This window comes from Pinus tabuliformis, chromosome 1_2, assembly GCF_031772625.1.
Source record: "Pinus tabuliformis cultivar Carrire ecotype Pingquan chromosome 1_2, CPIR1, whole genome shotgun sequence".
Taxonomy (NCBI): Eukaryota; Viridiplantae; Streptophyta; class Pinopsida; order Pinales; family Pinaceae; genus Pinus; species Pinus tabuliformis.
Window position 1 is genome coordinate 687939543 of NC_142298.1, and position 72089 is coordinate 688011631.

Consider the following 72089-nt stretch of genomic DNA (forward strand, 5'->3'; position numbering starts at 1 on the left):
ACCAATTAGACAGTAGTCAACCAACCAAGCATGTTCCAAGGGAGGAAGATCCACAGAAGAAGCTCATATTTCTATAAGATAATAGTGCAATTCTCATCAAAACCTATATTTACATGTACAATAACACACACATTAAAATATGGAATACATCAACTATGAGTCCCATTAAATATATCTGGAATTATAGGGAAACTAGAATGACATTGCATCCATCTATATCCTTGAATTGAAGGAATAATAGTGGGATGTTTCACCTCTGCAAACATTCAAACACTACTCCATTAACAAAGGGTGATGTCTATATACATTAATCTAAATATATTGACCTTGTTGCTCTAAGGAACTTATCTGGAACAATAGCAGATGCATTGTTGGAGAAAAGATGACCTCCCTAGTTGAGGTGTTGAACTGAAACGATCCATCTTCAAATGCAGGGACATTCAAATTAATTTCCAAGCTACCACTTCATTTACTTTCTTTTTTTTATTTTTAGGGCTAAGGAAACTTTTTTTCCTCTTCAAATATGACATAAAGCACCCAACCCAAGGGTGAAGTCATAATCCATAATATGAATATCATTGACAGTATCCATCATTTTTTTAACGAAACCAATCAATTGTTTTGCCTTACTCAAAGTAGTTGGAGGGTTATTTAAAAATAGGTTTAAGTAGCCAAACAAATCCTTTCTATCCATATAAAATTATTCAACACTGTGATCAACCATTATAGTTGTGCTAGTATTTACATCAAGGTTTGGTGCCTCTATACTTATCTTAAGAGGGTAATTGAATGAATCAGGTGTGGCATCCTGATCTAATAATGGATTTAAATCCACTTAGGGGGAATACAACCAATCCATATTTATGGAATGATTGCAAATGTTGCCATGAACAGACCATGGGCAATAGCAAGATATAAAAAATTTGTGATGCTAGGTGTTAAGATATTGCTTATAAAGTTTACTTTGACTCCTCACCCAGTAAGTGTGAGGTACACTCTCATGGGAGCCATAATCACTATCTGGAATTCTTCTATTCTTTTCCATTGATGATTAAAATTACTTCTCTTTCTTGTAAGTGTTCAAATATTCTTCCTTTTCGAAAATTTCCTTGAATCATTAATAGGGTTCAACACTTGTGAGGAGGATATAGAATAACCAATCCATCCTACAAACACATTTCTTTCTTCAATCAGAAATAAATTTTGTCTTGGGTAACTATGGCATGACTCCATGACATTATATGCCTCTTAATTTGCATGAGGAAAGTATTGACAACCTTTTACCCACATCCTTAAATATAAAAATCTTAGTTAATCCAGATATCTTCCCTTTATGAAACACAAATATATAAACACAATAAAGTGTATGTGAACTTACAAATCTTATCACCAACAACCCAATTATTGTGGAAATAGTCGAAGAACTTCTCCTCATTCGAAAATTTTGTGAAAAATCCTATGATTGCATTGTCTGCCTCATCAATAGAACATTTTTTATGATAAAACCTAGCTCATTGAACATCCACTTACTTTTTCTGGACTATTCACCAATAGATTCACATTTTTAGCCATGGCTTCCATACGTGCAAAACACACAAGATTACATCGCACCTCGTGATTCTCCAAGCATATTTAATTCATTTTAAGTGTGAAGTTTCTAGAATAAGTACATGTTGCAATGTAAAATAAGAGTATTGAAATTACCTCAAAGCAGTTATTTCAACCAATGCATCATCGACCATGAAGGCATTGACTTTCCAATAAGGAAGAAGCTAATAACACCTATGCATGAGTTTCTCTAACCATAGTGAAATCTATTGTGATATATTACATGATGGCATCACCCATGTGACTCACACCCCACTTTTTTGCTCATCAAACACAATGATTGTGTACAATTATTACTTTCATATAAAAATAAATAAAAAGTCAAGTTTAGGTCATAAGTTATATTGAACCATTACAACCAAAATGATTTTACTAGATCAATCATCAGCACCACACTCACCCCATATTTATTTTATTGAATGTTGAATTCATGGCTATTAAGTTGTTATAGGATAGCTTAACCATGGTATCCAACATCCATTTCATTTGTATTCCAATTATAAAAGGACCACTCCACCACTGGGATTTTGGTAAAAGATTAAACCATCCTAGTGTTTTTCGTACCATAGATTCACACTCACTTCATCCTTTTCATGCAATTAGTAGTTTCCTTTCATCAGAAAATTAGATATGTTTGCAACATCTTTATTGCATAACAAAAAATCCCTATCTCGAGTTGTCACATCCATATCAACATATTTCTTAATATGTATTTTATATATCGATTCAATTGGTACTCCCCCAAGAAAACAACTTTCTACATAAGAAACCATGTCCATTGAAAACCTTAGCTCATGCAAAGACATACCATCCCCTAAAGTGTCACATTGGCCATGAAAAGGAAATCCCTCTCCTTATTCATGATCATACATGTTATATGTTAATATTACTATGTTAGGTACTTGAACTATAATCTTATAATAAAATGGCAGTGATAACCCCTCTTTTTCACAAATGAGGGCCTTCATTTGATTGTACATTCTCCTCTCGTATCCTTTGGTTAGTATGAGTAAGCATAACTACATAAAATTTAAATTTTTTGAAATGTTAATACATATGACAAATGAAAAGGCAATGTTAGTACCAACATCTAAAAAATGCACTTCTAAATTAATCCAACTAGATCTTAAAATTCTCAAAATTTATCCATCTAAAAATTCCTTGTAAATGGATTCATTGCTTAGAGCTCGAAATTCTGAATCCAACGCAACTTGAATGAGTGAAAAAAGGACTCCATATGACAAAGTTATTGCAAGTCAAAGTTCAGGGTTGACAAGCAAAAAATTCAAAGGTCAAAGTTGACTATCACATGGCAGTTCGTACAATTGACGTCAAAATATGACCGATCATGTCATCATGTTGATGTGGCAATACGACGATGATGTCAACATGTTGATGTGGCAGCAAGAGGAGTTGACACATGTCACTTGGAATTGGAATTTTCAACATCTCATTGAGCCAAATAAATTATGCCATGTGGCATCCATAAGGATGATGTGGCCATTGATGTGGTGTACGATTATGAAATGTGGCACTCACGTGGAGTGTTTACTAGACAGGGTTGAATGGATGGTGACTGGGAACCACATGGCCCGGTGAGAGACCACCACGTGGCCCTATGACAAGGAAACAAATGACAACATCATTTGCAGGCACATGGACAAATCATGTGAGGACACGTGGTAGCATACGGATTTGACAAGTGGCAGCACAAGATTAGTCCAAGTTAGGCAAATCAGATGAGGACAAGTGGTTGTATGGAGGATGAGTTCTTTGCTAACGTTGGCATGGTGACTGGACGTATGAACTGGCCAATGGGTCAATCACAGGGCACCATGTGGCCTTATGAGAGGTCGCCATGTGGCCTCAGGATTCATGTCAAAATTGGTTTAATCGACTGAATCATCCTTCACAGGAATCGAAAACAGAACATATGGAATACCAACCCAACACCCTACCGGCGTGCGACAGGAGTTGCTTATTAACCATATGTTGGCAGTCTTATTTAAATTTTAATGACCCGGTGGTTGGGAGTAAATGGGCAGCCGACAGGTTAGCTCGACTGGCCAAGATCGATGGTTATATGGTGTCGAACGTGATCAAGGTGGACCTGGAGGTGAGGATTAAGTGAAGGTTGATGGCCCGTGGCCATATGTAATACGGTGCAACAAATGGTTACATAAGGTATTAAGGGTACGGGGTTAACAACCACCATAAGTCAGGACCGGCGGGGTTTGAACCCACATCAGCCACAGGCCAGTTCGCCAATCGGTGGTCCGATAAAAATGGGTAACATCCAACATATAACGGGCGTGGGTGCACATTATATTGAATGGGTGGGCCAATGAAATGGCGAGACATCCACATAAAACACCCATTTAAAATATTTAAACCAACAACATAACCACATGCACGGGGAGGATCAAACCCCCAACTTGTGGCCTATTAACAAACGCACCCACCAATTGGGCTATAAGTCATTTATTGCATGGATTGTAGAGCAAGTTGGCTTTGTAGAGCAGGTTACACTTCATGTTGGTAAAGGAGGGTATTTTGCTCATCCCTTAATCTTATCAAGCTCTGTAAGAGCCCAGTTAGGGGTTTTTGAACCTTCTGAGAAGCATGGCAACATCAGAATCGCCATTGGAGCTAGGAAATATGCCATCATTGGTTTTGGTGGCTTAGCGCTATTTCTCACTATTTCCAAGGCAGATTTCTAGAGGGAGACCTAGAGAGCCTGAGTGAAATAGAGTTGAGTTTATACTCAAATGGCTTGAAATTTCACAAGGAATTCATCTACAGATGTTCATTTTCTCATTTCAGCGATTGATTTTCAGGTGATCTTCATTTTGGAGTTTTGAGGGAAGTCCATAGTGACAATTAATCATGAACTATTTATGTTTACAACCATTGGTCTCTGAATTGCGTGACACTAGTGTAGGTGATGAGTGTGAGTATATTCTGAGTAGCGGATTTAAGAGGACCTGTTGCCACTTTATGCGAGAGTGTCATTTTTAAGCCTTATTTGATTGTTGAAAGTGAATGACTCTATGAGTGAGAGATCCTTGTAGGAGAATGTCTCTTTGTAAGAGAGACAATGCCACTCAAGGAGAGAGTCTCTTTCTTGCATTGAAAAATATTTGAATGTACTCATTATCTAGTTGCAGAGATCAATAAAGTGGCCACCCCACTATTGAAGCAAGTCCCAGAGACATAGTCCACACTAGACAAATTTCGTTATCATATGGTTGTCATCTTGTTTCCTTTGCTTGCTCACACTTCTCCATAGTTTAGATTGAGTATAGCATGTGTGTTTTATATTGTCAAGTTCGTTTAATGTAATTGTTTATATCTTGAACATGTAAGAACTAAAACATTTTTTAAGACCCAAATTTTTAAATCTTGCAAAGTCTTACTGATTATCGATTTTCAGATCAAGTGGTATCAGAGCAGGTCTGATCAGATTGCAAGAATGGGCGAGAGTTTGAAGCATGAAAGGATCTAACAATTGGAAGACATTAACTTATCTCTTCAAGAGGAGAATAGGGAACTTAAAATACTCCTTGAAGTTGTGAAGGACGAGAAGAGAAGGTTACATCTCATGTTGTATAATGTTATTGAGGAGAAAATTGGTGAATCTTATGTTATTGAAGTAGTAAAAAGTCCCTCCAAGACTAGACAAGTTTTTGGTCATGGTGAGTATAAAGGATATGGAACTTATCAGGAGAATACTAATGTTTGCACCTTTTGTTAGTTTGAGAATTCTTCCCATGTACCACACCTGATCCGAATTGGATCCTAAAGAACTCTCTAAGTTTTTATAACTCTATAAAATTCATGCCAAAGTTTCAAAGTCTTAAAAAGGTCGAGCTTATCATAAGTATCCTCGAACAGTTGTAATTTGTGAGCAGCGTCGAGCAACGAGGACCCTCAGTCAAGCCGCAGACCATTAGCCCATGGTAACGTGCGCTGCCATGAAACAGCAAAATGGGAAGCCTTTTTTAGAAACGGGGGAGGTTGCTAATCGCATATTGCCGGGCAAACCCCTCAGAGAAGAAAATGCCCCGAGCGACCCGAACCCAAAAAGTCAAAAATCGTACAGAATTCGCCGATTCCGTCAGAGGCAGGCCCCAAACGAAAATCAGTAGGATATTGGAAGGGCTTCGAGCTGTAAGCAGTTTCAACCGAGTCCTGTCCAATGCCACACACTAGGTGCCACGCGTTTGGCGGAAGAGAGAGAAAATCGCTCACATCAGACAAGTAAACGTCATGCAACTTACCCGCCCAATATGGATGGAGACCGTAGGATCTGGAGGCTCAAGATCGACAGCGGACATGCAATCCGATGGATGACTGGATTCAATAAGGTAAACAAGCTGAGTTGTATAAAAGTTTGAAGTCCAGCATGAACGATGAGTTGGCAGAGGAATCATGGTCGCAGGTAATCTGGGAGTTAAACGGAAATAACGACCGTTCAAACATTTTCAAGAGAACTGACACTCAGTTCGTTATGAAACAGGTGGCCACCTCCCTGTAAGGCATTACACAGTGATGATGATGCAAAACAAAGGAATTCAAATGGACAGAGGCAGGAAAACTAGAGTGTCAGGAAGCGGAAACGAACAGTTAGAAAGCAGATTGGCTTTAAAGCCACGAACTAATAGAAACAACGCAAGCAGTGAGAAAAGCGAGTTAAGAAAGCAGAGAACAGAGGGAAGAAGCCGAGCTGACCTGAAAGCAGCATCAAGCCAGAGAGAGTCAGAGAGTCTGTGTACTTCGGAGAAGGCTTGAGAGGTTCAAGCGAACTCCTCTGTACATGCCTATCATGTATGAGTCTCATATTGGGCTCATACTACTGTGACCAATAGAGGTCGAGTTTCAGTAAGGAGAGTCTATGTACTCCAGAGACTTGGGGGATCCAAGTCTAGTCCTACTAATTTATATATGTTGAGTGAGACTCAAATTGATCTCACTGTTGTAAAAAACTGCATTGAAAACATAATAGAGAGGCCACCACTGAAGCCTGGACCAGGAGACGTAGCCCACGAGCATTGGGTGAACTCCTTATTAAACTTGTTATGTTTACATGTTTGCCTATTATGTTTTCTCTAACTACTTCAGTGTCTATGTATTTCGCAATCTTATCGATCCATTGCATAAAGTAAGATAGGCACATCCATGCACATGAGTCTGTAATACCTTTAATTCTTTGTCCTGGATAAATTCCAGATTAAGTGGTATCAGAGCTCTAGGTTACTAAGGTTAGACAAGCTTGTGCTGGATTTTGTTATTGAATGCTAACTAGATCAAAGCTTAAATTAGTAGAAAGAGAGTTGGTTGAAACTAACCCTGAAATTGGAAGAGTCTATCCTAAGAGGAAAATGTCAAAAGAAAGTCCCTTGGAATCAGACCCTCAGTTCATGGATAGTTTCATGACCATGAGAGCCATGGTAGAGGAAATGTATAGAGAATTTAAGAAAGGTAGAGAGGAAGATTCATCAAACTCCAAACAAGATAAAGGAGCAAAAGAATATCTCCTCCATGACCACTCTAAAGGCAAAGGGAAAGAAGAAAAACTTCCCACACCTCCTAGTAGCCCTGAAAACAAAAAGAAGACATCTTTGTTTAAATTAGATGTTAAATTTGATTTACCAATATATGATGGAGATTTGAATGCGGAGAAGCTGGATAATTGGATTAGACAAATTGATGTTTATTGCAGAGTGCAAAGCATTGATTCAGACAGTAGTAAGATTTAGCTGGCTAGCCTACGCCTTGGAGGCACTGCCTTGGTATGGTGTGAAGGCAGGACATAAGCTGACATGAAGAAGCATGGTAAAATTCTTTCTGTCTGGAGTGAATTCGTTTCTGTAATTAAAAAAAAGTTCTATCCACTAGCCTATATGCAGCAAGCCATGATGAGCTGGCAAACTCTTCGCCAATTAAAAGGGCAAAGTGTACAAGGCTACACTCAAGAATTTAGGAAAAGAGCTTTGATTCTAGGAATTTCTTTAGACTCACCTGAAACTCTGTTGAAGTATATAGGTGGTCTACACAACTACTTAAGGCACACTATTCTCATGTTTAATCCCACTAGCATAGATGAGGTATCTGTTCAGGCTACTCATCTAGAGGCTAGAGGCAAGAATGTGAACCCAGAAGTTGGGGGATCATCAAAACCCACTACAAGCGAGAATAAGGAGAAAAAGAAACAAAAATGGAAAGAGAGAAAGACAAATATTGTACAAACGACCAAATATTCATGCACTCACTGTAAGAAGGATGGGTATGATGATGAACACTTCTGGATTCTGCATCCGGAGTTGAAACCCAAGAAGTACGATGGGAAGAAAAAGAAGACCATTGCAGCTATTAAAAAAGATTTGGGGTTAGATTCAGGAGATGAAACAACAATTGCAGCCACAGGTATAAAAGGTAAAAATTCTGAAGCATCTACTAGTAATTATGCACAATCTACTGACAATGAAGAAAATGAGAGGAAAAGACATGAGCTTTTTCATATTCGAGTTGTTTCCAAGCATCAAAAGATTGATACTTTGTTTAATAGTGGCTCACAAGTAAATTTAATTTCTGAAGCAATTGTAAAGAAGTTGGGATTACTAACCACACCTCACAAAAAGCCATATCCATTAGGTTGGTTATGTGATAAAGCACAGCTTCAAGTGACTAGACAATGTAAACTTAGGTTTTCTTTTGGGTCAGCATTTGTAGATGAGGTTGAGTTAGATATTGTTCCCTTGGATATATGTGGAATTATTTTAGGAAGTCCTTACTTGTATGATAGGAAAGTTATTTTCTATAGAGCTAAGAACAAGTATCAAGTCATTAAAGATGGAATCAAATATATTGTAAGAGCTCATAAACTCAAGAATAATTATACTCTCATAAACTCAAGGAAGATGAAAAGAATTGTAAATTCATGCAAACAATTTATACTGATGGTTGTAAAGGAAAAGAAACCTGATAAAACCAATGTCTTTGAGGGTTGTAATGCTAAACAGCAAGCTGATTTAGAAAAAGTTGTTTCAGAATATGATATACTATTTCAAGAACCTAAAGGTCTACCACCCAAAAAGGAAATAGTACATGATATTCATTTGCAGCAAGATGCTTCATTTCCTAACATCGGAATGTACAGGTTGTCCACTTTAGAGAATGCAGAAATCAAGAAGCAGGTACAGGAGCTACTCTAGAAAGGGTTCATAAGACCTAGCACATCGCCTTGTGGGTCTCCAATTGTCTTGATGAGAAAGAAAGATGGCTCATGGAGAATGTGCATTGATTACCGAGCACTGAATAAGATAACGATCAAAAATCATTATCCCCTTCCTCGCATAGATGATCTATTAGATTAGTTGAAAGAAGTTGTTTATTTTTCCAATTTGGACTTGTATAGTGGCTACCATCAGGTCAGAGTTGCAAAGCAAGATGCATGGAAGACTGCTTTCAAAACAAAGCAGGGATTGTATGAGTGGCTGGTTATGCCTTTTGGCTTAACTAATGCTCCTGCTACTTTCATGAGAATAATGAATGATGTACTCGGGCCTTTTATTGATGATTTTGTCATTGTATATTTGGATGACATTCTTATATTTAGTAAAACATGGGAAGAACATTTGAAGCATGTCAAGCAAACTCTAGATGTTTTGAAAAAAGAGAATCTTTATGTTAAGCCCTCAAATTGTGAATTTGGCAAAACATCTTTAAATTATTTGGGTCATATTATAGGGGGTGGTGAATTGAAGATAGATCCCTCTAAGGTTGCAGTCATTGTAAACTAGCCTAAACCCAAATCTGTTACAGAAGTTAGAAGCTTCTTAGGGGCAGCACAGTATTGGAGAAAGTTTATTTCTAGCTTTTCCCTAATTGTAGCTCCCTTACATGCTTTAACCAGATTGAACAAGGTGTTTCAGTGGGGAGGCAAACTGTAGAAATTTTGAATAATTTAACACATATTCAACAGAGATTATCCTGATCATACAATTTAAGCGGAACATGTATAATACATAATCTCCTCTACGTTGATCAAGAATATAGCAGCATCAATAACAATAAAACATCAAGAGCATTCACACATTAACACAGTATGTATCACGGGGAAAGCATCTCGCTAAAAACCCCACACTATCTGTATATTAATGATTGAGTCATGTAACATTACACAGCATAATACTTCTCACAAGTATCTCCACCTCTGTTACACACAATACAGCTCAGATCTGATCTCCAAATCTCTTCCACTGCTTGCCTGCCTCCACTGCTCAATACCTGCTCAAGAACTGATGAGAATTGCTTCCCAAACTCGATTTTCACCTGCAAAATAGTCACTCACTCTTTGTGGACGTGAGCAAAGGCTAAAATGTGGGCCAAATACGTGAGCAAACTCATTGGCATACTCAATCCCTTTGATTGTGCAAGATCTGGTGCACAACTATAGTCACAACTGATAGCAATCTGATTCTCTACCACTTGTCCCTGTTGAACTGAACATGCACTGACATGCAACTGAGTTAACTGATGTATTCTTTAGTTGTATTATGAGTTAATAATTAGTTTAACAACTCATCATTAGTCTATCTACAGTTAGACTAACTACAACCAGTTTAACTAAGTTAAACTGAACACAACTCCATCAACTGTACCTCCAGTCCACTAAACTCAACTCACTTGAGTTCTAACTGAAGTCATGCATGCAACAACTCAACTGACTCATAAGAAAAACGAATTTCCTTCTGACAGCTGCATGTGCCACTTCCGTAGCTCAAACTGAAGTGCTCCAAGAGAATAAGATTAAGTTTATAGTCCAAATATTATTGTGAGATAATAATATTTGACTTTTCTATTTTTGACAACCAGTCTAAAAATAGACTTGATCACTCACACTGTGATCACTCACACTTTCATCAAAAATAGAAGTCCATCTATTTTTCCCAACTTGATCAATCATCCATAAACATAGACATGATCCATATGTCTAAAAATAGACATAGTCTAAAAATAGACTTGCGCCAAAAATAGCCTGCGGGCCCACTTAGTGAAGGCGACTCTTTTCACTAAGCTCCATCATCTTGTTGCAATCTCAACACAAACAACAGAAAGCCTTCGACACCTTGAAAGAAAAGATTAGTACAGCACCAGTACTAGCATTGCCCGATCTTCAAAGACCATTTGAGATTGAAACGGATGCTAGTGACTATGCCATGGGAGCAGTGTTGACGCAGCATGGTAAACCCATATGTTATCATTCTGAGACATTTAATTCTGCAGTAGTTAATTATCCCACATATGATAAATAATTGTATGCATTAGTACAGAGTGCGAAAAAGTGGAAACATTACCTAATGGGCAAAGAGACAGTTATACATATTGATCATCAACCACTTCAATATTTGCATTCACAAACTAAGTTGCAATAATCAAGACACTATAGGTGGATGGGTTTTCTACAATAGTTTCATCTAGTCATTAGATATAAAAGGGCATACACAATAAAGTTGCAGATATGTTGCCCAAACCAATCATAAATGCATCCACTATACTTAAGCATAATTCAGTATTACATGAAAGCTACATTGAACAGTATGCTCAAGATATAGATTTTAAAGATGTATATGCAACTTTAAGTCATGGCAAACAAGTAGAACGCAGTCTTCACATCCATCTGATGAATGTGCCATCCCATCTGCGCTGAGAGAGCAAGAATCGTCCATATGGAAGAATACCTTGCGACAGGTGCAAAGGTCTCCTCATAATCGATCCCCTCAATCTGTGAAAAGCCTCGGGCAACAAATCTTGCCTTGTACTTCTCCACACTCCCGTCAGCTGCCTGCTTAACTTTGTAGATCCATCTCGAACCCACCACTGATTTCCCTTCCGGTCTAGGAACAATCTCCCATGCACTGTTTCTGACAATAGAATCATACTCTTCCACCATGGCGTCTACCCATGCCGGATCCTCCACAGCTTCCTCGAAAGAGGATGGCTCAGTCACAACACACTTGCTCATAAGAGCCATGTATCCAGTGTACCGATCAGGTGACTGTCTCTGCCTGCGTTGGGCTGTAGGTGGTCCTACAACTTTCTCTGCATCTTGAGCCAGTCGCTCAGCTTCTGTCAAGCGCTTTCGCCCTCTGATGGTTGGCGCTGCATGAGTGGTCTCTTCCACTCCATGAACCTCGTCCTATGGCTGATCCACGTCCTGAAGCTCATCCTTAGGAACTAATAGCTCCTCATCTGCATGCAAGTGTAGCTCCCTCTCAAGCGAACACTTCATGGCTTTCTCCTCCTGAAATTTTATATCCCGTCGCACAACAGTTTTACCACTGTCTGGCAAATACACACGATAGTTGTGGGGCGTATCAGTGTACCCCACAAATATCCCAACCTCTGCAGTCGGCTCCAACTTCTTTCTGGCATCCTTCGTCACATGCATGTAAACGTTAGCACCAAAAATCCTCAAATGAGAAAGATCAGGCTTCTTACCAGAATAAGCCTCCTCAGGTGTACTCATGCCAAGTATCCTATGAGGACAACGGTTCTGCACATAAACTGTTGTATTGCATGCTTCCGCCCACAAGTGAAGGGGTAGGCCCTGATCATGCAACATTGCCCGTGCAGCACCCACAATCGTTCTGTTCTTCCGCTCAGCTACCCCGTTCTGCTGTGGGTTATGGGGAGCTATGAGCTCTCTACGAATCCCTTCTGCCTTGCAGAAATCCTTGAACTCGTCCGAGATGTATTCACCACCATTATCGCTCCTAAGAGCCTTCACCTTCTTCCCCGACTCCTTCTCGACCAGTGCTTTGAATTCACAGAACTTTGAATATGTCTCGCTCTTCTTCTGCATGAAGAAGATCCAGCACTTACGAGAGAAATCATCAACAAAAATCACATAATACCTGTGTTTTGCTGTCGAAGCAACTGAGAAAGGTCCACACACGTCTGTGTGAATTCTCTCAAGGATCGTCGTGGCACGACTATCCTTCTCGTGAAAGGTGGCTTTCACAAACTTCCCCAAAGTACACCCCTTGCATTGATCTGACTGCGCAAGTGTGCCTTTAGGAAGCCCTGTAGTGATCTCCTGCAGTATCTTCAAGGCTCCATGGTGAAGGTGACCCAATCTCCTGTGCCATAACTCGCCATCATCCCGGCTCACCAATCCTTCTGCCTTGCCTGCCATTGCTGCGCATCCATCTACATGCAACTGATAAAGGTTCCTCACTCGAACCCCTATCTTCCGGGTCTCACCAGTTGTCTTGCTGCGCAGGAAGGCCTTTCCCTCGCTGAAAACAACATCATGCCCCTTGTCTTCTAACATCGCCACTGAGATGAGATTCTTCTTCAATCCTGGAACATGCATGACTTCCTTCAATACAAAGGGTTTACCAGACTCCCTCTCAAAGGAAATGGTACCGATACCGGTCGCACTGTATCTACCATCATCGCCCATCTCGATGTGCACTCCAAGATCTTTGTCCTCCAGATCAGAGAACAAATCTCTATCTCCCGTCATGTGAAAAGACGCACCACTGTCCAAGAACCACACTGATCCCATCACACTTGAAACCAAGCATGCGATCAATGAAAAATCAAGCTCAAACTGAGAAGCTAAAGCCTCTCCCCCTGCAGATCCAGCAGCTTGCTTGTTCTTCTTCTTCTGCGGACAATTTGTGGCATAGTGTCCATGCTGGTGACAGTGAAAACACTTCACTTTGGACATATCCTGCTTCTTGCCTTTCGCACCAGACTGAGAAGCTTTCTTGCTCTTCCCTTTCTTTGCTTTGGCAGCCAAAGCACAATTCTCTTCATCAGCTCCCTTTGACGAAGATCCGTCCCTGGTACTCCGCCTGATCTCCTCCTGCACAAGATCTGACCATAGTCTTTCCCATCCTGGCAACTTCTCCCGACCATTGACAGAGTCCTGATAGGAATGCCAACTCTTCGGAAGACCAAGGAGAGCCAAGCTCACCAAGTCCTCATCATCGACAGTAACCCCCACACTTCCCAGCTCATCTCGACACTGAGTGAACTTCGTGAGATACTTGGGAATACTGTCTCCCTTCTCGCATTTGATGTTTCTGAGTTTATCTTTGAGCGCCAGCTTCCTCTGATCGCTCTTGCTTTGGAATAATTCTGTTAATGATTTCCACATTAAATATGGAGTAGCTTTTCCATGGAGGCTGGACACAATGTGATCCTTCACGCCCTCCAACAGAATTCTTCGACATTTTGCGATCTTCTTTTGCCAAGCATCAACTTGAGTAGCATCAGTAGGCTTTGGGATATCCGTATCTATGAATTCCTTCAGCCCGTTATCATCCAATACTGCCTCCATCCTGTCCTTCCATGCAATATAGTTTGAGCTGCCCTCAAGAGCATACTCCAATCGCAATCTGTTGAAAGACATTGCTGCGTTGTCACCAAGAAAACACTGCTGCAAATTCGAATTCCACCAGCAACCAACTCAACTGCTTCCGATCAACCCTCGCTTGATATCCTGTAAAAATCTCTTCTACAAATCAAGCTGCTCCGATACCATGTAGAAATTTTTTCTACAAATCATCTAGCTCTGATACCATGTAGAAATTTTGAATAATTTAACACATATTCAACAGAGATTATCCTGATCATACAATTTAAGCGGAACATGTATAATACATAATCTCCTCTATGTTGATCAAGAATATAGCAGCATCAATAACAATAAAACATCAAGAGCATTCACACATTAACACAGTATGTATCACGGGGAAAGCATCTCGCTAAAAACCCCACACTATCTGTATATTAATGATTGAGTCATGTAACATTACACAGCATAATACTTCTCACAAGTATCTCCACCTCTGTTACACACAATACAGCTCAGATCTGATCTCCAAATCTCTTCCACTGCTTGCCTGCCTCCACTGCTCAATACCTACTCAAGAACTGATGAGAATTGCTTCCCAAACTCGATTTTCACCTGCAAAATAGTCACTCACTCTTTGTGGACGTGAGCAAAGGCTAAAATGTGGGCCAAATACGTGAGCAAACTCATTGGCATACTCAATCCCTTTGATTGTGCAAGATCTGGTGCACAACTATAGTCACAACTGATAGCAATCTGATTCTCTACCACTTGTCCCTGTTGAACTGAACATGCACTGACATGCAACTGAGTTAACTGATGTATTCTTTAGTTGTATTATGAGTTAATAATTAGTTTAACAACTCATCATTAGTCTATCTACAGTTAGACTAACTACAACCAGTTTAACTAAGTTAAATTGAACACAACTCCATCAACTGTACCTCCAGTCCACTAAACTCAACTCACTTGAGTTCTAACTGAAGTCATGCATGCAACAACTCAACTGACTCATAAGAAAAACGAATTTCCTTCTGACAACTGCATGTGCCACTTCCGTAGCTCAAACTGAAGTGCTCCAAGAGAATAAGATTAAGTTTATAGTCCAAATATTATTGTGAGATAATAATATTTGACTTTTCTATTTTTGACAACCAGTCTAAAAATAGACTTGATCACTCACACTGTGATCACTCACACTTTCATCAAAAATAGAAGTCCATCTATTTTTCCCAACTTGATCAATCATCCATAAACATAGACATGATCCATATGTCTAAAAATAGACATAGTCTAAAAATAGACTTGCGCCAAAAATAGCCTGCGGGCCCACTTAGTGAAGGCGACTCTTTTCACTAAGCTCCATCATCTTGTTGCAATCTCAACACAAACAACAGAAAGCCTTCGACACCTTGAAAGAAAAGATTAGTACAGCACCAGTACTAGCATTGCCCGATCTTCAAAGACCATTTGAGATTGAAACGGATGCTAGTGACTATGCCATGGGAGCAGTGTTGACGCAGCATGGTAAACCCATATGTTATCATTCTGAGACATTTAATTCTGCAGTAGTTAATTATCCCACATATGATAAAGAATTGTATGCATTAGTACAGAGTGCGAAAAAGTGGAAACATTACCTAATGGGCAAAGAGACAGTTATACATATTGATCATCAACCACTTCAATATTTGCATTCACAAACTAAGTTGCAATAATCAAGACACTATAGGTGGATGGGTTTTCTACAATAGTTTCATCTAGTCATTAGATATAAAAGGGCATACACAATAAAGTTGCAGATATGTTGCCCAAACCAATCATAAATGCATCCACTATACTTAAGCATAATTCAGTATTACATGAAAGCTACATTGAACAGTATGCTCAAGATATAGATTTTAAAGATGTATATGCAACTTTAAGTCATGGCAAACAAGTAGAAGAATTGGATTATCATTTTAAGGACCAAGTCTTGTATTATTTTGGAAAGTTATGCATTCCTCAAATAGAAGGAGTAAAGATAATTCGAGAAGCACACACTTCTCTAATATCAGGTCACTTTGGTATAAGTAAAAAAGTTTCACAGCGGCAAAGATTTTGTTATTGGCCAAAAATGAATGAGACAATTTCTAGATATGTAAGAGGGTGTACCATGTGTGCTAAAAGCAAGCCCGACAATAGAAAACTAGGCTTGTACACTCCACTACCAGTTCCTTCTCATCTCTGGGAAAGTGTTTCTATGGACTTCGTTGGGGGACTGCCTAAATCTAGAAAAGGTCATGACTATTTATATCTTGTTGTGGATAGGTTCAGCAAAATGTGTATTTTAATACCTTGTAACAAACAGATTACAGTTCTATTGGTAAAACGCGCGCGCGATAGGGAATGCGTTCTGCTAGGTTTTCAACCAGCTGCCGCCGCCATGGCTGCTCCAGGGGGTGCGGAGCCCTCTCCCACCCCTCCGATTTCGCTTGCAGAAGCCTTCAAGAAGATCCTTACGCAAAGAGGGAAAAAACGAATGCAGCCTGAAGCTCCGAAGTTTATCAAAAAATTAGAAGAAATCCCAGAAATTGCTCTGCCAGAAGACCAGACAATCAAAATCGCCCTTGCCCTGGCTGACAGAGGTTTAGTAGGGCAGTTTATGGGACGATGGCCAACAACCAAATCGACTGATGAATGGGTGCAAAGAAACTGGAGACCCCTGCTCCCAAACAATGTAATCAGCTACCCGATTGGAAGGGGCTACTTCATCTTTGAATTCACTACCAAGGAAGACCGAGATTTGGTGTTCAGAAATGGCCCATATTTCATGGGAAACCAAGGTCTCTTTCTGAATAAATGGACACCCGACTTTGACCCCTCAGTCGATGTCCCAAAGGAGGTCCCTGTTTGGGTTCAGCTCCCCAATCTTCCAATACACTGTTGGAGCTACCAAGCACTGCAAAAGATAGGAAATGGACTGGGAAGATTCATCGACAAAGCTGATAACAAGGGCCAATACACCTGCGCCAGAATATGCGTGGAAGTGGATCTCGAAGCTGGGCTACCGGAAGCTATCAAGTTGACAGTGGGAGATTGGCATCACTACCAGAAGCTAGACTACGAGCAACTCCCATTTAAATGCAGGATCTGCCATGAACATGGCCATTTTCAACGAAACTGCCCTAAAGCACCATCAGGGGATAAAGAGGAAGAAGAAGGATGGAAGGAAATAAAAAAGGAAAGGTAGTCTCAAAGCCAAACGAGAAGAAGCAGACAGAATCAAAGGGAAATCCCCAGCCCAACGACAAAACCAAACCAGTCTCAAATGAAGGCCCATCCACAGCTGAAAAGGGGGAGGCCTCAGAGAAACATGAAGAAACTGAAGGTCAGCCAAAGGAAAGGAAAGAATCCGAAGAAGAATCAAATCCCCAACTAACCAAGGCAGATCAAGGGGGAAAAGCAGGCGATGACGAACACATTAGTCTTGCCTCCGAATCAGGAGAAGAATCAGAAGAAAGAGAATCTGAATCAGACAGTTCTCAAATCTCTCCTATCAAAACATCCAGGGGCCGAAAATCCAAGAAGAAACAAAGAGAGGAGAAAACCTACATGGATGTTCTCCAAGGTTCCCAGAAAACCCTCAAGGGAATGATGAATACCAGATCCGGGCGCAAGAATAACAAGGCTCCAAAAGGAGCCACTCCCCCCCTCTCCAGTAAATAATGAAATACGTCTCCTGGAATTGCAGAGGATTAGGTAGCAGGCTGAAAGAAGAGGCCCTGAAAGACATTGTAAGGTTGCATATGCCTGAAATCCTTCTCATCCAGGAGACAAAGATGGAGGACTCTCTTCTCCTCCAATCCAGCAAAACATTCTGGCGCAAAGGCCCTGGAAGAGCTGTCAGTGCTAGAGGTGCCTCTGGTGGGATCGCCTCCTTCTGGGACAGCTCCAAATACGACTTGATTCAAGAAGAAAGTGGCCAGCACTGGATTTTCACTCAACTCCTTCACAAAGATTCTGGTCAACAAGTAAGTTTATTTAACCTTTATGCTCCAGTCTTGCCATCGGAGAAAAAAATTTGCTGGGACTCGCTCCAGTCCTTTCTTGTTTTGCACAATCCAGGAAATATCATTATTGCAGGGGATCTGAACGTTACTCTAGCTGCTGAAGAGAAAAAAGGTGGTTCACCTGTAAGGGACCCTGCCAGAGAATGGGTAGAAGACATCATGAACGATTGGGATTTGGAGGACATCAAACCTTCAGCCGGGAAATATACTTGGTCTAATAAAAGACTAGGTCCCAGCCATATAGCAGCTCGCTTGGACAGATTCCTTGTCCAAACCTCCTTCCTCACTAATGGCCTAATGACCTCATCCAAAATTCTGCCCAACTGCACCTCTGACCACAAACCCATAAGTCTGGAACTCTCCGTGGATAGATTTCTTGGTCCCATTCCATTTAGATTTAGCCCTTTATGGATTCAGCAAGAGGGGTTCAATGAGGTGGTTGCTGAAGTCTGGAACCGGAAAATTCAGGGTTCCCCTTTCTTCGTGTGGGAAGAAAAATTGCGGGCTCTTAAGAGAAAGCTCAAGGAATGGGCAAAAGCTTTGAAAACTCCTGCTGCCAATCGAAAAGAGTCTATAGAAAATCTTGCTGCCCTCCAATCCTCAATGGAGAATTCAGATATTACCCAAAGTCTGCTCCAAAAAGAAGTTGAGTTACAAAAAGCCTTTCATAAAGCCAGTAGGGACGAAGAGGAGTATTGGAGACAGAAATCTAGAAACTTATGGTTACAAGCCGGCGACAAAAATACTAGTTTCTTCCACAAACATGTCGAAGCCCGAAAGCAATACAAAAATGTTTCAGAAATCCGATTCCAAGATACAGTGGTTAATGATTTTGAGGGCATAAAGAGAGCAGCATTCTCCTTTTTTAAAGACCTCTATTCAGCTCCTGATTACCAGCCTATAGATCCCCAAGCATATCCGTACAATCTGATCCCCTTCTGTGTGCAAGACCCCGTCAATAATATGCTGACTGCCCCGATCAGCATGGATGAGCTCAAGAAAGCTTTGGATTGCATGGACCCGGATAAAGCGCCAGGGCCTGATGGGTTCACTGCCAGGTTCTTTCAGTCTTGCTGGTCAATTATCAACAAAGACCTTCTGAGAATGGTAAGGAAATCCCAATTTTGTACTAAGATAGGAGGCAGCACCAATTCAGCCTTCCTGGCTTTGCTTCCGAAAGAAAAAGGAGCTTCTGAGTTCAGTAGATTCCGCCCCATTTCGTTGTGTAATACTAGCTATAAACTTATTACCAAAATAATATCCATGCGCCTCAAGAATATATTGCCAGACATCATACCGGAGAACCAAGGAGGCTTCATCAAAGGGAGAAAGATACTGGATAATATTGTACTGGTTCAAGAGGCAGTACATTCAAGTGTCCAGAGAAAAGAGAAAGGAATGGTAATAAAACTAGATCTGGCTAATGCCTTTGACAGGGTGAGGCATGACTTTCTGTTTGCAGTTATGACAAAAATGGGCTTTTCAACAAAATTCACAAATTGGGTGAAAGCCTGCATCGCCTCTCCTTGGATTGCTCCGCTGGTAAATGGAAGATCAACTGAATTTTTTACAGCTTCAAGGGGATTAAGGCAAGGCTGTCCGCTGTCCCCGCTTCTCTATGCCATTCAAGCCTCAGTGTTGAGTTTCCAGCTCGACTACTGTCAGCAAATCCAAATTCTGCCAGGTCTCAGAATGGTGCAAAATGTCAAAGAAATAAACCATGCTCAATTTGCCGACGATACTCTGCTACTAGGTGGAGCGAGTATTATTTCGGCCAATTCTTTCAAAAAGGAACTGGACATCTATAAGGAAGCATCCGGCAGCAAGATTAACTACTCAAAAAGTACAATCTATGGCTGGAATTGCTCAGCTAAAAACCTTGCTGATATAGCTAGGCTTCTTGAAATGAAAATCTGTCAAGACTGGGATTCTTTCAAATATCTTGGGATCCCAATTTTCAGATCCATCCCCAAAGTTTCCCATTGGATGCCCCTTTTGGACAAGCTCAAACTCAGAATTAATGCCTGGGGAGCCTCCTGGCTGAACACTGCTGGGAAAATTATCCTTATAAAATCTGTCTTAACAAGCATGCCTCTGTTTCAGCATTCCATTCTCCTCGCCCCCAAAACCTTTCTCAGTAAAATGGATGGTATGCTGAGAAGATTTATGTGGGAAGGGGGAAAAAACAACGAAAGAAGGCTTCATTTAGTAAATTGGGATACCATTAAGAAACCTTTCATAGAAGGAGGTCTGCAAATTAGAGACTCGGCTGCCCAAAATCTCGCTCTTGGCTCAAAAATATTGTGGAATATTGTGGCAGGAAAAATAAGCTGGAGCAAGAAAGTGTTGTGGAAGAAATACTTTCAAGGTCAACGATTGAGATGTCTTGATCTTCCTCCAAAAAATTCCAAAGGCTCCCCAATATCCAAACTTTGTATCGCTGCTCTGGACAACTTCAGCCTCAACCTCTATTGGATCCCAGGTAATGGGAAAAAAATAAGAATTTGGAATGATCAGATTCTTGGAGACCAGCCTCTTCATCATATAAAAGGCCTGGCAAATATTAAGCTATGGTTGCATTCCAACAACAAGGAAACTCTATGGGACATAACCAACTGGACGGAGGATGCTGAAAGAAGATGGGACAGCTGGAATCTCGGGGAGGTGCCACACCATTTGCAATCTGAAGCTTCTTTACTGTTAGACAATCTGCAAGGGAAATCACCATTATCAGCAACAGCCAAGGATAAAAGAGGGTGGGGCTCCCATACTGGCTCCTACTCGGTAGCTGAAGGATACAAAAGTTTAATTGCTGTCCCGAATGTCCCTCCAGACCCAACGCAATGGAAATTCATATGGAACTTTCCTTCTCTCCCTAAAATAGACTTTTTCTGCTGGACACTTGCTCATAATAGTATTCTCACAGGAGACAATCTGAGAAAACGGGGAATGGAAGGGCCCTCCAGATGTCCATTATGTATATCAGAGGAAGAAACAGCTGAACACCTGTTGCTGCTGTGCCCCTTTGCCAAGGCAGTCTGGAAAGGGGTCCTGAGTTCAAGGGCGGACAAGATTGAGCTACCAAGAAGTGTGCCATCCCTGTTCTACGAGTGGGCCAAGCTTCCTCCAATCTGCACCAACAATAAAAACCTCCTTAGGACTGCTTGGATGTGGACCCCTAAATACATATGTTGGAAATTATGGCTGGAAAGGAACAACAGAATCTTCAGAGGAGAAATCTGCACTGTAAACAATGTTATATCCAAAATTAAAGCTTTATTGGGAGAGACTTTGGAAGCTAAGCCAACCCTAAGGAATGAAGTAAAGCTGGACAATGAGGAGGAGCTGTGGCTAAAAGAAATCGTTCCAAATAATCAACCCATCCCTACTATTCCAACCACTTGCCATGCTAAGTGGGAAATCCGTATGGAAGAACAGGAATTTCTAAAGTGGAGATCGGCACTAGATGACCATTGTCTTTTCTTCGACGGGGCTTCTAAAGGCAATCCAGGAGCTGCGGGTGGAGGTGGAGTGCTGCTGAAACCCGATGGGTCTACTTTACTCAAGTACCATTGGGGTCTGGGAATCGAATCAAATAATAGAGCTGAGGCTCTAGCTTTGTGGCAGGGGCTGACTCTGGCTCTAAAACGGAACATTCAAACATTGACGGTCTTCGGAGACTCTCGGCTCATCATTCAAGCAATGAATTCTCCTTCGAATCAGTGGCAGATTCATTTAGGCCGAATTCTAAAGAAAATAAGACCCATGCTGGCTAAGTTTCAGAAAATCTCCTTCTACCACATTATGAGGCAGCTTAATTCTCAAGCTGATTTTGAAGCCAACCTTGGAGCTGCCAGAAGCCAAAGAACCCTATCAGTCAATTTGGAAGATTCTCTCTGCATCATCCCATAATCGGATTAACCAGTAATTCTGTTTTAACACAGAAAACCCAGAATTTGCTTGCTGGAAATGGTGTTCCAGCAACACAGTTATTTTATCAGTTGCTGAAACTGGTGTTTCAGCAACGCCGCTCGTGGTGTTTCAGCAACGCAAAATTTTGACGTCAGGCTCTGTACATTCAATCGGACAGCTGCCCATTTCGCACGGCTCTTTCTGCTCCAGGGGAAATTGCTTTGACAAAATGCTCAAGCTGATTTTGAAGCCAACCTTGGAGCTGCCAGAAGCCAAAGAGCCCTATCAGTCAATTTGGAAGATTCTCTCTGCATCATCCCATAATCGGATTAACCAGTAATTCTGTTTTAACACAGAAAACCCAGAAATTTGCTTGCTGGAAATGGTGTTCCAGCAACACAGTTATTTTATCAGTTGCTGAAACTGGTGTTTCAGCAACGCCGATCGTGGTGTTTCAGCAATGCAAAATTTTGACGTCAGGCTCTGTACATTCAATCGGACAGCTGCCCATTTCGCACGGCTCTTTCTGCTTCAGGGGAAATTGCTTTGACAAAAATCAAGGCGTTGGAAGGTTAGAATGAAGACTAGAGATGGAAAACGATTTTCATACTCCCAAGTGGAAATAGCTCATATCCGATTCGCTCCTCTGGCAACAGAGTTAGAGGAAGGCTCCAGAAAGGTATACTCAGGTTGTCAGAATCAGCTGGTAACATCAAGGTAAAGAACCATCTGGCAGAGATACAGCGTTGCTTCTCCAAAAGACGACCCTGAATCAAAGATTGATCATGGAATCGTGGACTTCATGAACTCAGAGAGAAATGAAATTGAGAAACTCAATCCAATGTAAATGCAAGCGGCAGCTGTTTTGCCGCCTTTTAAATAAAAATCTAACCGTTAAAGTCAAAAAAAAAACAAACAGATTACAGTTAAACAAATTGCAAAGTTATTCTTTCAACATGTATGGGTTCATTTTGGATTACCCACTTCCATTATATATGATCGAGATACCCAATTTGTTGGGAAATTTTGGTCGAGTTTGTGGGAATTGATGGACACCAGACTGAAGAAGAGCACAACTTTTCATCCGCAAACAGATGGCCAAATAGAGGTAGTCAATAGGACAGTGATCCAGTTGCTCAGAGGCTATTGCAGCAAGCATCCCAAGCTTTGGGATGAACATTTATGTTATGTGCAACATGCTTACAACCGAGCTAAACATTATTCTACACAATGATCTCCTTTTGAGACCTGTTTTGGTTTCACACCAAGGTCTACCTTGGATTTTGTCTTTGGTAAAGACATAGTGTTTGATGGACACAGTGATGTGGACAAGGCAACCAAGTTCATCGAACAAGTCCAAGAGATTCACCAGGCAGCACAGGAACAGCTGGAAAAGAGCCAAGCCAAGTACAAGGCAAGGCATGATAAGCATCGGACTGAGCATAGTTTCCAATTTGGTGATCAAGTCTGGCTGTATATCAGCAAAGACAGAATGCAAGGTGAAGGTAAGAAGCTAAAGCCAACAAGGTATGGACCTTTCAAGATACTTGAGAAAATTGGTGAAAATGCTTTTCACCTTGATTTACCAGCTTGCATGCACATCTACTCAATTGTTAATGCAGACAACTTGAGACTATTTGAACCTCCATTGATTGAAGATCCTGAAGAGCAGAGCTAATTGCCTTCTCTTGATGATCTATTACTTGAATATCTCAATGAGTTTCAGGAAGATACAGTTCTGGACAGGAAGGTGAGAACTACGCGCAGGGGAGATGTTGAGTACCTGAGGATTGGACTCAAAGGTTCAAAACCAAGCAGTGCGAAATGGATAGAAATTGGGCAAAATAGGAATCTGTACCCTCACTTGATTGATCCTTAAAAACCAAGTTTTGGTGGTCCAAAAGATTTTTCAGTGGGAAGGCCGTGATCTGAATTAGATCCTAAAGAACTCTCTAAGTTTTCATAACTCTGTAAAATTCGTGCCAAAGTTTCAAAGTCTTAAAAAGGTTGAGCTTATCATAAATATCCTCGAACAGTTGTAATTTGTGAGCAACGCCAAGCAATGAGGACCCTCGGTCAAGCGCGCAGACCGTTGGCCCAAGGTAATGTGCGCTGCTACAAAACAGCAAAACGGGAAGCCTTTTTGAGAAACGGGGGAGGTTTCTGATATGTGATTAGCGACAAGTCGCTAATCACATATCGCTGAGCAAACCCCTTAAAGAAGAAAAAGCCCCTAGCGACCCGGACCCAAAAATTAAAAAACCATACGGAATTCGCTGATTCCGTCAAAGGCGAGTCCCACACAAAAACCGGCTGGATATCGGAAGGGCTTCGAGCAGTAAGTGGTTTCAACCGAGTCCTACCCGATGCCACACACTGGGTGCCACGCGTCCAGCAGAAGAGAGAGAAAACTGCTCACATCGGACGAGTAAATGTCACGCAACTTACCCGCCCAATATGGACGGAGACCGTAGGATCTGGAGGCTCCAAATCGACAATGGACATGCGATCCGATGCATGACCAGATTCAATGGGGTAAACAAGGCAAGTTGTATAAAAGTTTGAAGTCCAACATGAACAATGAGTTGGCAGAGGAATCATGTTCGTAGGCAATCTGGGAGTTAAATGGAAATAACGACTGTTCAAACATTTTCAAGAGAACTGACACTCAGTTCGTTATGAAACAGGTGGCCACCTCCCTGTAAGGACTTACACAGTGATGATGACGCAAAACAGAGGAATTCAAACAGACAGAGGCAGGGGAACCAGAGTGCCAGGAAGTAGAAATGAACAGTCAGAAAGTAAATTGGCTTTAAAGCCACGAACTGACAAAAACAAAGCAAGCAATGAGAAAAGCGAGTTAAGAAAGCGGAGAACAGAGGGAAGAAGCCAAGATGACCTGAAGGAAGTATCGAGCCAGACAAAGCCAGAGAGAGTCAGAGAATCTGTGTACTCCAGAGAAGACTTGAGAGGTTTAAGCGAACTCCTATGTAAAATGCTTTTTGTCATGCACCTAACCACTATGTAGCCAAGTGCCAAGAAAGGAAATGCACCAGGAAGGACAACTCTCTTCCAAGTTTGAAGGTTTTCTTGCCAAGAAATAAGCGCAAGAATTTTTTTACCCATTGCAATATAAGTAGGCACTGGATTGAAAAGTGTTGGAAACTTCATCTCCAACTGCATCCCAAGAAGACAAGAAGGTTATACAATCACTTGTGAAGGAAGTGGAAAATGAAAGAGTGGGGGACACTGTATCCATCCCTGAATCAGCCCATGAAGAAAGTCAATTGCAAAAAGAGAACTCATTAGCTTGGTTGGGTAAGAAATGGGTAAACTATTTGTCTATTTGAAAGCTATAATTTATTTGTAAATCACATGTTGCATATCCCCATAGTTGGACAATTTGTAAAAGTGATGTCATGTATAAATCACTTATATGAAACATCATGTTTCTTTTGGCTTGTTGTTGAGTCAATGGGTATGGGAATTTCAGATTTGATTCTATTCTATGTTTATACAACTTTTGGAGTCCAAAAGTTCTTTTTGTGGGAAGGCGTTATCCAGGTGGATCTTAAAATGCTCAAAATTTGACTGTCTCAAAATTCCTTGTAGATGGCTCCATTATGTAAATCTCAAAATTTTGAATCCAACTAACTTGAACAGGCGAAAAAAGGACTTTGTATGATGAAGTTATTGCAGGTCAAAGTTAGGGGTTGACAAGTGAAAGAGTCAAAGTTCAAAGTTGATAATCACGTAGCAATTTGTACAGCTGACGTAGAAGTATGACTTATGGCATCATCATTCTAACTTGGTAGTATGATGATGATGTCAGCATGTTGATGTGGCAGATGAAAGAGTGGAGCACATTGTAACCATCCTTGAATGAGCTCATGGAGAAATTCAACTACAAAAATAGAACTCCTTAGCTTGCTTGGGTAATAAATAGATAGACTATTTGTCTAGATGAAAGCTACAATTCATTTGTAAATCACATGTGCATATGCCATAGTTTGGTAATTTGTAAAAGTGATGTCATGTATAACTCACTTACATGCAACATTGTGTTTCCTTTGGCTTGTTGTTCAACCAATGGGTACAGGGATTTGAGAGTTGAGTCTATTCTATGTTTGTACAACTTTTGAAGTCCAAAAGTTCTTTTGTGGGAAGGTGTAATCCAGATGGATCTTAAAATTCTCAAAATTTGACTATCTCAAAATTCCTTGTAAATGGCTCCATTACGTAGAGCTCGAAATTATAAATCCAACACAACTTGAATGGGAAAAAAAAGGACTCAGTATGACGAAGTTATTGCAGGTCAAAGTTCAGGGTTGACAAGCAGAAAAGTCAAAGGTCAAAGTTGACTATCGCTTGGAAATTTGTACAACTGATGTGGAAGTATGACTGATGACATCATCATTCGAATGTGTTAGTATGATGATGATTTCAGAATGATGATGTGTCAATACGAGGAGTTGCCACGTGTCACTCAGAATTAGACTTTTCAGCGTTGGTTAAGCCAAAGAAAGTAAGCCATGTGGCATCTGTACAAATGATGTGGTCATTGACGTGGTGTATGATATGACACATGGTGCTAACGTGGAGCATTGACTGGATATGGTTGACTAGACGATGACTGGGTACCACATAGCCCTATGAAAAGCAGACAAGTGACGACATCATTGAGAAGCACATAGACGAATCATGTGAGGACATGAAGCAGCATACAGGTATGACAGATGGCAGCATGGTATTCATCCGAGTTAGATGAATGAAATGACGACAAGTGGTTGTATAGAGGATGAGTTTTTGGTTGACATCGACATGGTGACTGGAAGTATAGAGTGACTAGGTGGGCCAATCACAGGGTTCCGCATGACCCTGTGAGGGGTCACCATGTGGCCTCTAGATTCGCATCATAATTGGTTTAACCGACCTAACTGGCCTCCCTAAGAATTGAACATAGAACCTCCAATGAACCAACCCAACACCCTACCAACACACTATGGGAGTTACTTATTAACCATTTTTCAGCGATACTATCTAAATTTTAATGACCTGACGATTAGGGGTATATGGTGTCGAACATGACCAAGGAAAATTTGGAGGAGAGGGCTAAGGGCGCAACAACGGCCCGTAGCCATATGTAATATGGCAGAACCAAGGTTTATGATAGGAGTTAAGGGCACAGGTCCAACAACCACCATAAGTTGGGACTAGCATGGTTTGAACTTGCATCAGCCGCAGGTCGGTCCGCTAACCAACAGTCCCATAAAATAGGTAACAACCAACACATAATGGGCGCGACCGCACAATCTGTTGAATGGGTGGGCCAATGAAATGGTGGGGTCACCACATAGAACACCCATTTAAAATATTTAAACCGACAGCATAACCACCAGTGGGTGGGGAGGATCAAACCCCTGAACTATGGTCTAATAACCAAAACGCACACCAATTGGGCTATAACTCATTTGTTGCATGGATTGCAGAGCGAGTTGGTTTTGTAGAGTAGGTTACAGTGCATTTTGGTAAAGGGTGGTATTTTTCTCATCCCTTAACTTTTTTTAGCTCCATAAGAGCCTAGATTGGGGTTTTGGACCCTTCTGAGCAGCATGGTAGCAATATAATCACCATTGGAGCTATACAATGCACCAACATTAGTTTTGGTGGCTCAATGTTGATTTCTAACTATTTTCGAGGTAGATTTCCAGAGGGAGGCTTGGAGGGCCTGAGCGAAGCATAGTCGAGTTTATACTCAAATGACTCAAATTTTCACAAGGAATTCCTCTGCAAATGTTTTTTTTCTCATTTAAGCAACTGATTTTCAAGTGATCTTTAAATTGGGGTTTTGAAGGAAGGCCATAGTGACACTTTATCAGGAAGTAATCATGTTTACAAAACAAGGTTCCATTCGAAACCAATTTCTCTCTCTCTCAGTCTTTGTGTGTGTGTGTATTACGTCGATAAATGAATAAGGTTTCCAAATTTTTAATTTACTTATCAATAATTATAATGTGGATGGTATGGATTTAACCTCCACGAATATTCTAAGATATTCTTAGTAGTATACATAAAAGAAATGTTGTGATTTCTCTCCAAAGTAGTTATGCTCTTTTTTTCCATTTTAATTAAATTAATTAATTTTAAAAAAAGTCATATGGACAAGTGTCATATGAAATGAGTTATTGTTTTTTTTCATGTGGTATTGATAAGCCATGGCATTCTAATAAAGCCTATTTAAAATCATGCAAAGTAATAATCTAATATATTTTCGTGCTTGAGATTATTAGCCCTACCCCACCTACCTCTAAACCCACTACACACATGCATTTATATACCCTCCAGAGACCTCTCGGAGGGGAGTCCATCCCACATCCCCTCCTCTACCTCATTTCTCTTATCCTACAATCTTTACATTCTTCTCATTGATCGCCTCTCTCAACCCTCTACGTGAACATACTATTGTGCCAAAGTTTGTAAAACTATTAGAATCCATTCCAAAAATCAATCTTCCCCTAACAGTTCCTCAAAAGGTAGCTCTCTCCCTTACCAAATGAGGACTTGTTGGGTTGTTAACTAGTCTATGGCCTTCCCCAAAATTTGTTCAAAAATGGATTAAGTGCAATTGGTCCACCAAGATCGAGGGACAAATATCAAATCATTTATGTGAAAGAGGGTATTACACCCACTTTGAATCAAAAGAAGACAAAGACCTTATCTTCCTAAATGGGCCATACTTCATAGATTTGAGAAGACTCTATCTAAATAAATGGACCATTGACTTTGATCTGGAGCTTGATATCCAAAATGTAGTTTTGGTTTGGTTCCATCTCCCCCATATCACTGTTCATTGCTAAGGATACGACTCTGTAAGAACAATAGGGAACACAATATGGAATATATACATTGAAGCAAAACAAAAGTGAACATGGATGAATGCGCAAGGAACTCTATGGAAGTTGACGTAGGCAAGGGTCTCACTGAAGCTGTTAAGGTCAAGATTGACAATTGGTCTCATATTCAACAACTTGACTATGAGAAACTTCCTTTCAAATGAAAGGTATGTCACAAGTATGGTCATTTCACAAGTAGATGTCCTAAACAACCTCTAGTTGAATCACTAGAAAACAAAGAAGAAGAATGGGATACTTCCAGGTGTAAACCAAATAACTCTAGGAAAAATCCAATCTCTAAGGAGTTGGTCTACTCAGGATCCAATCTTTCAGCCTCTTAATCTCTAGTTATTAATCCCAGCCCTTCCATCCCCTCAAGCCCACTAACCACTAATCCACACTCCTCTAACTCCTTTGAAATTCTAATCAATGTGCCCTCTGAACCCAATGACATCCAGAACACCTCTCCAAAGATGGAAAAGGGAAATGTTCAATATGTAGCTCATGATCTATCTAGAAACAATACGATTCCCCCCTTAGAATCCATGAAAAAATCATAAGGCATCATGACTCGAACCATGAAGATCTAACTCTTTCCCAATCAGATCTGATTCTTACCACAGTTTTGTCCACTCAATCTTTTGCTAGTATCTTGACCTGAACCAAGGCTAAAGAGTACTCGACACCTGTTAAGGGAACTCTCAAAATATTTGGTAGGAAATCTAACAACAAAGTTCGAGATGAGTAAGCTCAAATGGACATGGCATTGGGTATTCAACAACCCGTGGATCAATTTCTAGGAAAAGGTCAAGCATCAAAAGAAATTTTGACCCGAGAAGGGAGAGTTAAGGGCTCTACCACACTCTCCCAAGGTAAATGATGATAATGGCCTATTGGAACTATACAAAACTGGGATCAAAACCAAATATTGGTGCAATAAGGTATATAGTTAGAGCAAAAAAACTTATAGTCCTTCTCATTCAGGAAACCAATTTAACTGATGAAGAAATGACATCTACAGCCAGGAAATTTGGTAAAGATTTGAAAGGAATAGTAATTAGTGCTAGAGGTGAATCAAGTGACCTATGTATAATATGGAACCACATAATCCTAGATATAAAAAACATATATCAAGATCAACATTGGATGAAGATCTATTTTAGAAATAAAGAAGAGGGAAATGAATTCACAGTATACAACATTTATGGTCTAGCCCATTACAAAAAGGATCAGTGTTGGCAATACATGGCCTCTAAACTAGAAGTAGAAGGTAGCAATTTATCAATTTGTAGGTGATCTAAATTTGATGATGAACAAAAAATAAAAAATAGGTGGTTGTTACCTCCACGACCCATTTAGAGACATGCTAGAAAACATTATGGTTGAACATAGCTTCATACACATAAAACCTATAAATGGCAAGTTCGTGTGCACAAACAGGCAATTAGATCTAGGAAACATACAAGAACGTATGGATAGGTTCATCATCCACACCGATCTAATAGAAAACTCCTCCACTGCATCCTCAAAAATATTATCTATAATAATCTCAGCTCATAAACCTGTAACTATCACATTTGAAGAAAAAGGCAACCTTGGCCCTCTTCCTTTTAGATAGAATACTTTATGGTCCTTAAATAAGGAAGTATCACAACTAGTTGAACAAGCATGGTACACCAAAATTGATGGCTCCCCAAGATTTATATGGGACTTGAAACTAAAGCTAGGAAAATCTACACTAAAACTATGGGAAAAGAACAATAGTAGATAGCCCTCACAAGTTAGGAAAGCCCTTCAAAGGGAGTTGGAGACAGTGCAATCTAGAATGAATAATAAAGTAGAAACAAAGGAACTCCAACTCAAAGAAAAAAACTCTATTGGAAGATCTACCAAATAAAAAAAAAGGGAGGAGGAAGATTGAAGAACCAAATCTAGAAGACTTTGGCTCCATGAAAGAGATAAAAGCACTTCTTTCTTTCATAACCAAATGCAATCCCGAAGAAATAAAACTAGTGTCCAATCCATTTATAAATAAGGGAAAATTCTTGTACAATGGGTGGAGGAGATAAAAAAGGAATCCCATCAACATTTTAAAGAGCTTCTGATAGTTGACCTAGAGCTAGCTGATTTTAAGGAGGTCTTAAGCACAATTCCAAAAAAAGTAACTAAAGAATAGAATATAATATTAACCCAGTAGATCACAGAAGAAGAGATATAAAAGTCATCCTGGAATTTTCACCCCGATAAAGAGCCAGGGCCTTATGTCTTCTCAATATCCTTCTACATAACTTTTTAGAGGGTTATTAAAAGGGATCTCTACCAATTAGAAAGATGGATTCAAGTGGAACCTTTCAGGGAAAGAATACACTATTAAGAGTAGTTATAAGGTGTTACAAGAAGATCAAATTCAACAACTAGAATTTCCCTACTAGAAAATAGTATGGAAGTCTGAAAGCTTGCCCAAAATCAAACTCTTCATATGGACTCTTCTCACGAGAAAAATATTGACCACTGAAAACATATGGAAGCACAACATTCAAGGCCCCTCTAGATGCCCCCTTTATATGAAATCTGAAGAAACTATGCAACACTTATTTATCCTATGCCCTTTTTCCCAATCTTGTTTGAATACATTGCTCTATCCTCTTCCTATCCATCTTCACTCAATCTCCCTCTACTCGACTTTGTAACTTAGTGGAACACAAGTTGTCCTTCCTCCCTTTCCTAGAAAAATCTTATAAAAAGGTTTTGGCATACCCTCCCAGTAACCCTCTATTGGAAAATATGGCTCACAAGAAACAAAAGTATATTTGAGTAAAAAAACACAACAAAGGATAGTCATGGTGAAGGTTTGGAGCCTCATAATAGAGGTTATCCTCTCATAAGGGAATAATAACTTAGATCAGAGCAATCATTAGGAGAAAAATTTGACTTTGTTACACTTCATAATACAAAATATTGACAATGATATCACCATTCGACAAAAGAAGTCATACTCTTACCAAAGTATAAAATCAAGCTGAAAGATTAGGAATACCAAACATGGTGCAAAGCGCAAAATAAGCCCTCTCTCTTCTTTGATGAAGCATCAAAAAATAATCCAGGTAAGGCTAGTGCAAAAGGGATCATCACCAATCTGGAAGGAACCAAAGGAATCTCCTTCAAGTGGGGTCTTGGGGAAGAAACCAACAACCACGTAGAAGCATACACTCTTATCCTAGATGTCATGATACTTAGAGAAAAGCATGTTGCTTGTCCCATAATTATGGGAGACTTTGCTATGTTTACAGACCATCTCATCAAAGGAACCAGTCTATCAATACTAAACTAAATCAAAATTTAACTCACATCAAACAACAACTTGTGAAAATAGAACAGGCATCTTACTATCATGCTCTCAGACGAAATAACAATGCTCCAAATTGACAATCAAATCAGGCATGACATAGAAACCAGGGTGAAGGTTGCATCAATAACAACATTAGGCATATTTTGATTCCATGATTACGAGATTGGTCATCAACGGCATGGTAGAAATTTTTCCATTGTCTCCAAGTTCCAACATTGACAAATTCAGAATTTGCAGTTTTAATTCTCAATCAAGAAATCATGACAAGGAGGAGCACGCAGAAAAAACAAAAATGCAATTCCAATCTTCAAATTTTTTTTCCTTTAATCATGAAATGCAAATATTTTTTTTGCAATTCCGGTAGATACACTACTATACAAGCAGCATAGCAATCTCAAATGCTAGCATAAGAATCAGATGAAGTAGTATGGTAGCAGTATTATATCAGGATTTAGCTCCCACTCTCAAAACTATATACTCAAGCCTTCAAGCCTCCTTTTTTGGCATTGATGCAAAATACTTGTTTCCATTAAAAAAAAAAAAAAAAAAAAAAAAAAAAAAATCCTATTTAAAATCAAGAATCTCCATGGGAAACTGAGGGTGAATATCCATAGTTAAGCATCTTGTTACATGTTTTTTTGCCATAAGGGAAACTAGATATATTGACCTCCTACAGAGGGGAAAGTCTATCCAAAACAAAACTGATCGTTGTAGATAAACAAGCCTATCAACTAGTGAACTGCAAATAAAATTACTACTATAATACATAACAAAAGGTAAAGAATCTGATGAAGTCGTTGGAGCTAGATCCTAGGTGATGGACCTTAAGGGAGTTAGATTCTTAAATCACATTAGAGATGGCTCTCCAAGTTGGATATCCTAGCCTCCAAACTCTCCAGACATAAACATTGATAACACTAAGCAAACTTGAAATCATTCAAAGTAGGGATAATGTCATTCTAATATTTGAGAGAATTGGGATTTTTTTTTTTTTGCAATTGTGCATATTATTCTAATAGTTTAACATAACACCAAGATCTCATTTGTAGAAAATACGTTGCATAGCTAGAAGTATTATGGATTGTTGGTTGTGTTATTTTTTTTATCTGTGTAGTGGCTACGAATTTGTTTTAATTGAGGAGGATGAAACCCAAGTTCTCAAAGCTACCAGCACATCCTCAGGATACTCAACAAGTTACAATCGATGGGGAATGAAGTGGTGAAGTTGGTAGCAGCTTGATTGGGCTTGCACCTTTGTAAGAACAGGACCTATGTCGAGCTAAATGTGGGAGACAAAGACGGGAGGAAGGAAACTGGGGAAACGTTTGAACTGCGGGAGGCAGGGGCAAAAGGGTGGTAATGCAACCTTACAACATTAATGCACATCAACATAGTTCGGCACAAATGGATGGGAAGGGACTATTGGGTGAGAAATTGATGGATGGGAACCTAGAGGAAAGTGAATAATGGGAAGGGATAGTCAAAGACAAATAAAATGGTGAGATTGGGCACGATTATTGAGGACATATCAAACCACTAGAAAAGAGAAAAAAAATTCATTACCAAATCAAAATCTAAGCTATCAAAATCATTTGGGAATTTGACCTGGCATGGGCCACACCAACCCTTAACATGGTTGGATTTTTGGATGTCTCCTCCTGCCTACTGCAAAGTTTCCAAATTGGGTAGTTATACAAAACAAAGCCCTACCCTTAGAAACCAATCACGTTAATGATATTTGAAAATGTACTTTTATCATTTATAGGGAGAAAATTGTAATTTTTTCCAATGTATATTTATCATTAATAAGGAGAATTTTTTTTATTATTTTAATTAAAATTTTGTAAGATTTATTTTAAATTTATGAAACAGTGAATCTCAATCATTAATATTGCAATATTTAATTGTAATTTTGGGTTTCTTTACAAAACAATGTTCCCTTCAAAACCAATAACTTCTGCTAGATTTGGAAATGTGTTTTTATCATTAATAGGGAGAAAACAACTCTCTCTCTCTCTCTCTCTCTCTCTCTCTCTCTATATATATATATATATATATATATATCGAGAGAGAGAGAGAGATATATATATATATATATATATATCTCTTATATATCGAGAGAGAGATATATATATATATATATATATCTCGATATATATATATATATAAAGATAGAGAGAGAGAGCTTCCAAATTTTTAATTTACTTATCAATAATTATAAGGTGAATGGTAGGGATTTAACCTTCATGGAATATTCTAGGATACTTAAACCAAGGTGTTTCTCTTGCAGTTGGGCTAGGCATATCCTAGCCAATAATATCCTTCAATTCTAGTCATCCTACATCCAATCGTTTTTTACCACGTGGCTCGTGTCGTCGGACTAGGTTCAGCTCAGGTCTGAATCTCTACGTGCGTTGATACTTTGCCCACCCATGTTGAGCCTGTATACATTTTGCACAACATTGGAAAAACCAATGGAGAACATCACCCTGTTTCCGAGCCCAACCAAGATCGGGTCTCTGTCGAAGATATTTTGTATTGATTCAACCTTCATGCCATTGACAAATGCCTAATGGGTCACTAAATTCCTTTCTCTTTTGCAAGCCAAAGGGCCATCTAGAAAACTAGATTCTTGATTGGATAACTTGCTACAATATCACCTTGGGTACTACATGGAGAATTCACTATCTGCATGATAAATTTAGAGACTGCATCATTCATTGTGATATCAAGCCTAAGAACATTCTCTTGGATGTCAATTTTTGCCCCAATGTCTCTGATTTTGGACTAGCAAAACTGGTTGGATGACATTTTAACCATGTCTTGACTACCATTAGAGGAATGAGAGGGTACTTGATGCCAAAGTGGATTTCTGGGATGTGCATTACTGTTAAGGTTGATGTTTATAGCTTCAGCGTGACGTTGTTGGAAATCAATAATGGGCGCCAGAATTGGGACTTCAGCATGCCCTCGAGTCAACTATTCTTCTCGACCTAGGAAGGGACTCAAATGAAGTTGGAAAACGTAATGGGCTTGCTAGGATCCATCCCATTACTCCATCATCCAGTCTGAATGAGTTGGCCATCGATGTAAAGGCAAGTGAAGAATAAAAAGTGTTGGTGAAAAGAAAGTAACCACAGAGAAAACCCGAATGCCAACGTGCTATAAAATTGGTCAAATTTCTTACCCTATTGATGTGGTCGTTGAGCTAATATGATGTGAATCAAAGTATATGTTTAAAGTCAGATCTAAGAATATTCAAAGACATATATATTTATATTAAGAACTAACTAATATGTAATTGTCCATTTGGGTTTTGTGGTTCTCAAGGGCTCTTCAAAGATGAGCCCTCAATGGCTTCTTAGGAGTTTGTTTGCACTTTTCCATTTGTATGTTTGGTTTCAAGTGAAAATTGCTTCTATCTTCTTGGTGTATCCCCCGAGGACTTCAACAAGGTCTATTTTTGTACACTATTAAATCCCCTTTTGTAGACACCATTATTGTTTGTTTTAATGTCAAAAATGGTTGAGCAGATTCGTTATAAAAGTACGTATGTTGAATTAACTTTGAATTTCCATATAGAAAATGAGATATATGTTTAATTTACTTTGGATGGTCGGAAATCAAAAGAGATATGAAAATATCATTGGATCCAATTTGGTTATTGTTCTTTAGGGAAGTGAAAAGCTTTAAGATTGGTAGATATCCAGCCTTTTTATAGGCCTCCCTATAAAAAATAATCTTAGCACTATTCAGCCTTTATAGTATCTGAATTGTTCTTTATATGTCGGTGGCATTTGTCGGCTTTAGTTATTTTCATTAAAATTATCAGAACTATAAATGTTTACATAAATCACCATTTTATTCTTTGATACTTTAGCATATCATTTTTACTTTAGCATATCATTTTTTTTCGCTTTTGGGTTAATTTTAATACTGTGTTTTGCATAATCTACAACATTTGTAATTCATGGGTGCAATCATTTATCTTTCGAATATGTAATTCCATGGGGTGTTATTCTAATTGAAATTTATCTAAATCTGTCTCCCCAATATGACACGAGATCCAATTAGTTAATTCATTTTGCAGGTCTTCTCTTTTTATAGGGTATGGTTATAATTGTGCAATTTATGTGAACGCACGAAGTGCATACTTATGTAGGGTTCCTGATTCGGCGTGTCATGTGTGACAATTCCAGGATTCAATGTGACATTTTGAACATTTTCATGCTTTGTGAAATCCAATTTACTTTTTGTCTCCATTTTTTGTAAGTATTTCTCAGAACTCTAAGACACATTGCAATTGGCCTGAGTACTGAGGGAAAGACAGTCATCATAGGGCGAACAATAAATCACAAGAACTTTCCTAGATCTAAAATGCAATGACAAAAATCACCCAAGACTTTGGTTGACCCCAACCACTTATTTGTGCCTTCAAGGGAATTGAACCTCCATGGATTGCCAAACATACCATTATTGAACCACAACAACCCCATTGGTTATATTCAAAATTTTACCGAAGCAATTTACTTTTTTTTAACATCATTTCTTATTATGCATAATTTCGGCTTTATGACCATGACCAGCAACATTTGTTCAATGCTTATTGATGTTCTATCATATATATTATTTTGATGCTTTTATTTACTATTTCTCTCATCAACACTTAATTTATTTGTGGTGTTTACTAGGGTGATGAGCTCCAGGTTAAACCGAACAAGGTGTCTTCCATAAAGACATCACTTCCTTATGATTATTATTCACTGAATTATTGTAAACCAAAAACAATTGTCAACAGTGTTGAAAATATCAGAGAAAAAACAAAAACAAAAAACAAAAAAAACAAAAGTTTGCGTAGTTTAAGTATTATACTATCCATTCTTGGCTTTGTTGTTCATTGGATTGGTAGTAGAGGACTCATGTCTTTTCTCTTTACGATTGCTTTTTTTTGAAGGTATAAAAGTATGTATGCAAAAGAAAATATGGATTTCTTTAGGCTCTATATAGCATTGTGTGATGGATTGTTGATATCTTGTTAGAATTGGCATTATGGCTACTTATTAGCAAGTCTGCTGGAACCACTAGCCCGACCAACTTTTTCTCACCAAGTATTTAACCGGTTTCTTCTATGGTAGTTCCACATGAGAGAGGAGAAGCTTTGTAATTATGTATGCTAGATAAAGCTAGATGCAAAGTTTGAAAATAACTTCAAGGAGAAAATAGGTGATGAATATCCTATTAATATGTAAGCATTTTCATGTTGTAAATTTCACTTTGCTTTGTGCTTATATATTTTCTTCTAGTTGAACTCATCAAGACTTTTTTGTAGCAAGTTCATTTATTAATATTTTAGTTTGAGAGGATATATTCAAGTGTATATTTAAAGTGTTAAATCTTATCATTGATATTATGACATTTTATATTATATTTATTAATGGTCAAATCCTATTACTTCTATTTATTTACGACATAAGCAAACTCCTTTCTATCTATCATAAGCTTCTTTTGGTCCCATGGTGATGGGTGTAGTGTCCACCCAAATTGTTGGGATGTTTCTAAACTCCTTCATAGTTTTTATCTATAATTTTATCACAAGAATATATCTTCTTTTATATTTGGGATACACATCTTGTTATGAAAGTCACTTATCTAAGTTTGATTTAAATAGGATTTTTGATCATCTACATGTGGTTGTAGCCAGACAAAGATTTGATTAAGCTTTAGTTACTTCATATGTACATGGCTTCTGTGTTGGGTTTAAAGCTAGTTATGTAAAGGTAAGTGAAGATGGGGTGTTGATGTAGTTATACTCTTGAAAAGTTGTATCTTTGGATCCTAATTGTCTATCTAATGTGGAATTCGGTGCAAATATAGAGTACAAAAGAGAGATACTTCATACACAACCATTTTCCTTTTGAGGTAAAGTTTCACAAAGATTCAGAGGTTATTTTTTCTCAGATTGTTGGATTTGAAGTCACATCTTATAGGTATTTTGGAAATTGGATTCATATTATTAGAATTTGTTAGCTATGTAAAGGTCAATTAGTTGTCTTTTTCAATTTTGAAACTAATATGAAATTGGGTATATAATTACAACATCAAGTGTTTGTTGCATATGCATTTGAAAGTATTAAAATTAGTTGTTTTTCTATCAATCAAATTTAGATGCACTAGTTGTCATTTAGTTGCCATAGTGTGATCAAATAGCTTTATTACAGAGAATGACTCACATTTTGAAATGCATTAGCTCTTAACTTTTTTCTTTCCCCTTTTTGTTGGTACATTTTATGTATAAATTACTTTAATTATTGGAAAACAACGCCAAGAATGAGTTTGAGCAACCTTGGTTTTGAGGATAATCCCCATTTGACAACCTGCAACCCAAACAACAAACACTACGTTTCACAAACCAATGTTCTACAAGAAGTTGACAAGGGTAAATATATTATATTTACTTATGATGTCTCATTCCAGGTATTCAATCACTCTTTTGTTCATCAATTTTGTGGTTTCTATTATGTGTTCAACCTTTATATGGTAGTTGTGATTTGCCCATGTCTAAGAAATTGTCATTGCAATCTTGCAGGAAATCCCTATCAAATGGGATTCTCAATGGGATACATATCTTTTCATGATAGATGATTAGATCCATTAGTTCTCTATTATCACTCATTAATGATTGTCTCATTCCTTTTTGGGATGGAGGCAATGATTATGATTAGAAATTTGTATTGAGATATCTCAAATTACAATCTATTGGAAACACCAGATGAAGACCAAGAAGAAACCACATGGAAACTTGTCCATGGAGATGTATTCAAGCCCCCAAGTAATGCAGGTTTACTCTATGTCTATGCAAGAAACGGGGTACAATTTTTTGGGGTGAAACTTGTTACAATGATATTTTCCATGCTTGGGTTTCTTTCACCATCCAATTGTGGTGGACTGATGATAGCTATGTTTCTCTTATGGATCTTCATGGGTTTATTTGTTGGATACTCTTCTTCTCATTGTATATGGATATTGTGACATCATACTTGACCATTAAAAAATTAGATGGCAATTGATATCAATTGAGAAGCTTCTCCCAAATTCTCACTCTTTGTAATATTTGTATTTTCATTTAGAATTGGATTTTCGCACAATTAATACATTTTTTTAAGGCCAATTGTTTCATCTACATAATGTATACATTTTTTAAAACCATTACTATATAGCAATATTTGTGTATTTTAAAAAAATAAAAATCAATTGATATTGACTTGACCAATAAATATGATGGTTACTGATATATAAGCAGCTTAGATCAATCTTAACTCTGAATCTACCAAGTGCAGAGAGAGATTGAATTTCTTGAGGTACAAACCTCTTTTCCACTAAAGTATAAAGTTACTCTTCGTAATAGAGTTTTCTCATTTTTTTTTCAAATAATCTTTATCTAATATTTATTCTATTAAAAAATATATATATTTAGTGATTTAGTCTTCCAAGATTATCTTCCCAAATCTTTTATTCATTCGGTGTATCTTTGCACCTTTAGGGAAAATTGCTAGCCTTAGTACCATACACAAATCAAAGGTTGAGATTTGTCTCCAAATAGTTATGTTCTTTTTGCCTTTTTAATTAAAGTGATTAATTAAAAAAAGGTCATATGAACAAGTGTCATATGAAATGAATTATGGTTTTTTTTGGTATGTGGTATTGATAAGCCATGGTATTGTAACAAAACCTATTTAAAATAAAGAATCTCCATGGGAAAGTAAGGTTGAATCTTCGTAGTTAAGAATCTTGTTGCATGTTTTTTTTTGTATAAAGGTTTAATTTATATATTAATTATTTTTTATAATTAATAGTAATAATATTTTTTTTAAATTTATATCGTTGTTACATCAAAATATCCATGTACTAAGATACACCTGTTAGATACCCATTGTTGTTACTAAGTTCAACATAGGTGGTCTCAATCTACCACAAGGGAAACCATATATATCAGCGCTTATGGAGGAGAAAGTCTATCCAAAATAAAACCAACTGTGTAAATAAACAAGCATATGAGCTACTGAACTGCAAATAAAAGTATTACTGTAATGCATAACAGAAGGTCAAGAATTTGATGAAGTCACTAGAGTTAGATCCTGGGTGTTGGACCCTAAAGGAGCTAGAGGCTTAAATCACACTAGAGATGGCTCCTTAGGTGGGCTATCCTAGTGTCCAAACTCTCCAGACACGAGCATTGGGCATGCTTGATATCATTCAAAGTAGAGATAATGATTCTCCTTCTGGACACTAATCGGGAGGGTTTTTACCTGCCAATGAAGGGTAATAGAGTTTATGTACTATTTCCATTTTCTCTTTGTGTGACCGAGGTCAGGAACCTAGTGGGCTACCTCCTCTAGGATTTTAAAACCTGAGAATATTTAACAGTCATCGGCTAAGAGGGACTCGAGATGGTGAATCCTAATGCGAATATTGGGATGGGTAGTTGAATGGTAAATGGTTGCAACCTCCTAATCTTAGGTATGGGCTTATGTTCTACCTTAGGGGCCACATCCATCTCCCCCCACAAAGACTATGCATGTGTTTTCAAGGCATGATGCATGGGAAAGGGAAACACACATTACATATATCAAGACTCACGAAACTAGAGGAGGGGTTGTGGAAACAGGGGACGTAAGTGGGAGGTTGAATAATATAATATTTTAAATAAAGTTATAAATTAATTATTTTTTATGATTTTTTAAATTTTAGCATAGTGAGATATATCATAAGTGTGTGTTTTGATGCTTATCATGGATTAATGCCTATTGGTGTTTACGAGTTGTGCTAGTTATAATATTTTGTAAAAATTATTTTAATTAATAAAATTGTAAATTTTAATAACTAATATTGTAAAATTAAATTGCAATTTAATTTTAACATTTCAATATTTAAAGATATTTAATTGATTCAATTGTTTATTGAATTTAATTGGAGTAGTGGGAGAAATGATTAGTGTCCTCCCCACTTGAATTCAATTCTCACAAATAACATAATGAATATATTAATAAAAACATTAAAAAAATAAATGTATCAATCAATCATATAAATGTAATAATAAAAATGACACATCAATCTTGAATTATTATATATTTGTGAGTGTGGAGGATAAAAAAATATTAATAAAATTAAAATGGTAAAAAAATCTTGTTATCGAACCGCGGGTAGGTATAAGGCAATCAGAATTGAGTTGACTTTTTATTAATTTACTTTTTCACTAAACATTAAATTAAAATATATAATGTTTACTTTATAAAACATAAATAATTTAATTTCTTAAATATATTAATATTATTTATTAAATATTTGATTGGTTTGTCCATTTTTCTTCTTATTGTGTAATGATGTTTTAGGCAGTTGTTCATACAGCTCTGCAAAGATTTGAGTGGCGCAGGTTTCAGTGTTTAATATAGGGGAGGGACACCATTACCTGTGCGCCCTCCCCGCCACGTCGCCTGCCGCCACGTGAATCCGCCTGAAGTTAGTACGACACCTGTCCGCCGTGGAGGTCCACGTGTTGGGCACCGTGTCATCAGGTTAAAACACCTTTCCGCGCCGTGTTGAGGGTTCATTACGCGTCATTTGTGCGATGTGTTTTTTGCCATTTGTTTTTCTGTTCGGGTCCGGTTGTTGGGCGAAGCCCTCCGCCGAAGATGGCGCGGGACGGCCCCAGAACCTGCGCGCTTCGTCCGCTAACCAAGAGCTGATGTCCGCCATTGTTCGAGGTTACGCGTCCATGGTTGGAACAGGGTTTCTGGCTTTCTTGTGGTTTTCCGCCTGGATTTGTTGGTCATTCTGGACCGCCGGTGGTTTAGGGTTTCTTTGGTGGTGGTTTAATTCGCAGTTTTTGTTGTTTGGGGAGGAGCCAGTTGCAGTTTTAGCGAGTTCGAGGTCGAAGGTTTTTTTAACAGGTAATTGTAGGTTTTTCTGTTTTTTGTTGGTTTTTTTGGTTTTTTTTATTGTCTAATGGCTTATTTCCAACTCGTTGCAGGTGTGGCGAGCTCCAGAGAAGGTCTGGCGAAGGTGTGGCGAGCTCCGGAGAAGGTCTGGCAAAGGTGTGGCGACCATCCATGGCTTCTATCCGGTAGGATTTTAATCCTACAAGCTATTTCTATGTGTTTTTCAACACAAAACACCTTATTGGAATTTTTGTTAACTTTGCATGGCAGGTTTTGAGGGTTTAGGGTTTTGCAGGTTAGGGGTTTAGGGTTTTGCAGGTTAGGGGTTTAGGGTTTAGTGTATTTAACTCATTTTGTTCTTTCTTTGGTCTCTTGGTCTCTGAATTTAGATTTAAATGAGGGTTTTGTTCTTTCTTTGGTCTCAAATTTAGGTTGTAGTAGCATTGTTTGCATGTTTACCTACATAGTGGCTTACAATGTTTCATTGTGGCTGCTGCCATGAGAGGATTCAGGGAGAGGCAGAACCCATAGTGAAGTTTGAGATTTTCTGTGCTGAGCCATGGAAAAGAAAAAGAGGCAGCTACAATTTCCTCTTTTTCAGAGAGCAGTACCCTTATATTTGCTATTGCAAATGCTTGTTAAGATGACATGGCTTCTTCTTCTGCTATTTATGTCAACCCTCATGACCACCAAAACCCTCCATCGCTTCCTCATGCCTCCACTTCCTTCTCAAGCCTCTGAAATGAGTGCCATATATTGTAGTGGAGGGTTGAATTGTCTATTAGATCACTGGTTAGGGCCTTTTTGTATTTTACTTCAGATCAGTCATAGTTCAATCCTTATGAAATTCCAGAGATTCCAGTAACTAAAGGAGATGCACAAATACATCTACTTAACCTTTGCTTGAGGTCATTGTTTAGTGATTATTGTGAGGGATTATTCGTTGCTGACTTGTGAACATGAGCTGCAGAGTATAAGGCCACAAAGTAGCTTGACAACAAGGCTGCAGGATATGTTGAGAAGTCTGCACATATAAGTTTGTCTTCCAGCGATTTCCTTGGCAAATAAATAGCCCAAAGGAAAGTGAATAAATTTAGAGGGTTTGTATCAACGAAGACATACCACTGTAATGTGATTTAAGTTCAGTGTCCATCCCTCGTTTTCTACTTCAGTTTTTTTTCCCTAGTTCATGCCACAATTCCTTATTTTGAAGACCAAAATTATACTTAACCCAAATCAGAAATTTCATCAAATGAGTGTGTCGAGTAGAGAACTTCAATGAGTTTGATTAGGATCTGTGTAAACACTTATGACATCGATCTTCAAATATTTAAACCCATATGAATCTAATAAAAAATGTAAGCCTGAAACCCATACATTTCACAAGGAGAAGTTCCACGTTGCTTCAGGCTTCCAGATCCAAATGAGGGACCTTCATATAATTAGAGCTTTAAAAATTCATTAATTCTAAATTAGGACAAGACCTAATAGGGTAGTAGAGAATATAACTCCAACAAAGCACCAAAAGGATACCTAAGATCCTTAGAGAAAACAATGACCTGCAAAACTGGAGCCCAACGATACCCAAATTGAAAATATAAAACCATAAACTCCTTGACAAAAGATAAATACAGAATATGTTTCTTCAGGAGTATGCATATCACTGTCTTTGTGTAGCTTCGGGTTAGGGATTGAATATTTATGCACAAATATGTCTAAACTTATCACTGAACAACAACGAATTTAGATCTCTGGCCCTCTAGTCAAATCTCAGTCCTTTGCTACTACTGCACAACGCATAAACCTCTGACTTTTGTATGTATTTGACCTTCCTTAGAAAGTTCAAGACTATGTTGGATGAAACCTCCTTAGATAGATCAATACTCACAAGATGCTTCTAGCGACTTCGACCTTCCTTAGGATATCAATTCTATGTTGGTCGCAGACATAAGATTAGAGATAGATCCAACAAAAACTTGATTGATGCATAAGAGGACTATAAATTCCTCCTTGCCTATTAAATTTATGTTATTTCTCTCCCCGCAATTCCTATATCTGGGCCTCTTTGTCCAGTTAAATTTTTGCAAAAAAAGAAAAAAGTTGTTCCTCGTGTGTAGACCTGCAAGTCCAATTTATAAATTTATATAGGCAAATGCTTGTTAAGATGACATGGCTTCTTCTTCTACTATTTATGTCAACCCTCATGACCACCAAAACCCTCCATCGCTTCCTCATGCCTCCACTTCCTTCTCAAGCCTCTGAAATGAGTGCCAGATATTGTAGTGGAGGGTTGAATTATCTATTAGATCACTGGTTAGGGCCTTTTTGTATTTTACTTTAGATCAGTCATAGTTTAATCCTTATGAAATTCCAGAGATTCCAGTAACTAAAGGAGATGCACATATACATCTACTTAACCTTTGCTTGAGGTCATTGTTTAGTGATTATTGTGAGGGATTATTCGTTGCTGACTTGTGAACATGATCTGCAGAGTATAAGGCCACAAAGTAGCTTGACAACAAGGCTGCAGGATATGTTGAGAAATCTGCACATATAAGTTTGTCTTCCAGCGATTTCCTTGGCAAATAAATAGCCCAAAGGAAAGTGAATAAATTTAGAGGGTTTATATCAACGAAGACATACCACTGTAATGTGATTTAAGTTCAGTGTCCATCCCTCGTTTTCTGCTTCAGTTTTTTTTCCCTAGTTCATGCCACAATTCCTTATTTTGAAGACCAATATTATACTTAACCCAAATCAGAAATTTCATCAAATGAGTGTGTCGAGTAGAGAACTTCAATGAGTTTGATTAGGATCTGTGTAAACACTTATGACATCGATCTTCAAATATTTAAACCCATATGAATCTAATAAAAAATGTAAACCTTAAACCCATACATTTCAAAAGGAGAAGTTCCACGTTGCTTCAAGCTTCCAGATCCAAATGAGGGACCTTCATATAATTAGAGCTTTAAAAATTCATTAAGTCTAAATTAGGACAAGACTTAATAGGGTAGTAGAGATTATAACTCCAACAAAGCACCAAAAGGATACCTAAGATCCTTAGAGAAAACAATGACCTGCAAAACTGGAGCCCAACGATACCCAAATTGAAAATATAAAACCATAAACTCCTTGACAAAAGATAAATACAGAATATGTTTCTTCAGTAGTATGCATCTCACTGTCTTTGTGTAGCTTCGGGTTAGGGATTGAAGATTTATGCACAAATATGTCTAAACTTATCACTGAACAACAACGAATTTAGATCTCTAGCCCTCTAGTCAAATCTCAGTCCTTTGCTACTACTGCACAATGCATAAACCTCTGACTTTTGTATGTATTTGACCTTCCTTAGAAAGTTCAAGACTATGTTGGATGAAACCTCCTTAGATAGATCAATACTCACAAGATGCTTCTAGCGACTTCGACCTTCCTTAGGATATCAATTCTATGTTGGTCGCAGACATAAGATTAGAGATAGATCCAACAAAAACTTGATTGATGCATAAGAGGACTAGAAATTCCTCCTTGCCTATTAAATTTATGTTATTGCTCTCCCCGCAATTCCTATATCTGGGCCTCTTTGTCCAGTTAAATTTTTGCAAAAAAAGAAAAAAGTTGTTCCTCGTGTGTAGACCTGCAAGTCCAATTTATAAATTTATATAGGCAATGTCTTCGACAAAAATCCGCCTGAACAGCTTTTGCCAATGGATATACACAAGGAAAAACAAGTGAGGGTGTTTATCACTGAAAGGAAAAGAGATGTGCGTAAAGGGTGCAGAATGAAAACAAACGCCTTTCCTGTAAGATGCCTTCCCTTTGTAGAAGCAATGCATTTTATCGAAAATAAAATGTACAATAAGACAAGTGACACAGAGGAACAAATGGATTCTAGTCAAATCGAACAAGATAGTAGAGAATATGGTAGAATTCCAAAACTTTTCATTATGCCAGCAGCATTTATACCTTGCAAGGAAGACATACAGAAAGCTTATCGTATAGAGATGGCAGAGAAAAACAAATGGAATGCTATCTCACCTTTAAGTTTCTAACTATCTTCTATCCTGAGATAGTGAAAGATCCATTTCTTGACATCTGCTTATTTGTGGAAGATTTCAATATAGATTTGCTAATAAAAAGAGCACTGGTCACAAAGGCTAGTCAAATTGAAAAGTTGTTTTATACAATGTATATAAGATATACCTCAGTTCTCATGACTGATTCATTTAATTTCATTAATTTGGTAATTGCATGCAGGACATTCAAAAGATCAGAGGTTTAGTGAATTTAACGATACATTGCATATCCTGAAAGTATGCGTAATTCATTGAGAATTCTTAAACTCTATTCTTTATGACCCTGAGAATCTTGTAAGATTTCTACATTATAATAGACTATAGACGTTCCTTCTAAAATGGATTTTGGCTACAATGTCACACACATTATGAAATAAAACAACCTAGGTTGTAAGCCAAAATGTTTCTATGATAAGAAAAAGATACAATCCATCCAAAATCCACATCATAATGTGGTTAGAACCAAAAACATATGACACCCCTATTCTTTATGGCCCTGAGAATCTTGAGTGCCAAAACTCCCCGAGTTACCTTCTTGAGCCAGGTAGTTTGGCCTACCAGTCAAGAGTTGATTAGGAAATGATTGATTGTTGCCATATGAGTGATTCCAATTTGCAGCTTCCAACCATGGAGGTATTGAGTACCCATACCTCACATTTGCACTACTGACCCCTGCATTAAGTGGAGGTGTGTAATGAGCATACAGAGAATTGACACCAACTCTGTTAGGAACAAGGCAAGTGGGTAAACCCTCAGTTTGATAGTGAGGCACTTGAATGTTTATGAGATCTTGGAATAATGGTGTATTATCTGCAATGGAGTCCAATGAGTTTGAAATAATTCTGGTTTCATCAGCTATTCTTGTATCATTGATCATCCCTTGTTCATTTTCAAGCATTTGTTGTGCCTTTCATTTTTCCTTTTCCTATCTTGCCATTTGTTTTTGTTGGTCCTTAACTTGCCTTGCTTTATCTCTTTCAATCCTTTCATCTGCTCAACGCTACACTGCAACAATCCTTGCTGCCTTCTTCTCCTTGACTAGATCCTTCTTTTTCTGTTTTAATTCTTGCATTTCAAATTTCTTTTTTTTCAGACTCAACTAACAAGTTTATATAGTCCTCTGAGGTGAGTAACTGTGAGCTTCGGCCCAGACGAAGACTACCCAGTGAACCTTGCTTTTTTTTCATTGATACTCTCTCTTCTGGTAGCTTTAGGAACCGGCCAAGTGTCTTCTCCACCCCTCCCACCTGCATGTCATTGCTTGGTACTTCCCTTTCAGTATCTGATGGAACTGATTGAACTATATCATTATCTTCATTTGATGCCTCATTATGTCCTTCATCTTCTTCCATTGATCTATTGTCCACAAAAAAATGAACAATTTCACTGTTCAATTCTGTTGGTTGTGAGGGCATGTTCATGCTTTCTTCATTAGTTGTTGAGACACTATGTGCATTCATATTGATCATTGGTTCTGCTAGCCATGAAGGTGGGTTTACTTGGCTTGGCAATGTCAATTGGTCATTGTCAGCTGCATTTTCAATAATGCCATTAACTATATCACCAACAGGAGTTTCATGTTCTTGAGTTGGTGGAACGATCTCCATGTTACTGCGAATTTGTTCATGGTTATATTGTGTTTCACATACAGTTTCATCATCTTCAGCATATAAGTGTCCTTGAGATAGGGAAATCATATTACCAGTTGCAACAACATCATATTGGTCATCTACTTCTTGCACTTCAACACCTGTTTGGGCATTCCCTTCTTCCTGACCATCCACATGAAACGCTTGGCTACAACCAGTATCATGCATAAGAGCATCATAGTTCAATGGCCAGATTCCTGTCCTCCTAAAGCCAACCTTGATATTTGATGGTGTCAAAGCCCTTGTAAAAGCTTTACTTGCAAGCTCTACTAGCTCGAACCTTTTCACCTCAACCCCTGGATTCTTTGCCATCCAAGCAGCGCGCTCCGACCTGAAATAGTTCTTGAAAGGGAAAAACACACTAACATCAAGGTGTTGCAGTCTGTGAGTGGTATGAGCGAGCAATGTCAACAGGTCGATGCCTAAATTGTTTGCTTCCTCAATTGTTTGTATAGCCATGTGGCTCCCATGGCCATCTAATATCAATAGGTGTCTGCTATTAGGCGAGACCCTACCTGGTACCGATGCAGCAAAGTGAAAAAGCCAACTTAGAAATAGTTCTTTAGTCATCCATGCATGGGGAAGTGCAGCCATGCATGCACCTAGTTCACGGTTCTGTATATAGTTTTTCAGATGATTTTTACCTTTGAATAGATAAAATCCTGGGATTGAAGTACCACTTGCATTGACACAACATAAAATAGTTATCCACTCCCTGCTCTTAGGCAAAATCTTTGGCACATTTTGGCTCCCTCTCTTGGCAATTACCCGCATGCCACAATTCCTGCCTGCCTGTAAACCTGTTTCATCACAGTTCCATATATGGTCTGCTCCATAAGAATGTTTATCGTAAGCACTAGAAAGTGTGTCATAGAACTTTTGCATAACTGCAAAGCACAAATTTAATGCTCTGTCTCTGTCAAGGCCCTCAGCAGTATGCAATACAAGTTTTAGATGCCTTTTTTAAACCCAAACCACCATGATTTACCAGGAAACCCATCTTTGAATGGATTTGGCCTCCCTTGACAGATTTGAGCAACTGTTGATTTGAGTTGTATCAACTCTAGCCCATGTCCCAATTGGACCATCTCTTTACACCACTCAACCACCTCGGCCTCCTCCTCCCCAGTCATAACTGTAAGAGGCCCTCTACGTTTTGTATGAGTCAGTCCATTTATCCAATAATGTATTGATTAGGGAGGAATACCATGTTTTTTGCAGATGCCCGAACTGGGTATCCATTAAACTCTATGTCGTCAATTACAACTAAAATTTGTTCTTTTGTCCATCCTCTTATAGCACTGATCTTTTTAGTTGAACTTGCCCCTTGGACTGTTGTTGATGGTGGTTCTATGGCTGATGGTTTGTTAACATCAGTTGTTGTCACATGGTCATCCTCAACAATGTTCCCTGGTGCATTGTTGGCATTGACATCGCAGCTGCGCACCCCTTGTCACTCTCCTGCCACTTCTCCTTGTATGAGCAGTATAACTTCCTTTTGCCATAGATGCAACAACCTGTAAAATTATTGCATGCATTTAGACATTAGAATATTTGTAAATTATGCTTTCGTGCAAGGCCAAAATACTTCTGCTTTATTACAGGAAATTATCAACACATATGTTACAGGAAATCGAATTGCATTACTTCGTAGTCTCTCATTGCAAATTACAACTTTCTTTTGCCTCAGAAGATGGGCAGAAAGCTAGGAATAAGCAGGAGAAAAGCCATTACAAATTACAACTTTCTTTTGCCTCAAAAGATGGGCAGAAAGCTAGGAATAAGCAGGACAAAAAGCCAAGGAAAAGAGGAAGGCATGTGACCAAAAAGCGAAAATATCCAAAGCTAGACAAACTTGATCCATGTAGCACAAAAACAAAACGACAGTTAGCACCCATAATTTTCATGACACACACAACATTGGTTTCCAGGTGATAGATCAAGATTAAAGTAAAATCTTGTCCTAGGTCATTTGGAGGATAGGGAACCAAAAGCCAAATTATCTTGAGTTTCTAGCTTAGTCGATTTTGATTATTACATTCTGAGTCTCTCCATTGACCTTTGTTCACCTATTTACACAGTGTTTTAGCTAAGGCATAAGCAAGTGAAATGTGCACATATATTTTGTTTCAAATATCATTTTCCATTTTTTTGTTGTTTGGCATTGCCAAAAATGTCTCAGTATGCCAACTTCTCCATTGCAGTCCATGGCCACCATTCCAGGCATAGTAATTAGTTTGGAAACTCAAACAAAATATGGTCATATGCTCCAGAAGAGTGTTATGCCTATCATAATCACAGTAAGGCTGTGCATAAATTCTATGTTGGGAACAGCTTGTAGCTGTGATCAGCCTTGGAATGGACTTATCGTCACTTTCAACATTATACAAAACAATATCTTTTAAACTACCACGTTATATCCACAATATTTTCAATGGTTGATCCATAAGTATAAGTTTAGATCACATTGTTGGAGCTTGCTTTTCCTAACAACATGGAAATTAAGTCAATTGCCTGCATGTTCATCAGTTTGGCAACTTTTATGTGGATATCTGCTAATGGGCTTCAAGTAGGATTCTATGATAGAAGTTGCAGTGCAGTTGAAGGCATTATTCAGCCATCAATTTCCAAGGCTTTTGCTCAGAATTCCCTTATAGCAGCTGGGCTTATAAGGATGCATTTCCATGACTGCTTCGTTAATGTAAGGATAGGAACTAGCATACAACCATGTATATCCAAGTTGCATGTTTCTAGTTATAAATGCACCCAAAGTACTGTCTAAATTTAATGCATTGCTGCTATAAATTCAAGTTGTCAGTATCTAATTTATAAATGGATCCAAATATTGTCTATTTTAATGCATTATTGTATATAGTTGATAGTGAACACTATCCACTCAGTTACACAGCATTGAATGCTGCTGTCAGTGGTGTATGGAGTCTGGACCATCAGATCTACCATCTATTCAAATTAGACAGTTTACAGACCACTCTCATAGTGTTCAATTAGAAAGTTTACAGACCACTCTCATAGTGTTCAATGTTGCTTAGCCAGATGGATAGTGTTTAATTAGAATTGATAAACTCATCCAAGTTGTAAAAGGTATCAGATAGTGTTCCTGTAGAATTGGTAAACTCACCCAAGCTGTAGAAGGTATCTTGATAGTTGATGCTTTTTAGTTGGCCTTTAGGCATAGAATTACTCTTCTTTTAAGGTTATATCTGTTGTGATGTGCTTTAGGCTTAGAATTACTCTCTTGGTAAGATCATCTGTGTGGTGATTGTTTTTTTAAGAGTATGATAGATCAAGAATTTTGACATTTCATTAGCATTTTTAATAAAAACCTGTTGTTTTAAATTAAGGTTGGTAGTAGTCCATAGGCTTACATTCCATTGCCATCAGTTTTCTTGTTGGTATGCTTTCCATCTGCAAAAATACTGAAAACTCACAATGTTTTAGCTAAGGCATAAGCAAGTGAAATGTGCACATATATTTTGTTTCAAATATCATTTTCCATTTTTTTGTTGTTTGGCATTGCCAAAAATGTCTCAGTATGATAACTTCTCCATTGCATTCCATGGCCACCATTCCAAGCATAGTAATTAGTTTGGAAATCAAACAAAATATGGTCATATGCTCCAGAAGAGTGCTATGCCTGTCATAATCACAAATCATTCTGAGTCTCTCCATTGGCCTTTGTTCACCTATTTACACAGTGTTTTAGCTAAGGCATAAGTAAGTGAAATGTGCACATATATTTTGTTTCAAATATCATTTTCCATTTTTCGCTATTTGGCATTGCCAAAAATGTCTCAGTTTGGCAACTTCTCCATTGCAGTCCATGGCCACCATTCCAGCCATAGTAATTAGTTTGGAAACTCAAACAAAATATGGTCATATGCTCAAGAAGAGTGCTATGCCTGTCATAATCACAAATCATTCTAAGTCTCTCCATTGACCTTTGTTCACCTATTTACACAGTGCTTTAGCTAAGGCATAAGCAAATGAAATGTGCACATATATTTTGTTTCAAATATCATTTTCCATTTTTTTGTTGTTTGGCATTGCCAAAAATGTCTCAGTATTCCAACTTCTCCATTGCAGTCCATGGCCACCATTCCAGGCATAGTAATTAGTTTGGAAACTCAAACAAAATATGGTCATATGCTCCAGAAGAGTGCAATGCCTGTCATAATCACAGTAAGGCTGGGCAGCTTGAAAGCCATGAGAGATCTCGGTGATGCTTTCATTCGGAATTTCGTTCATTCCCATTACAATAGACTTTCACGTAAATCAAGATTCCCGTTTTGGACAAAGAAAACTTAATTGAAGACGCGTGAGAAAAGATCTTAGGTTTTTAAAACATTTATCTCATTGAATGGAGAAATTAGAGTTTGAAATAAGAAACTCTACAAAAACTCTATAAAAAGTAGTTGTGTGGTTATATGGTTTCCAATTTTTATTATCAGTCATAAAAAGTTTTAGAAAATTGAACTGAAAAAATTAAGTATGTTGAAGGCATTCATTTTTTTTATTTTAAGGAATGGTTTTAACTTTTCTAAATAGCTATATTTAGAACCTACTTTTTATTCAATGGTTGTTTGTGAAACCATCCAGCTATCCTTTTAGCAGTTATGGCCAGACAGATCATGTAACCATCAAACCAAGAGAAGTAAAGGAGTATAGAGAGGAAAAGATAAATTCTCCATGGAGAAATTGACGTATTGCAAAGTCTTTAATGTTGTTTTATGAAATCTAAGTACTCTATTTTCCTTACTCGGTTCCCCTTAACAGTGTTTTCGTTACTGTCTATTTTTTTCATATCCTTGTGGTTATATCTCAGTGCTCCTTAACAGTATTTCCCTTACAGTGTGTTTTCGTCTGGTCCTCCTGGTTATATGGGTGAATTGTGAAATTGAACTGTAGGCTGTGTGTTTATTTTCATGAAAGTGAAACTGAATCTGTAAGAATGTGAATTGTGAAATAGAACTATAGGCTGTGTGTTGATTTTCATGAAAGTGAAACTGAATCTGTAAGAACTGAAAATGTAAGAACTCTGATAAATGAAAACAATGAAAATATAATTGTAAGAAGAATGAGTTGTAATTGATATAACTAACCTGGATATATTGGCAACTGTTTTGTGATGTTGTCTTCAAGTTTGCTGAATAGTTTGAAAGCATAAGATGCAACTTCAACAGTGGGTGGACTTCTTTTATAGTTTTTGGCACTTGAATTTAATTGGTGGACATGGATGCACATGGATTGCAATGGCTTCATTTTGAATGTGTGGTCTGGATTTAATTTGATGTGATCTAATGGTTGGGAATTGGTTATTTGTTGATCCATGTGCTTTGATCTGTTTTAATGAGAAATAGAGTGAGTTGGGTGTCATTTATTGCAGTTATTGGGTTTGGGTGTCATTTATTGAACAAAGTGGGTTTAAATGTTATTGGGTTGGGTGTCATTTATTGAACATAAGGGGTTTAGTTGTTGAACAACACAACAGTTATGGCTGACATACATTCCCTTTTATTATGTGCAGGTAGGGATATTTATTTGGGATACAAAGCTTCAGTTTGATGAGTGGGGGTTGAAGTGACTACTACTTTGTACTTCTGGAATATACCATTTTGGAAGCATTTATGGTTTTGGTTGTTTTCTACTTGGGTCAATATGGTTTGCACTCTTAAGTAGTAAGATACTATTTATGGACAGTTGTGGGCCCAGTCAATGTATGGGGAAATTTTGGACATAAATTAATACTTATTTATACTTAATGTTATTTATTTATTTTTAAATATTGGTTTCAAAACTCTCAATTTATGGTGGTTTGGTGGGACCAGTACTATATCAATTACTGGTCCATGCACAACATTAGGAATCTCTCCCCTATATCAAGTCATTCACACATCTCTTCTAGTTCTGACAATGAAAGACTAGTTCTGGTTGTTTCCACTGAATCCGTGTGGACTCAAACAAACTTCCCACGGGCCAACAAAAGCTTCCCTGTGTGGATACCCTTCAACCGAACACAATTGAACAACATCCTTATGGGTAGTTTAATGGTCATTTATTTCTATTTTCAGGGATTTATCTTTCACGTTAATTAAGAAAAAATTATGAAGTTTTTAAATGGATTCATTAAAATTTGATAAACAGATTTTCAATTTTTTTATAGCAATAAAAGCTTTGTTGTGGGTATAATTTTGGGTCAAACAGTAATTAAATAGGTTTAATGGGCATTTATATGGGCCGTTTAACAATTTTTTTAATTAATTAATTAATTTATTTATTTAGCCATACAATTTGTGATTTGATTACAAATTTTAATAAATTTAAGAAAAATATCTAATGATCAAAGTATTAATACTTCATTTGACTTAATACATTAATAAATGGTCAATTATGGCTTAATATATGTACTAACAAGAAATAAAATTGACAATTTTTTTTAATTAATTGACAAAATATATTAACTTATTACATCTAATAATCTTATTAAATAATTTATTAATAATGTATTAATAATAACAATGTTAAGATTAATATTATGATTAAACTTTAATATAAGCCTAATATTATTATTTAAAGTAATACTAAAACTTAATATTAAAACATAAATGTCGTAATCTATATTAGTTTACAAGCTAAACTAATATTAAAATCTAAATTAATATTGAAATGGTAGTTTTAATATATATTTATTTTTTCTCAATATGACTACTGCTATTATTGATACAAAAAGTTACAGCAAGGCCTTGGCCTTGAAAGTTCAGCCTGTTGATGGCATTTTACAAAAAAACACATAAGATCAGTGCAGTTGGAATCTTCAGCTGTGTGTAAACTTCTTCTACGACACATTACAGTTTTGAACAGTAACAAAACCATTACATTTGCCAGACAGCGCCCTGAGACGGACAGAAACATGGACAGACCATGCCCTGAGACAGACATAAACAACTGGTGTATGTAGTAACGACACATTGACAAGCAGGAACCTGAGCCAAAATCATAGCAACGAAGACACACAGAATTATGCTAGGTTAGTCATCATCTGTAGTATAGGCCTCCTCGACAACCAAACACCCATACCGTAGAGAGTCCTCCGAGTCCGAATGAGGAGCCACCGAGCCGGTGGGATCGCCACGCACGGACGCACCTGGGCCAGTGGGGTTGACCGGATTCAGCGTCGAAGAATTCTCCATGACTGGGCTCAAGTGATCCTCCAGATTTACAGTCCGTTGTTCTGCAGTTGCTTCAGCTTGGGCCGCTCCCAAATTTCTATTGTCTTCACGCTTTTCGATAGTGACTGAAATAATGAAAGTAGCATTATCGAGCGAGCAAGGGAAACGATACCGCGCAGTATGGTGAGCAGCATGTTCACATACTGCATCTCCAAATCTGCCACGACACCTTCCTCTTCCGCTCCTAGTAGCCGGTGGACTGCGCCGCTCAGGTTCCAGAGTGTCGGAAGATCGCTGCGAGATTGCTCGACCACCGGAGCCCCCTCTTTTGCTCAGTAAACTGACTCTTTCGCGCAGCATTTTTACTTGCTCTGAGCTGGGTAATAACGGAACTTCCCAATAACCATACAAACTCTGCACAAACCGGTCTATGAACCCCTGCAGAGTGATTCAGAGAAACGCCCAGAACTGGAAGCAAAAACTCGACAGTGGAATGCATTGAAGTTGTTATGCAAAGAGCGTTTAAGGAGTGGCAGGACGCGGCGTGCGAGATGATGGATGAGCGCAGTAATGGCCGCATTAAAGAATTTGTGCAGGCCCATCTCCTTTTCCTTGCGACCTGACTCGTGGCGTATGTGGGCTGACACTTGCCCATGTGATACTGTATGTCCTTTGGACAATTAATCACCCGCATCAGGGAATAGTAGTTTTAATATTAACAATAAAACAAATATTACTTTTAAGATATTAAAGCAAGAAATAATATTATCTTTAAAATTCAAAATTAATATTAAAATATTAACTTTAAAATCTAAAATTAATATTAAAATATTAACATTAAAATATTAATTCTAATTCTATTTTTAAAAATATTAATATTTTATCTTTAAAAAGGCAACCAAATCTACGTAGCAAATGATGAAATAGACATCTTAGCTCGATTGAAAAGCTAGACACAAATGACAAAATAGACATCTTAGTTGTTTCATACCTTTCAAATTTCAATAATTAAATAAAGTGGCTAGAAAGCTAGCTTGGCTAGAAAGTTAGCTATACGACCTTGTTATATATTGTTATTATTAATTTATATTTTTAATTAAAACATGTTGATTAAACATATGCCTACCCGACACTTATTACACATTTAGTTTTAAGCTGGCCACTTATTACTTTGATCAAATATATTAAATAATTTTATAAAGTGAAACTTTACACTTTATTGAAAAAAATTTATTAACATTTATTTAGAATATTATTTATTGCAAAAAAAAATTAGCATTTATTTAGAATATCACTGTTTGTGATTTTCAACATCTTATAGGGTCATACCTTGGACACATGCGAGGGAAATAATGCTCACCCTCTCTCTCCACTCTCCATTCATTTGTTCACAGAGGGCAAACGCTATTTCCCTCGCATGTCAAAAAACATTTATAATACTATAGAAATGAAAATAAAAGTTTCCCACTTAATGTATGTTATTGCATTTATCTACTCTAAGACAATCATGTCTAAATCTGCAGCAGGAGACATGCTTGCTATTGCACTTATCAACGATAGGACAATCATGTTGTTCCTTTCTGGCCGGTTCCAAGTTACCAGGAAGTTAACTTGAGTTCGTGACGTGGCAAATCATTTTTCCATTGAACTAGTTACAGAATTTCTGATTCCACCAAAGTTGAATTATATCATAGATGTGTATGACGTGGACTCCCACCATCGGTTCAAAGTGCGGAAACCCGAAAGACTAAATTGTCACTACTCTTTTTAAGAGCTCCGACTTTTAATTATTTTTGTTATTAATATTATTAATGGTCTCAGTAAATATTCTCATTATTATTTTTAATGGTTTCAATAGAGATCCAATTTGTATTTTAGAGTTATTAAATCAATAAATATATGATTATTTTCATATTTTTTATTAAAAAAATTAAAAAAAAAATTGTAGTTTTTTAATATTATTAATAAAAAATAGGTGAATTTGAATTTTAGTAATTTGAAATAGTTCACGTAATTTTTATATATATATATACATATATAAAATTCTATTTTTTTTCCAATATTTAAATTAGAGATACATCTTATTCAAAAACCTTAATTTCTATTGAATAGGCGTGTAATTTTATTTATCTTTATTTATTTGTTTATTTATTTTACGGAAATTGCAATATTCTTTTAAAAAAATATTAGTTGTTTTGTAATCAATTTGTTTATATATGGAAATATGACTTTCCAACATGTGCGTATGAATACTTTAATTTACAAATAACCAAATACCTCAATTTACCTATTAGAAAAATCTAAATTAACCCAATTCTAAATTTTAATACTAACTTGAATTTAATATTTTTACTTTAATTTATTTACATTTAAACTAAGGGGCAGGCACTAGCTAGTATGTAACCTTTGTTCAATTTTCATAATGTTTTAAAGCTTTTTCCGTATTAAATGTTTATACTTTTAATTAAAATATATTGACTAAACATTAATCAATTTTCATCATGTTTTAAATTTCTATTTTTCCATTGAATTCAATTTTGACAAGTAACCTATTGAATTTTAATAGATATATTGTTAATTAAATTTATTCAAATTTTGTTATTAAGCATTTTTATAGCATTAAGATTTTATTCAATTTTTAACTTTTAATTTAAATAAATAATTAAATATTTTCTTTTTGGATAAATATTTTATTATATTCTAAATTGAAATATACATAAAATAGTATAATATCCTAGGTCATTCTTTGGCTAGGGAGACCAAACCATAACCAAAATTACACTCTACCCAAAGAGGCATTAGATATCAAAATAGTCATAGAAACCAAAAGACTGAGATGTAAACCGAAACCTAGGCCAAGTAGGCTAGCAGAACAAACTATAAGATCAGAGTACAAAATAAATAAGGGTATGACAGTGATTAACCAGAGTGATTAAAATTGGTGGTGATAACTTGAATTGGGCCTTCATTATTTCCAGGATTACTGTCAATCGAAGGAGGAACATCCAAATGTTGTTCGATGCAATCCAAACATTGGTCTAGGTCCATTGGATGTCAATAAAAGTGTTCCAAAGAGTGACGAATCTCAACTATGTGCTTAAATCGATCCATCAAAATGCAAACCAAGAGAAACTTTTAATGCGAATATAAGTCGATGGAATACATGTATTGGTTTAAGTGACCTCAAGTGTAGCCCACATCTGGTACCCAGTCAACCGGCTCAACAAGAATCTTAGTATTTGGGATTTATTGTTGCATTGAGGCTCTTTCACATTCAAAACAAGTGATTTCTTCCCGAATGGGGTCAAGCGTGAGCTCCCAGAATCTAGTGGTTGTTTCTTCTAGGTGTTGGTGGGTACGAGAGTGACCCCGAGAAGCTTGCTCCCGATAAAACGTCTCCCCTTGGAAAACACATGCCTATTGTAAACTGAAACCTAGGCCAACTAAGCCAGCAAAACAAACTACAAGATCAGAATACAAAATAAACAAGGGTATGACAGGCATTAACCATAGGGATCATAATCAGTGGTGATAACTTGAATTAGGCCTTCATTGTTGTCGGGATTAATGCTAGTCGAAGGAGGAAAGCCCAAATGTTGTTCGATGTAATCCAAACATTGGTCTAGGTCCATTGGATGTCAATAAAAGTGTTCTAAAGAGTGACGAAGCTCAACTATGTGCTCAAATAAATCCATCAAAATGAAACCCAAGAGAAACTTTTGGTGCCAGTACAAGTCTATGGAATACACGTATTGATTTAAGCGACCTCGAGTGTGGCCCACATCTGGTACCCAGTTAGCCAACTCAACAAGAATCTAGGTATTTGAGATTTGTTGTTGCGTTGAGGCTCTTTCACATTCAAAACAAGTGATTTCTTCCCTAATGGGGTCAAGAGTGAGCTCCCAAAATATAATGGTTGTTTCTTCCATGCGTTGGTGGGTACGTGAGTGACCTCGAGAAGCTTGCTTCCGATAAAACGTCTCCCCTTGGCAGATGTGTGCCTATTGTTGAGGCATGGGGAAAGAAACAAGGACATAACCCAAAGGTCAAAGGAAAAGGGGAGAAGGCAGGTGGTCAAGAAAGAGGGGCCATGTAAGGAGGGGTCATGAAGAGATGGCAAGAGACAAAATACAACCATAAAGTCAAGAAAGCAAGAGAGGAAAGAAGACAACAGAGAGGGTGAGTTAACAAGTCGTAGAAAAGGCCAAGGGTGACTAGAGTGGCACACTTGTGGATGTGCAATAGTAACAAGGGCAAGCCAAAGAAAGCATATAAGTCAGCAACTAAAAAGAAGCTACAGAGGGAGAATTTAGTCGCAGGAGTACCGAAAGGAGAGTCTGATAATAAAGCACATTCAAAAAAGGAAATGGGACCATGGAAAGGTTTTGTACTAGAGATGAATTTTATGCCCACCAAAGATTATCAACACCTGAAACGATTGGCCATGACCTTGCTTGGAGGATCTACTTCAGAAACCATTGGATGCATAACAATTTGAAGTGTAAAAGGAAATAACAATTTCACCTCAGTGTGCCATAGAGCCAAATGCATCAAGTTGTTGAATCTCCATCCAAGGAAAGAGGAAGTACCAATTAAGAGATGATAAGTGAGGATTCAGAGTAAGGGGATTGGGTCAAGATGAAGCTCACAAAAGTGGGTCAACTAGTGCCCACCGAATGAATTACAAAGACGCATAGGTGGGACAATGAATAGAAGAATCTAGAACCCATGCCATCCAAAATTGAACAAGAGAATGAGTAATAACGGTGGGAGGGAGGTGGTGGATGACATAGGAGGTAAATTAAAATTCACGCGAGTTAGGCCATGGCAGGCCTGGTGATCCTAATTGTAATCAATGTTGGTGGCATAAACGTATCACAATTCCAATGGCTAACAAAGCACTTGCATGAGGTTTCTCGGATGTAGTAGAATATGAAACATGGTTATGGGGACATGTTGTAATATCCCTAGCCACTTGGCTTGGTGAGGCGGTGGAACCTGCCCTTTTTTGCAATCTCATCACCCCATCCAAAAAATACTTAATTTATTTTTATATTAAAATGATAACATTATTTTTTTTAAAGGAACAAGTAGCTCATATTAATCAAAATATGGTATATCGGCCATAACCCTTACAATCATAGACAAAATATCATCTTTCATGCTCCATAATTGTTCAAAAAGAGTTCTACTACTACCCTGCTTGTAGCGTACTATACTTCTAACAAAATTTATGTTATATGATCTCCAGAAAGATCCATTATATAATTATGTTTGACATAACATTCAATAAGGAAAATGATGACTTCCTGGTTTTTCATCTGCAACTTCATTCTCATTTTCTTCCTATGTCTGCATCTGAATTTCTGGAAGTTGCTTCTCAGGCTCGCTTTACGGAATTGTTCCTAAAGAGGATGGCTCCTATAAGCTCGGGACATCCTTCAAAACTCCCACTATTGTTGCCTCTACCGCAACCTTGATTCCATTAACCTTCACAGTCAAATTATCAACTTTGCTGGATAATATTTCCACCAGAAGGCGGATCCACTAAATATCATTGCAAAACGCTTCCATTTTCCTTGAAACCACCAAGAAATAGGCACTGCCTCAAAAAAATTTACTCCTTGACCTTATCCAGCATGCCAATGCGTTCCTCCACCGTGAGCACTGCCTACTCCAAACTTTCACCATGCTCAACATTCAATGACACCATGCTCCTTTGCAAATGAAATTTGACAAATATTTTATGCAACTCCAGCCTCGACGCTTGCCATTTATAGTAGGTGAAGAGTCCCACTCCTTTCGTAACTTCGATTAGAGAGAAATAAATGTTTTCGAACTCCAAAAATTGACTGCAATTACCAGTTCTCTGCAACATATCCCTCACCTGATGCTTGGTCTAATCACATTTACTGCTCAAATGGATGGACGAGGTATAAACCTGAGGAGAGTTATATCCCAATGCACAAGCACAGCGGTGATGACACCATATGTCTTCACTCATGATGATAAATTTGGTAATTAACCACCTGGAGGGACGATTTGTCTCTGTCTCCAAAGCCATGAGCCGTCAAACCATCACCTTCCTTAACAATTCTTCATGAATGATATTTAAAACCAAGGAATGTGTCAAAGCTTTCTCTTGTTGTCTTGTCGTAAGGTATATCTTCCCAACCATCAAATTTTTAATCCTCTCAATCATCATGGAATATAATTGAATGATAATGCACCTTGATCTAAGAGAAGAGAGCCTTGGTTAAGGCCTACCCCTATATTGGCTTGTTCATCTACAATATTATCATTTTCTCTTTAACATGGTAGAAGGATATAGATTCAAGTTTTTGCATTTGAAACCATATTCGCTCATCTATGGGGACCAAATATTTTTGTACCATATATTTTTCTTTATGGAATTTATGAATAACTAGCCTTGAGTCTCCCATTACATTGAGATGATAGATTATCCTTTCTAGCACTATTTTTAATCCTTTCCACAAATCAAATTCTTTTGCTTGATTATTGGTGGTTGTCCCTAAGCCCCATGCAAATTTCATCTTGGTTTCTTCATTGGGGCTTGTTAACACCTCTCCCACTCCTGCCTCCCCCAGATATCCTTTGTTGTGTCATCAAAGAATAATTTATCCCTTCCAAGATTTTTGCACCATATTCATAACCGATCCTTCTCTAGTCTAATTGTTTATCATGGGATTGGAGTCTTAAAGTTGTCATGATGATGAATGAGTGTAATATATTGGGTCCATTCATCGAGGTCAACGCCTTTAGAGGACATGACCTCAAACAATAAATATGTTGCCTTCATAATTGTTGTAGATGGATTAGGGTTAATACTCTAAAATATCGTTGTAATATGCGACATCCAAATGGACCAGCACATATAGTTTGGGAGGAAAACCCAACTTTGGATGATGACTGAGTCAGATTTACATTTCCAAGAGTATAAATACCTCCATCTCTCAAACATATCTTTCCAGTTTTGGGGAATGAATTGAATCGGAATGATTTGTTTTATGGCAAGACTCCATACCTCAACGGTGAAGGGGCATTGGAAGAAGATGTGTTGTATATTCTCCTATGTTGCTTTTCACAACACACGCCTTGAGGGACGTTGGATTTTTCGTTATCTTAAATTCTTTGTTGTCGAGATCTTCCCATGAACTAACTCCCAACAGAAAATATTAACTTTAGGTAATCCATCTTTATTCCATATTTTACTCTGAATCTTGGACAGAGGGGGATGGGGGAGGCATGAAATTAGGATTTAATAACCTTCCTTCACATATAGAAGGTATATTTCCCTCCCTTCCATATTATTTTATTATATTTACTGGTGGAAACTGGTGCCGAGCCTTTTAGAGCTCTTTTAAGAGCTTTCCACTGCGGAAAAAGTTGTGTCGGCACATTGAAACACTGCCAAGATTTAAATGAGCCTTCCTGGTCCCATTTTGATATGTATGCTAACCTTTGAAGGTTGTGATCCTCCATCCAAGTTGCCAACTCTGAAAAATCAGTATCTTCACATAAATATGTGGTGTAGGGGATCTGATATTTCCATAATTGGATGTGCTTCCCATTACCAGATTGTCATCCCAAATGTTGCAAAACTATAGGGGCTACTACTTTAAAAACCTTCCAAATCTTCGAGCCGCCTAACTTCCAGGATTCATTCTTTGGTATGAGCAACTTATTTTTAAGGAAATATTTCCTCAAGAATGCAATCTTCCACCACTATTTCAATTATGAGCGAAGTCTCCATATGAGTTTTTCACCTAGGGCCAAATTTGTATACTCTGGTTCTCTGATTGCTAGCCCTCCATATTTCTTTGGGAGCCTCACTATACTCCAATTTATTAAGCTAAAATAATGTTCATTCCCCTTCCCTCCTTGCCATAAAAACCTTCTAATCATTCTACTTATCTGATGGTATATTCCTTTAGGAGTGAGCAACCCAGATCCAACATACATCGGGAGTGAGGATAGAATCGATTTTATGAGGACCGCCTTCCCTGCTACATTCAACCACTGAGCACCCCACGAGAAGATTATTTTCTTGGTATTTTTTATGACTAATTCCAAGTCTTCGTTACTTGAAGAACCCAAAGAATTTGGAAAACCTAAATAAGTAAAGTATTTCTAGTTTCTTGCTACCGAGAACCCTAACACTCGAGCAATCTCCTATAGGACAACTTTGGAACAATTCCAACCATACAAATGACTCTTTATTTTATTAATAATCCCTCTATACAAGTGAAAATAGGATTCCAATATATTTTTGAACCTTATTTCTATAATTTTGGAGGCCCCTCCAATCAAGATCGTGTCATCTGCAATTTGGGAATGATTTTAATTTCTTTAACATTTCTTGTGATACTTAATCGTGGGACTTCCTTCACTCCTAGCCAGTTCTAAATTTATGCTTAGACTTTCTGCCATTATAATATATAATAGAGGAGAAGGGGGCAACCTTTCCTCAAACCTCTCGAAGCTAATAAGAAAGGGGTGGGTATTCTGTTAAATAGCGGAGCTATCCAGGATGCACCAATATATGCTTTAATCCATTGCACAAATTATTGACAGAACCCCAACTTTTCCATAATGAGAAAGAGGAAAGATTGATTCACCCTATCAAAGGCATTGGCCAAATCAAACTTGATCATCATTCATGTTTCTCCAGCTTCTTTGCTTGAATGAATTGCTACTTGTACCAATACTATATTGTCAATAATATTCATTTGTTGCATAATTCCTCGCTACTTCTCGATGATGAAGGAGGGAAGCAATTTCTTCAGTCGATTAGCTATCACCTTTGTTAAGATCTTGTAAGCTGCATTACATAGAGAAATGGGATGAAATTGTGAAAAAATAACAGGATTTTATTCTTTGAGGATAAGGGCGAGGAAGGTAGAATTTATTCCTCCACCCCATTTTTTTTTAACCCTTGAATTATTTAGCATAGGATATATCTTTTTATCAAAGGCCAAAAGGATCGATAGAAATTTATTGAGAATCCACTTGGCCCTGGAGCCGTATATGGATCTAAGGCCCAAATTACTTCCACCACCTCTTCCTCTTCTATTGGCTTGATTAGATCCATGTTCTCCGCCTGCGAGATAACTGTTGGCATTATGATTCAAGTGTTGTCCTTGATGGCAACTCACTCAGAGGATGGTACAGATGCTCAGAGGTTGGTACAGGTGATGGCAACTTAATCAGAAGACAGATCTCAGTACAGCATGCCAAGGAAGCTCATACACGCCGTTTCGTTAAGCCCAAGTCGCGTGTACACGCTAGTTATATTCATAAAAAGCGCGTGTATGTGGAAAGGTTCCTTTGGTCCATGGTGGTTAGTCCTTGGAAGTTGTGCCTATGGTTTCGGACCATTGTGTCTCGACGGGCGTGTCGATCCCTAGTTTTGAAGTTGATGGTATTGTGTTACTATGGTTTTGGCTCTTGGTATTTAGCTAGGCCTAAGACTATATAAGGAGAAGAAGATCATTAGGCAAAATCATCTTTCGACAAGGGCTTGAATATCTAAGAGTGAAAGAGATCTGATTTGCAGGTGCTGGGTTGCTTGATCTAAGCCAAGGAGAGATCACATTGGTTGATGGAAGACTAGATCTAAGGATAGATCGGGATCTAATGGTTTGAAATGCACTATCATGATATGGTTGATTATGCTTATTTCTAGATCTGGATATTGTCGCAATGCTATGTTCTGGGTCTAACTAATGTCTGGTACAGCTGAAAATTGAGAAAGTTTATTTTTAGATCTGTACGCAGGTTGGATTCGGTAAAAGAGCGTGTATACGCGGGTTTGGCTCCTTGAAGTAGCGTATATCTTTTGAAGCTTGTTTTTGGGTTTACAGTGAGGTCTGACAGTTATTGCAGAGTTCTGTAGTCTGCTCTGTGTTCTGATAACTGGTGATTGACAGGGTTCAGTGGTTCAGTGATTCAGAGTTTGGTTGTTTTATGCTTCAATGATCTGTTGTGGAAATTGAATGAATTGTGGTCTTCAGATTGTAATGTTGTGCTTCAGGAATATTCAAGTCTGAAAATGTATGAAAGGTGATACCTGAAGAAAAGAAGATTGTAGGTCAGCACCTATGTACTAGTATCTTGGCTAGTACAAGAACAAAGGGGGTTGGAGCTCCCTTCCAAGGAAGTTTGGAGAACGAGAGAAGGTTGTAGCCTTCTGCAGGTTGTAGCCTGCGTACTGGTATAAGGCTGCACCAGTACAAAAGATTGTAAACTGAAGTTTCTTAAAGAAGGATAGAGATAACTTGCAGCAGGTGGTTTTCACCCACATTGGGTTTCCACCTTATATCTTGGTGTTCATGTGTGTGGCTTTTGATCCGTTCTGTTATACTGCATCTGCTTACTGTTAATGTGCTGAATAATGTCCTGATGAACTTAACTGAAGAATAAGCTAACTAAGTTATGAGTTTTCTGCTTATACGCTGTTTTATTTAGTCACAGTAGCGTGTACACGCTGTTTTACTTAACTGAAGTAGCGTATATGTTTCTGAGCATTGAAAAGGTTTGATTGATCTGATAATACTGATTCACCCCCCCTCTCAGTATTATTTCCAACAATTGGTATCAGAGCAGGTCCTTCAGGAAGCTTGATCGCTTGAAGGTAGATCATTCATCATGAGCAACTACGAGAAAGAAGCATCAATCAGGCCACCGGTTTTTGATGGAACAAATTTCAATTATTGGAAGGTAAGAGTTACTGCATATCTTCAATCTCTTGGTACAGAAGTTTGGAACATTGTAGAAACAGGCTATGCTTTTCCTTCAGTTACTCCTACAGATCCAGCTGAGAAAAAGACATATGAAACAAATGCAAAAGCAGTCAGTACTCTATTAGGAAGTATATCCCAAACAGAATTCATGAAGGTCATGCACTTCAAATCAGCAAAAGAGATATGGGACAAAATGATCACTAGCTATGAAGGAGATGAACAGGTAAAGGAAGCTAAACTTCAAACTCTCAGGATTCAATATGAGACTCTCAAGATGTATAATGATGAAAGTGTGGCAAATTATTTTCTTCGGGTAGACGAGATTGTTAATTGTATGAAAAATTTGGGTGAAGAAATAAAAGAGACTATAGTAGTTTCAAAGATTCTAAGATCATTATCCCCCAAGTTTGAATCTAAAGTATCTGCAATAGAAGAAAAGGAAAATCTCAAAGTTCTCACTATGTCTCAGTTACATGGAATTCTAACTGCTTATGAAATGAGAAAGGGAGGTCCATCAGACAGAAGGGAAGCTGCTTTTAAGGCATCAGGAAAAGAAGATTACTATGAGGCAAGCCATGTTCCAGAAGAAGAGGAAGAAGAATCAAATTTTGTCAGAAATCTTCAAAGGGGTGCTGGAAGGTTCAGAGGTAAGCTACCTTTCAAATGCTTTGCTTGTGGAAGAGTAGGTCATTATGCTGCAAAATGTCCTAATAAAGATAAAGGAAAAGAACCTGCTAGATGGAATAAGAAACAAAGTGCAAATAAGAAAAGCTACTACACCCATGAAGATAGTGATGGCTTATCAAACAGTGATGAAAATGAACAAGGTAATAAATATAAGCTATTAATGGCATTTGAAGATGATGATTATGAGGATGCTGTAGATGTGGATAATCTCTATAATGAAATTACTAGACTCAAGAGATGCATAGAAGAAAAGAGTGTGATCATTGATACTTTGCAATTTCAAATTGATGAAAAGGAAAAACATCTTGAAAAACTAGAAGGTGAAATTGTTGGTCTCAGAAAAGAAATTGAGAAAACAAAAGCTATTAATCTTAAGTTTGTCAAAGGATCTGAAACTTTGGATGAGATTATCAATGTGCAGCGGTCTCCTCTAAACAAGACAGGTTTGGGCTATAATGGAGAAACCTCTAAAGCATCCACCTCAAAGAGTTATCTTGATGCAGCAAGAAGAAATGAGCAGAAGAACAATGAAGATAATCAGGTAAAACAGGGACGAATTACAAACAGAAACTATCAGGGACAATCCTTCTTAAGGGTGAACAAAAGCTACAACCAACCACAGGTAAAATCTTCTCAGTTTGGCACAAGAATAGATGAAAATAGAAATCACAATCAGTTGGCTGGTAGATTCAATAACCGCAGAAGCTTCTTCAATGGACAATGCTTTTCTTGCCATAACTTTGGTCACAAAGCAGCTCAATGTGTTGCATATAAAACAATCATGACTAGGGAAGCTCAAAAACAAAGAAGTATGACAGGGATTACAAAGAGGACCTATAACAACTTTTCGGTTCTTGAAAATGAAGTTGAATGTTCTATTTGCAATAATTTTGGTCATAAAGAATCTGAATGCAGGAGCAGGTTTCAGGAGAAAAAGGAACAAGCCACGAGCACCAAAAAATGGAGAATAAAAGAACCTCAGACAGAAAGATGTGGGATAGCGTTTTATGCAGAAGGACAGGAAAATCTATGGTACATTGACAGTGGATGTTCGAAACATATGACAGGTGATAAAGAAAAACTTGAATCTTATTCTACTTTAGAAAAGGGAAAAAAAGTTTCTTTTGGAAATGATACTCCTGCAACTATAAAAGGAAAAGGTATTGCTCCTTTGAAAGAAAAGGTCAAGGCTGGAAATGTTTTGTATGTTGATGGATTGAAGCATAATCTTCTAAGTGTCAGTCAGATGTGTGATCAAAAAACCGAGGTTATTTTCAGATCGAATGGATGTCTTGTTCGTGATCTTGATACAGGTAAAACAGTTCTCAAAGGCAAAAGAACTCCAAATAATCTGTACATATTTGAAGAAGGACAACAACAATGCTATCTTAGCAAGGATGAAGAGCACTGGCTATGGCATCGAAGGTTGGGACATCTAAGCTTCTCACAAATAAGAAAAGCATGCAAATATCAGGCAGTTCGCGATCTTCCAGATATCAAAATTCCAGACAACACTATATGCAAATCTTGTCAGTTTGGAAAGCAAACCAGAACTAACTTTCCAGAAAAGGAAGGATCAGCTAGCTTGCCTCTTGAGCTAGTCCATACAGATGTATGTGGTCCATTTAGAAAAAGGACACCTCGAGGAGAAGAATATCTGATATTATTCATTGATGATTTCTCAAGGTTTGTTTGGTTAGGGCTTATGAAGCACAAAGATGAAGCATTCGAAAAATTCAAATCCTTCAAAGCATTGGCTGAAAATGAATCAGGACACAAAATTAAGTGCCTCAGATCTGACAGAGGTGGGGAGTTCACATCAAATGAATTTTTCGATTTCTGCGATGAACATGGGATAAGAAGAGAATTCTCTACAGCTAGAACTCCTCAGCAAAATGGGGTTGTGGAAAGAATGAACAGAACTATCCAACAAATGGCTCGTGCCATGCTCGATGAATCAGGTACTCCTGCAACCTTCTGGGGTGAAGCTGCACATGCTGCTGTTATCATTCTTAACAAAACAAATGTCCGAGTAAACAGCACTCAAACACCTCATGAGCTTTGGAGTGGTAAAACTCCTTCCGTGAAGCATTTCAAAATCTTTGGGAGCAAATGTTATATTAAGAATACTGATGAGCAACTTGGCAAACTTGAACCTAGAGCAGATGAGGGCATTCTTCTTGGTTATTCTCCACATAGCAAAGCATACAAGTGCTACAATAAAAGACTTGGCAGAATTGTTGACAGTATTGATATAGTGGTTGATGAGAAGGGATATATTCCTAGGCAAGTTCATCATGAAGACATTGAAGAAGATGAAGGTTACTCTCAAAGGCGAAATGATGAACCTCAAGAAGAAGAAGAATCTCAAGAAGAACCAGAGGAGCAGACAAGAATAGAAGAGAAGACTCCATCCAGATATGTCCAAAAGAACCATCCAGAAACTCAGATTGTGGGGCAGAAAGAAGCAGGAGTACAAACAAGAAGGACACTTGCAGAAGCTTCAAGCTACTTGGCTCTACTCTCCTCCATTGAACCACAAAATGTGACAGAAGCATGCAAAGATGAATGTTGGGTCAAAGCAATGGATGAAGAACTTGAGCAAATCGAAAGGAACAACACTTGGGAATTAGTTCCTAGACCAAAAGATAAGAATGTAATAGGAACAAAATGGGTCTTCAAGAATAAGTTAAATGAAAATGGATAAGTAATTAGAAACAAGGCCAGACTTGTTTGTAAAGGGTATGCACAGCAAGAAGGAATAGATTTTGAAGAGACCTTTGCTCCTGTGGCAAGACTAGAGGCCATCCGAATGTTCCTTGCTCTCTCAAGCTTTCAAAACTTCAAGGTATTTCAAATGGACGTGAAATCAGCCTTCCTAAATGGAGACTTAGAAGAAGAAGTATATATTGAGCAGCCAGATGGGTTCATTCTTGGAAATGATCCAAACCTTGTATGCAGATTGAAAAAGGCACTCTATGGGCTCAAACAAGCTCCAAGGGCTTGGTACTATCGGTTGGACAAATATCTTCACCAACAAGGCTTTTCAAAAGGATCAGCAGATAGCAATCTCTATATAAAAGTTGAAAATAACAAATTGCTAATCCTTGTTGTTTATGTAGATGATATTATTTTTGGCAGCAATGAAGAGACCATGAGTCAAAACTTTGCCTTGGTTATGCAGAAAGAATTCGAAATGTCACTTCTTGGAGAATTGACATATTTTCTTGGATTGCAAATCCAACAAAATGAAGGAGGTATCTTCTTGTCTCAAACCAAATACCTCAAGCAGATCTTGAAGAAGTATGGCATGGAAGAGTCAAAGCCAGTATGTACACCCATGGTTACAGGATGCAGCCTCAGTGCAAATGATGAATCAGCAGCAGTTCACCAACCCACTTATAGATCCATGATTGGGAGTTTGCTTTATTTGACAGGTACTCGACCAGATATTACACATGCAGTAGGAATGGTTGGAAGATTTCAAGCCAACCCAAAGGAAACTCATCTTCAGGCAGTCAAAAGAATCTTCAAATATCTTCAAGGGACCCAAAACTATGGCTTATGGTATCCTAGAAATACTGATCTCACTCTTCATGCTTACACAGATGCAGATTGGGCTGGAAGTGTGGATGATAGGAAAAGCACAAGTGGAGGTGCTTTCTTCATGGGTTCCAGATTAGTATCTTGGTTCAGCAAGAAACAAAGTTCGATTGCCTTATCTACAGCTGAAGCAGAATATGTGGCTGCAGCATCTTGTTGCACACAACTTCTTTGGATGATGCAGACCTTGTAGGACTTTCAAATCACTTGCACTCCACCTGTCTCTATCTTATGTGATAATACAAGTGCAATCAGCATTTCAAAGAATCCTGTCATGCACTCAAAGACCAAGCACATACCAATCAAGTACCATTTTCTTCGGGAACAAGTGCTTGAGCAGAAGGTCAAGTTGGAGTATGTTCCTTCTAAGGAGCAAGTTGCTGATATTCTCACAAAACCACTGCCCAGGGAAACTTTTGAATATCTCAGACAAAAGCTGGGAGTAGTTGATGCTTCATCCTGTTGTTGAAATTTGTTTGTTCTACAGAAAAGTTGGTATACGCAGGTTACGGAAGGGATATGAGCGTATACACGCGGATTCATGGTGGGTAAGTCGCGTGTATGCTGGACGCTTGTTGCAGAAAGAATATCCGCGTACATACGCTGTTTTATAGAGGATAAAACGCGTATATGAAGTTCTGAACAGCAAGGGAAAACTCTGAAGTTCTGAACAACAATAGGAATGTCAGAATTCTTCAGGCACAGTTTCAGGGAGTGCAACAGGCACAGGTTCAGGGGGAGCAGCTCAAAAGTCTCATAAAGCATTGTTGGCATTCAGATGTTTTGGTTGTTGGTTTCAGGAGAAGGAGCTCAGAAAGAAATTCTGGTTGCTGATCTAACAAGATGTTTATCAGATGCTGCTGGTGTCTTTCCTAAGTCTTGGTCTAGATCTGTTGTCTCTATGTCATGTATCTCTCTTGTCCTATCTCTTTTATGGTGTCAAGGTCATGTAACGGCCTATGTTGGTTTCCCCACTATGCCTGGGATGAATGCTGTAATATAATGGGTTGTTTCTGATATGTCCCCTCTTGGTAGGGAGTATGGATGTATGTATTGAGTCTTTTGGTGATAGGAAGGTCCCTTATGGTGTATAAATCTTGGTTCTTGTCAGCACAGCCAAGCAGAGGTATCAGCATGTCCTCAGGGGGAGCACAGCCCTTTGCCCTTGATGTCAAAGGGGGAGAGTGACTTGGTGTGGTGGTTGCCATCAAGTCCAAAGGGGGAGATTGTTGGCATTATGATTCAAGTGTTGTCCTTGATGGCAACTCACTCAGAGGATGGTACAGATGCTCAGAGGTTGGTACAGGTGATGGCAACTTAATCAGATTACAGATCTCAGTACAGCATGCCAAGGAAGCTCATACACGCCGTTTCGTTAAGCCCAAGTCGCGTGTACACGCTAGTTATATTCATAAAAAGCGCGTGTATGTGGAAAGGTTCCTTTGGTCCATGGTGGTTAGTCCTTGGAAGTTGTGCCTATGGTTTCGGACCATTGTGTCTCGACGGGCGTGTCGATCCCTAGTTTTGAAGTTGATGGTATTGTGTTACTATGGTTTTGGCTCTTGGTATTTAGCTAGGCCTAAGACTATATAAGGAGAAGAAGATCATTAGGCAAAATCATCTTTCGACAAGGGCTTGAATATCTAAGAGTGAAAGAGATCTGATTTGCAGGTGCTGGGTTGCTTGATCTAAGCCAAGGAGAGATCACATTGGTTGATGGAAGACTAGATCTAAGGATAGATCGGGATCTAATGGTTTGAAATGCACTATCATGATATGGTTGATTATGCTTATTTCTAGATCTGGATATTGTCGCAATGCTATGTTCTGGGTCTAACTAATGTCTAGTACAGCTGAAAATTGAGAAAGTTTATTTTTAGATCTGTACGCAGGTTGGATTCGGTAAAAGAGCGTGTATACGCGGGTTTGGCTCCTTGAAGTAGCGTATATCTTTTGAAGCTTGTTTTTGGGTTTACAGTGAGGTCTGACAGTTATTGCAGAG

At 38.1% G+C, this 72089-nt stretch overlaps 1 protein-coding gene and 1 pseudogene across 1 annotated transcript; both read left to right on the plus strand.

Annotated features, from left to right (window-relative positions):
- Positions 1-6013: 6013 nt before the first annotated feature.
- Positions 6014-21942, plus strand: LOC149207603 (uncharacterized). Its single transcript, XM_089398089.1, has 6 exons — positions 6014-6049; positions 16329-16605; positions 16846-17206; positions 17712-17884; positions 18125-19088; positions 19467-21942. The coding sequence occupies exons 1-6, from the start codon at positions 6014-6016 to the stop codon at positions 21940-21942; spliced, it is 4287 nt and encodes a 1428-aa protein (XP_089254215.1).
- A 577-nt stretch (positions 21943-22519) lies between these two features.
- On the plus strand, positions 22520-39213 carry LOC149207604 (transmembrane 9 superfamily member 7-like; annotated as a pseudogene).
- The last annotated feature ends 32876 nt before the right edge of the window (positions 39214-72089 follow it).

What these genes read in the sequence shown, in the direction of transcription:
- LOC149207603 (XM_089398089.1), top strand. Translation starts at nt 6,014, where the DNA reads ATGAACGATGAGTTGGCAGAGGAATCATGGTCGCAG. An exon ending in AAGGAAATAAAAAAGGAAAG is followed by an intron (nt 17,207 to 17,711) that starts GTAGTCTCAAAG and finishes CTGGAATTGCAG; the next exon opens with AGGATTAGGTAGCAGGCTGA. An exon ending in CCTGATGGGTTCACTGCCAG is followed by an intron (nt 19,089 to 19,466) that starts GTTCTTTCAGTC and finishes TGCCTTTGACAG; the next exon opens with GGTGAGGCATGACTTTCTGT.